Source organism: Equus przewalskii, chromosome 16 (assembly GCF_037783145.1).
Source record: "Equus przewalskii isolate Varuska chromosome 16, EquPr2, whole genome shotgun sequence".
In the NCBI taxonomy this organism is placed as follows: Eukaryota; Metazoa; Chordata; class Mammalia; order Perissodactyla; family Equidae; genus Equus; species Equus przewalskii.
The window spans coordinates 29,172,904-29,244,992 of record NC_091846.1 but is presented as its reverse complement, the minus strand read 5'-3'; the positions used below and the strand labels follow the sequence as shown (position 1 = coordinate 29,244,992).

At 43.5% G+C, this 72,089-nt stretch overlaps 1 protein-coding gene and 1 long non-coding RNA gene across 3 annotated transcripts; one reads left to right on the top strand and one right to left on the bottom strand.

The window, feature by feature from the left end:
- Positions 1-5,780: 5,780 nt before the first annotated feature.
- On the bottom strand, positions 5,781-7,363 carry LOC139076384 (uncharacterized). Its single transcript, XR_011527949.1, has 3 exons — positions 7,295-7,363; positions 6,955-7,076; positions 5,781-6,504 (listed from the first exon to the last, which is right to left on the bottom strand). It is a non-coding gene; the product is annotated as an uncharacterized lncRNA (long non-coding RNA).
- A 38,665-nt stretch (positions 7,364-46,028) lies between these two features.
- Positions 46,029-71,247, top strand: CNMD (chondromodulin). Of its 2 annotated transcripts, none has more exons than XM_008537407.2 (7): positions 46,029-46,533; positions 46,968-47,108; positions 51,968-52,108; positions 58,598-58,711; positions 62,572-62,725; positions 67,085-67,251; positions 70,628-71,247. In XM_008537407.2, exons 1-7 carry the CDS (start codon positions 46,462-46,464, stop codon positions 70,838-70,840), a joined length of 1,002 nt encoding a protein of 333 aa, XP_008535629.2. In that variant the 5' UTR covers positions 46,029-46,461; the 3' UTR covers positions 70,841-71,247. The 2 variants fall into 2 exon arrangements, with proteins under 2 accessions (XP_008535629.2, XP_008535628.2); XM_008537406.2 differs by having other exon boundaries at positions 70,625-71,247.
- Positions 71,248-72,089: the final 842 nt, after the last annotated feature.

Below are 72,089 nucleotides of genomic sequence, written 5' to 3'. Positions count from 1 at the left end.
TTTTGGGTCTTTGGTCTATCTCTGTGGCCGAGTGGGTAGAATCTCGTGCATGGCAGCCCCGTAAAATCCACAGAGAAGGAAGAAGGGGCATTTCCTCCAAAGAAAGGAACGTTGGGTGGACAAAAACAGAGGTCCACTAGAGACAGCCTCACTAACCCAATCTCCACATCTCCACATTCCCGAACGTCCAGTTGCTCCTGGTTTCACAGGAATGTGGCTTCCTGTCCTAAGAGTTTGCCTCTGCCTGCGCTCCCCTGAGAAGCCATGGTAGGCAGGATGCACTCGTTCACTGATGTCCATGTCCTAATCCCCAAAGTCTGTGAATGACGGGCTTTGCAGATGCAATTATGGTTACAGACTGCAAAAATACGGAGATCAACCTGGATTATCCAGGCAGGCCCAATGTAATCACATGAGTCAGAGAGATGCAGCAGAAGGAGAAGTTGGAGACACTCTAAGCGCAAGAAGGACTCGATCCCCTGTTGCTGGAAGAGAGCCACATGGAAAATATGAGAAGGAATTCAAGCAACCTCTATCAAGGATCTCCAGAAAGGTTGGCCTCTGGCTGACAGCTAGCAAGGACACAAGGCCCTCAGTCCTACAACTGCAAGGAACTTAACTGAGCCAACAGTCTGGATGAGCCTAGAAGTGGGTTCAGACCCAGAGGCTCCAGAAAAGAACTCAGCTTTGTTGACTCTATGTGTCAGCCTTCTGAGGCTCTGAGCAGAGGACCCGGTCGAGCCAGGCTGTACCTGGACTTCTGACCTACAGAACTGCCTAATAATAAATTTGTGTTGTTTTTAAGCCACTAAGTTTGTGGTAATTTATTCTGGCAGCACTGGGAAACCACTACAGAGGTCATGTAGATGTTTCACCTACCGCAGCATTAATATCAGCAACTTATGATTTTCTTGGTGACTATCTGGGGGCAGAAGCTCTCCGAGTTTATCAACCTGGCCATAATTCTTCTTCTGTATCTTCAGCAATAACAACAACAAAAACAAACAAGCAAATAAAAAAAGTGTTTATTTATTTTTGTTTGTTTGTTTGTTTTGAGGAAGATTAGCCCTGAGCTAACTTTTGCCAATCTTCCTCTTTTTGCTGAGGAAGACTGGCCCTGAGCTAACATCCATTCCCATCTTCCTCTACTTTATATGTGGGATGCCTACCACAGCATGGCATGCCAAGCGGTGCCATGTCCGCACCCGGGATCCGAACCAGTGAGCCCCGGGCCACCGAAGTGGAACGTAGGCACTTAACCACTGCGCCACTGGGCCAGCCCCCAAAAGAGTATTTATTGAATACCTACCATGTGATAGGTAGTTTGTAGCCTATTTACAGTATTTAATGCTACCAAATTTTTTTTTACAGATTAAAAAGCTCTCCAGGGGTTGGCCTGTGGCATAGTGGTTAAGTTTGTATGCTCTACTGCAGTGGCTCGGGGTTCATAGGTTCAGATCCCAGGCATGGACCTACACATTGTCATCAAGCCGTGCTGTGGCAGCAACGCACATACAAAATAGAGGAAGATGGCTACAGATTTTAGCTCAGGGACAATCTTCCTCACCAAGAAAAAAAGCTCTCCATATCACTGTGTCCTAGAACATGGGGAGAATAATAATGCCTACTCCACTGAACTTTTCTATGGATTGAATAAGACACAGTGAGGTTACATAACTCACTCAAATTCACACAAGTAGTAAGAGATAGAGCTGGGATTAAAACCTCATTCTGTCTGACCCAAACCCATGCTCCTTCTACCACACCGCACTGCCTCCACAGTACCACTGTGAAAGCACCCAAGACAACACATAGCTAAACTGACAGACGGTATCACTTTTATGGGCTCGAGATTCTCCAGTGTCTGGGTTATACGGGGCAGTGGGATGAGCACTGCACCAGGTGTCACCCGGCCAGGTCTTGATGTCTCAACCAGTGAATCTGTGTGGGGGTTGAAGAACACATTGAAAGTTGCAGCCAGATCTCAGTTCTCCTTGGTTCTGAGTGTTCAGCGGGCTCTCTTGGGTCTCCTCCATGCGTGTGTGATTTCCCAACCAGTCAGGAGTATGTGGCCAATTTCTCTCAGCCTCTCTGTAGCTCTCTTTAATTTCTCGGACTTCCCCCATTACATTTCTGGCGGATCCACCGCTCACTCCAACCAAGAATGAAGTCTTGGGCCAGCAAAGTCACAGATTTTCCTCGTTTGTTCCCAGCTGAGCCCTCTACTTTTAGCCAGCAAAGCCACAGGTTGACACATACACACATACACACACATACACACACACACACACACACCCCAAACTGAGTTTGTCCTTTCTGGCAGCAAAGTTGTTCACTTTCATGACCAGCCCTGCACTTTTAAACCTACAGTTCTGGCCAGTTGAGCTGGTAGAAGTGCGAGGGAGCCGCTCCAGGCACGGAGGCCACAGACTCCTGCTGTTGTTACCTGAAGCTCCAGCAGTTTTTCAAGAATAAAAGCTTCTCGATTTGTTGTCTGCCTTTGGCCAATTTACGGGGCTTTGAAATGGTTCTTCTTGACAATTTTTTTCCAGTTTTATGCTTGTTTTGTGGAGAGGAATCACCGGCCTCTCATGCTACCGTCACCAGAAGTCACTCCCACCATCTTCTCTCAAGACACCGCCGTGGAGGCCCCAGGAGAAGCCAGCAGTGCGGAGTCCTCACTCTGCGGACCCAGTCCAGCCCCAGAACTGCTCTGGAGAGGCAGATGTCCATGCCCTTCAGAACCGTCTCCCAGAAACTCTTCTCTCTCTCCACATTTCCCAGCTCTGCCCTGGGAGAGGCAAAACGGAGTCAAGATTTTGCAACTTGAATCTATTTCTTTTTTATGCATATTATCTGATGTCAGAAAACATACAACTCTGGCTGCTGAAGCTCCAGCTTTGACTGTCACTCTTGTGTTTTTCACTGCAGTTAATGAACCATAACTGCCCCCAAATAGTTTGGCTCTCAGACTTTTGGGGCCAACATTCCTAGTTGGGCATCAACTTACCATTGCATTTATATGAAAGAACAAGAAAGAGCTTTGTTTGTGTGGGTTTTTTTTTTTTTTTTTTTTTTTTGCTACTCAAGTCTCATTCCTTGTACCTGAGAGCTTAGCCTTGGACCATTTTAGAGAAAGGACCAGAATGTTTTAGCCTGCTGCTCCTCTTTATTTTTGTTACATTACCCCTACGTTAGAATCCTCCTTTGGGAACTCTTAGAAAATAAAGGAAAACGCCAGCCCCCCATGGCAATGGATGTGCAAGTTATCTAGCGAGGTAGAGGAATACTTGCAAGGTGTTCACAAATCTAAATGCGATGCATTCATTATTTGTAGTCTGAATAAATAATGTAGCTACAGCCACTTTTCGAATGCATGTACAGCCCTGCTGTAAAGTGCTGGGATGTTTATAGTAGCTAGTATTATTGTACATGTTCTCTAACTTTGGATGTTTGAGTCTACAGCCTCTATATCATGCCAGAAGGTAGGAAGGTCTATGAAATTTATTGATGTTAGAAAGTATTCCTCATTCTCAAAAAGATTGGGAATCACTGAACCAGGGAAACTGGGTCTCTAGCAAAAGCATCTCTTCCCTTTTTTGGCATAGGGAAGGGGCAATATCAGAGACGGTGTGTGCCTCCACCACCACCACTGGCTCACACTCATAATGTTGGCCAGCTATTGGGTGTGATGCTCTTGTGGAATAGGCAAGATACCGATCTGGGAGTCTGGAGACTCAACTTCTTCTCCAAGGTCTGCCATTAACTTGCTGGAAAATCTTGGGTCTTTCACTTAATTTTCTTGGGCCTCCATCTCTTCATCTATAAAATGATATCACTAAATGATGTCAAAGACTCTTGGCAGCTCAGCCATTCTTTGACTCAACACCTCGTAATGCTAGGCCCCTTGCACACATCTCCCTGCTCATAAATCCCAGAATTGCCAGAGACCCTTTACAGATAATTGTATTTCCCAGCTTCGTGCCAACAGCCTCTTCACTCGGCTACTCATCATAAAAAAATGCAGCTCAGGGCAGAAGTGACCGAGAACATCAGGGTTCAGGCTGAGGAACACCCATAGCCTCACCTGTCCCCGAAACAGCCACCATTTACTGAGCACTAACTATGTGCTGGGCACCCTGATAAGCACTTTTTGTGTATTAAATCATTTGATCCTCACGATAACCTTGAGGGATCCTGTTATTTATCCCCCTTTACAAGTAAGGAAACCCAAACCGTTCTCTGATCTGCTTCTGCATCATCTCTGCATGCTTTAGATCATCTTCCCCTTACAGAGAAATAAGCTATGTATTCGTTCTTAGAATATAACTCATAAACACTAAGCCCCATCAACATGTGGGTCCCTGTCACGGAGCACAGCAAGATTCAGGGTAGAAAATAAAAGTTTCATTTAGCTATTACCATTTAATATTTCCTTCTCTGAGACAAACGTCAAGTGTCTATGTAATTATCCTTAACCCTCACTGGGAGCAGAGAAGAAGGCAGTGATTCAAACTTTCCCACTCCTTTTCGTTCATCGTAAAGGAAGAACACCTAGAATGGTGGGGAAGGCTTCAACTGGACAAAGTTCTTGGCAGCTGGAGGCCTTCAGTGCTGAGAGAAATCGTGACTTCTGCAGCTGAGTCAGTCAGCCCCGTCCATAACCCGTTTGCTAACTGCCTCACCAGTCCCCAACCCAAAGAAAACTGGGCTCACCCTATACACACTAAATTAGAACAAATATAAGCAATGATGACACACAGGGTTGGTGACATTGCCATGAAAGGCCATCCCCCATATAGAATTCTTGTGTGTATAATATATGGATGACTAGAGACCAGTGCAGAACTTCTGGAAAACAACATGACAAAACTAAACAATTCTCAGCAATCTTACTTCTGAATGTCTATCCCCAGAAAATATATCAATAAAAACAAGAAAACTCATACACAAAAATGTCCACTGAACACTGAAACCCACATAAATATCCACACACAAAAAAAACAATTTTTTCAATAGTCGTTAAACACCTATTGTGTGTCAGGCACTATGTGAGACTCCAAGATGAACACGACTCTCCTATAGGAGTGTGCTGAATATTGAGACTGTTTCATTTTGTTCAGGTTTCACTTGTTCATTTTCATCGATTAGTACAGACCCTTTTCTGGCTCTCCTATATATCACGGGGCTGCAAGATTGGGAACCACATGGCATGCAAGATCCTGGAGGGGATTTGTATTCTGCCAATGAGATGTGTTTGCATGAGGTTTGGAAGGTAGAAGGGAGGCAAGAGGACCCATTCTTATCCCTCCAGCACCAGTAGTGGACACTTGGGCTTTGTCAGATGTCAGTTTTTACAGAAACCAGTGAAACTCTTGCCAACCACCCACCTGGGTGTTGTGGGGCAGCTGGGACCATCAGCAGCATTTTCTTGGAGTTTTCTGATCTCTGCTCTACACAGTACTTCCTGATTCTCGGAAAGCCAGCAGTGGACCTGAAAGTTAGGGAGATCGCCCCTCTCACCCCCACCCCCGCTGCTGATTTGCATTTCTCCAACTTTAGTTTTGTAAGCACCTAATTCCCTGTGTTAAATCCCTGTCTGATTAAAATATCTAGAGTAATATATATTTTCCTTGATCCCTAACTTATTGCAGAGAGACTGCAGTCTAGAGCGGCAGTGTCCAGCATAAAAAGAATGTCACACACACACACGCACGCCACGTGTGTAATTTAAATTTTTTTAGGAGCCATATGAAAAAAGTAAAAATAAACAGGTGAAATTAATTTAACAATATATTTTATTTAACTCAATATATCCAAAATGCTGCCATTTCAACATGTAATCAATATTGAAATATTAATTAGGTCATTTATTTTTTGTACTAAGTCTTCAAGATACAGAGTATATTTTACACATACGGCACTACTCAATTAGACCAGCCACATTTCAAGCACTTAATAGCTACATGAGACTGGCAGCTCTCATACTCTATAACATAGATCTAGTTAATAAACTATGGCACAATACAATGGCAGATGATGGTGCTGCTATTTAAGTAACTGTGGTTGGTTCATCTCTCCGCCTGGGTCAGCTGTCAGGTGAGAACTGGTTGATACCCAAGTTGAATCGAAGGCACCCTTTTGGATGAGGAAGAAGGAAGGTTCTGTAAGCACCCCCAAAACTACATAAGAAATTCCATCAGGCAAGAAGGGACTGGGTCCAGGGTGCTGGGAGGCGTCTGTGTTGTGTGAGGTGAACTCAGGTGCAGGGTAGGAGGGGAGCCGCTCCTGAATGGCGTAGCTCCCTGCAGACATCCCGGCGTGAGCTCCTCCATCAGGCCCACTGGGAATGGGCGGTCTGACAGAAGAAAGTCAGGAAGACTTATATGGAGAGGTGTTAAGCTGGTCAGATAAGCCTGAAACAAGAACCTTATTTATAGGCAGGTCCAAGAGCACCAGCAATAGAAACCCAGCTCTGGAGACTGTATCTTGACAACTGTGAATCTGAACCAGAAAAAAAAAAAAAAAGATGTAAGGATGGATTCTGGAGAGAGCAGCAGTTACCAAGATCAGGTCAAGCCAGGATGGATGTGTGTAGACCGTAGACTACAAGAACAGACTGAGAGCAACTGATGACCCAGTAACCAAGAATAGGTGTGGAAGGAGCTGGGTGTGCCTGCCCTGAGGCTGGGAGGGACTGTGGCCCGTGGCTGCCGATATCTGTTTCTGCTGGCTGCCTTTGGCATTGTTTCTGCCTAAAACAGCCATGCACAGCTTCTGACACATGATAATAGTAACCAAGAGTTTATTTGTGAGTTCCTACTACATGGCAGGCGCTGTGCTAAGCACTTTGCACAAATAATCCCAATTTAATCCTCCCTGAAGCCCTATGAGGAAAGCATTATTATTAGCCCCATTTTACAGATAAGAAAACTGAGGGATTCAGAACCTTACCTGAGGATGTATACTTCTTAAATGTTGAAGCTGCAATTCAAACTCAAAAACCTTCATCTGGAGCCTTGTGCCTAATCACTATGCTATGATGCTTAAGTCAAAGTTTGCTGACTTTGCTTCAACTGGAAAAGGAAAGATATAAGCGGGGGGCGGGGCGGGGGGGCAGGGGCAGGGGGGGAAAGTGTCAAAACTCAATTTTGCCAAATTCACAAATATTGTATTGAGTTCAGACGTGGGCTGGGGACAGTGGGAAGCAGGAGGAATGATACTGTCAACAGGGGCAGTGGTGTTCCCCCTCTACATATTCCAGAAATGACCGCCTGTGCACACAGGGACCTACCCACAGAGACCTGGGCAGGAGCGGGACTGCAGAATGCCGCATTACTTCTGAGAAAAAGGAATCATTCTTAGGTAGGAGAAGGTGCTGTTGCCATGGCAACCACAAAGTCTTGGCCCAATGGCAGGGCAGTAGCTTGAGTCCTAATTCAGAGAGGATTGGTTTTCAGAAAAAAATGAAATAAGGAAGAATCAGTTTCTCTCAGCCAGAGCAGCCTTCCACAAAGGGGCAGTGTCTCTGCCGGCTCGAAATCTAAACAGAGGAACCGCAAATGCCCGGAGGCTGAAGAAAAGCCCGCGCAGAAGGTGAAGGCCCTTTCATAGCTGACAGTATCCCGGCGGGGTCTTAGCATGGATTTACCAAGGAGCCTGCCAGAACAAATACAGCACGCCTTTCCGACAGGATCCACATGCCAGTCGTGGGTCTCCCGCAGCAGCCTGCAGTCGGACCCTCACAATGCTGGCTTTCTCCCTCCCAGTCAACCCTCGTTTACTGAGCCCAGCTAAGCCCTGGCAGCTCTGGGTGCTTTCCTCCTCAGCCTCCTCAGTTCTGCCTGCAGCTCAGCCTATTCCGAAAAGCCTCCGGTTTAAACAGAGGCTGGTTGTGATCCCTCTCCAACGATGGCTGGCTCGTTCTATAAGAATTCAGGCCCAGCATGAGGGGTGCTCATGCCACCACCCTGTGCCCTGAGTCTACCTGTTCACTGCCCCCACCCCCCTGCTGGGAACACATACATGCACTACATACACACCTGGAAGGGCAGCTCAGTGTCCTGGGGCCAGGAAACCAACTGCAGGCACTTCCCCTCCCCGTTGGATTGACCCAACACCACCACCATGCTATTCCAGGACACAGCCACCACTCAGAAACTGTATAAACTGGGTCCTGCTTTTCTATCCTTTACCCCCGCTCTGAGGTGCCAATATAAGTACTTAATGCCTAGAGTAGGAAAAAAAAACAAAAACTCTACCCAAATCCTAGCACTTCCTGCACCTCAGAAGGGGTCAAAAACAGTGGAGCCAACTAATTAGAACTCATTGACAACAGGTTCCATAATCCTTTATTTTTATATTTTAGCTCATGCAGAAATTATTCAAGCATTAAACAGAATTTTAAATAGGTGAAAGAAAATATTCATCCCATTTTGGGATCCCCATGGGGTAAACTATTTTCATTTGTCTGTACTTGACTGCCGTTGTGTTTTTATCTCTCCAGAGAACTTTCACTATTATATCTCCTCTGAAGAACATGGGAAGATTAGAGAGGCTTTTTAACCCCCATTCCATAAAAGAAGCTCAGATGACCTAGTCAAGGCCAGGGGCTCAGCTGTTCTCTCAAGGTCACGACCAGAGCACAGTCTTAGTGAGTCTCGGGTCTAGGGCGCTATCCAACTTTCCAGAATATCGTGTGTATCAGCAGGGCTCATGTCCCCGGTTGAACCGAGGGCTGAGTGGATTAGGGAGACCGGTTTCCTTTCATAACAGGTAACAATGATTGTCTATCTAGGAAGGGGAGCTGGGTGGCTGAAGCCAGGGGCAAGAGGGAGACTTTCTTTCACTGTATACGCTTTGAATTGTGTACCATATGCATGAATCAACTATTCAGAAAATAACATTTAATTTTAAATATTAGTTTAAACATAATTTAAAATTTAAATGTAGTTTTTAATTTCCTCTTATAAATCAATTTTATCCTACCTCCAAGTTAATGGAGTTGAAACATACATTGTAATTACAATGATCCTTAAGTCTGGTTAGAGCCCTGGCTGGATGGGCCCAGAGCCAAGCCCAAAGGGAATAGACTTAGATGGGAGATGCTGGATTCAGAGTTAGTCTCTACACCATAAAGGTGCATAGTTCAGTGGAAATAAAACAGCCAGCTCGCAATTATCTGTGTTAATGAAGGAAAGTCACGAGGTACAGTCTAAAATGTAAGTGAAGATTAAAAGTAATATTTAATTTATATTTAGCATTGGAATGTGTTCGTATACTTTGGAATATGGATCTGTTTTATTCCGTGAACTTATAACACTGCAAACTAAATAAACCCAAAACACTGATATCTTGGGAAACTGTCCATATTTTCCCACCGTATCTGTTAGAATGCTTTTGGCTGCAGGAAACAAAAATCCTGACTGAAGCTGACTCAGATGATAAGAAAATTTATTGTCATATAAAACTGAGAGACCACAGGGCAGGGTCTCGAGATCTGCTGAGCTAGCAGCTCAGCAATGTCACTGAGGTCCCAGGTCCTTCTAACCCTTTGCTCTGCTGTTCTCAGGACTGGCTTCCTCCTCAGGCTCATAGCAATATGGCAGCAGGACTTCCAGGCATCCTCTCCAGACACGACAAGGTCAAGCGGAAAAAGAGAAGCCATCTTTCCACAGAATAAGGGAACCTCTCAGAATTATCCCACCTCTACAGCACCCTCAGACATCACTGCATGCCCTGGTTCATCACCTGCCATTCCAAAACCAATCACTAGCAGGGGAATAGAATCATTGCAACAGACTTAGACTAATCAAAGGGAGAGGAATGGATGTTGGCCTGTCAAACAAAACATCCACTGCATACACCATCATCCCCCCAAGGCCCTTCCTGCAGCCACTTCGTGAGAGGCATCACAGGGGAATAGACGGAGATTTTCCACTAACACAGAGCATCAGTTTATGTAGAGATGCCTCCCTCCTACCTCCTTCCTTGTGGGTTCACTCCTGCTAAGGAATGATGAGAAACTAACTATGTATTTTAGTTTCAAGTTCTTTCTACCTGTGTGCTGCATGGAATGGAAATAAATATAAACAAAGATAATGCTCACATTACTAAAAGACAACTTAGAGTGAGTAAGTGGGAGTTCACTAAGCCATTAAAAGCAAGATTCACCATGAGGGAACACAATAATAAGAACCAGCCCATGCTCAAGGTGAATGTGTCTATTAGGATGGGTATCGTGTTCATTATTGTCCTTTCCAGAAATCTACCTGGGCCAAAGGTATTTTTCAAGGCTAATGATCAGATGAGGTGTTTAGGATACAGGTGTCAGGGAAGAGTCTCATTGACTCAAAGTTTCCTTGTGCAAAGATCTCAACCTCAGCCACTACACCCACCCCAGCTGCTCAGAAAGTGGACACTCGGGGAGTATTCTCATTAAAGTCATATGATCCCACAGGAGAAGGAATGGATTGCTGTCACTAACTTCCTGAGATAATAACCACGTCAGCTGCACAAAGCCTCAGTTGGAGGTTAAGACAAGAATTGCCTACAAGCAATTTACACAGAGCAGCTAAGAAATAAAACAGTGTCAGACGGGCCACTGAAAACCAGCGCGGGAATCTGTTCCTTTTTGTTTCTGGAAAGAAACAGAAGGTACAGCCACTGGCTACGTTTATTTTTGGAGCAGGGAGAAGGGAAAAGAAGAGAAATAGATAGAAAAAGATATAGCATATGGATTGATCTGATTCAACCCTGAAGAAAAATATCCATGTCAGCATGTCAGGGTTAAGAAGGACCATACACTCGTGACTTTGCCATCAGAACTGCACAGTTTGGTCATGATTTTTAATAGCAGAAAGGGTAAGAATGCCAGGATGGGGTCGTTCTAGAATCCAAAATTTTAAAACACAGGCGCCTGATTCATCTTACACAGCCACACCGTGTGCTAGAGCGGCGCTTCTCAAGCTTCGATGTCGTATGAATCACCTGGGGACCTTGTTCAAACGCAGATTCTGACTCAGAAGTTCTCAGGGGAGGCCCAAGATTCTGCATTTCTAACAAGCTCTCAGGTGATGCTGATGCTGCCAGTCTGGGGACCACATTTTGAGTAGCTAGGTTCTAAGCTATCTACAATAGAGCGTAAGGCTTATTGGGTTAACAGTTAGTGTAGTTTTAAGGTATATAAATGTTAAGACAGGAAGAAACCTTAAAAAGTCAGGTAACAAAAATTAATATCCAGAATATATAAAAAACTCCTACAATAAAAAAACAATAAAAAAGAAAAACTTGACTTTAAAATGGGCAAAACTTGAATGGACATTTCTCCAAAGAAGATATATACATAGACAATAAGTACATGAAAAGATGTTGAACATCACTAATCATTAGCGAAATGCAAATCAAAACCATAATGAGAGACCACTTCCTCTATTAGTGTGGATATTATAAAAAGAAAGTAAAAAATGTTGGCAAGGATGTAAAGAAATTGGAACTCTTGTGCATAGCTGTACGGAACGTAAAATGGTGCAGCCTCTATGGAAAACAGTATGGCGGTTCCTCAAAAAATTAGAAACAGAGAGAGAGGGTTCTAGAAAGATGGCAGGTAGGATGCACCAGAAATTTGTTTCTGCACCTAGACAGCAATTACACTGGCAGAATCTATCTGATGTAACTATTTTGGAACTCTGGAGTATGTTGAAGGCTTGCAACTTTCAGGGCCAGACTTGGAAGGTAAATTGCAGTTCATTTCAATCAATTTCAGCACTTAGCACAGGAGCAGCTACTCATCCCGGCAACCCTAGCCTCATAGCAGGCAGCTGGGTAAATGTTCCTGGAGCAGCTTGCACATAGCTTGTGGAGCCGTGGTAGGTAAAAAGGCCCCTGTCCTCCAAATATCAGGGACCTGTGCTCTGATCCCTGATTGCTGCTTCTGATCATAAAGGTGCAGATAAAGAGGCAGGCAGCCACTGTTGCACCTCCCCCCATTGTTGCCGGCCTCTCTGCCTCCACCTGAAGTGACTTCCAGGGAACTTAAGGGGTCAGATCTCTTCCCCACCCCCCACTGTCTTTTTTCTCTTTTTCCCCATTTGGGAGCCAGATATTAAAGACGAGGACATTCAAAAACAACTGCATATACAAGGAAAATTAGAAACTAACCATGCATATCCAGGGAAAAACTCAGAAACGACCTCAGAAGGTTTTAAGTTTACACCTTAGGCTGATCCTCAGCACAGCGACAGCCTACAATAATCAAAAAACAAAAACCAGCAAACCCTGGGGAAGGGGGAGAATCTGATTTCCAGAGTTACCACATTAGACATACATAAAAAAACACATACAAAAAAACCAGGAATGTATGACCCATTCAAAGGGGGAAGGTATCAACAGAAATTGTTCCTGAAACAGACCTGATGGAAGATATACCACATTAAGATTTTTTTTTTTTTTTGAGGAAGATTAGCCCTGAGCTAACATCCACTGCCAATCCTCCTCTTTTTGCTGAGGGAAACTGGCCCTGAGCTAACATCCATACCCACCTTCCTCTACTTTCTATGTGGGACGCCTACCACAGCATGGCTGCCAAGCGGTGCCACGTCCACACCCAGGATCCAAACCGGTGAACCCTGGGCCGCCAAAGCAGAACGTGTGACCTTAACTGCTGCAACTCTGGGCCGGCCCCTACATCAAGATTTTTAAACAATTGTTTTAAAGCTGCTCAAAGAACTAAAGGAAGATGTTAAGAAAGTAAGAAAAGGATGTATGAATAAAATGGAAATATCAGTAAAGGAATAGAAAACCTAAAAGGACACCAAAAAGAAATTCTCGAGCTGAAAAGTCACAATAACTGAGGGCTGGCTCCATGGCATAGTAGTTAAGTTAGGCACGCTCCACTTTGGTGGCCTGGGTTTGTGGGTTCGGATCCCAGGTGCGGACATACATCACTTGTCAGCTGTGCTGTGGTAGTGACCCACATACAAAATAGAGGAAGATTGGCATAGATGTTAGCTCAGGGCTAATCATCCTCAAGCAAAAAACGGAGGAAGATTGGCAACAGATGTTAGCTCAGGATGAATCTTCCTCAGGAAAAAAAAAATTTACAATAATTGAAATGAAAAGTTCACTAGAGGAATTCAAAGGCAGATCTGAGCAGACAGAAGAAAGGATCAGTAAACTTAGGATAGGATGGTGGAAATGATCAAGGGTGAGAAACAGAAAGAGAAAAGATTGAAGAAAAGTGAAGAGAGCCTAAGGGATCTGTGGGATGTCATGAAGCAAATTGACAGATGCATTGAGGGAGTTCCGGAAGGAGAAGAGAAAGAGAAAGAGGCAGAGAGAATATTTTTGAAAAATAATGACTGAAAACTTCCTAAATTTGATGAAAGATATGAACGTAAATCAAGAAGCTTAACAAATTCCAAGTAAGATGAGCTCAAAGAAACCCTCATGAGACACATAATCAAACTTTCAAAAACAAAGACAAAGAGAGAATCTTGAAAGCAGTAAGAAAAAAGCAAATCATCACATACAAAGGATCTTCAATAGAACTATCAGAAGATTTCTCATCAGAAACTTTAGCAGCCATAAGACTATGGGCTGATATATGCTAAGTGCTAAAAGAAAAAAACTGTGTCAACAAAGAATCCTATATCCAGCAAAACCGGCCTTCGAAAGTGAGAGAGAAATGAAGACATTCCTAGATAAACAAAAGCTGAAAGAGTTTGCTACCACTAGACCTGCCCTGAGAGAAATGCACAAGAGAGCCTTGCAAGGTGAAATGAAAGGACACTAGACAGTAACTCAAAAGCATGTGGAGAAGTAAAGATCTCAATAAAAGTAAATAGATGGGAAATTATAAAAGCTTGTATTGTTGTAACAATGGTTTATAATTGTACTTTTTGTTTTCTACATGATTTAATAGACTGATACATTTAAAGAAAAAAAGATCATTATTAATCTAAAAGCTAGAATTATTGCAACTTTGGTTTGTAACTCCAAATCTTATTTTCCACATAATTTAAGAGACTAATGCATTTAAAAGAATTATTAGTTTATATTTTGGGGCACACATGTATAAAGATGTAATTTTGTGACATCAGCAACTGAAAGACATGGGGATACACCTACAAAGGAGCAACGGTTTTGTTTGCTATTGAAGTTATACTGGTATAAATTCAAATTAGAGTGCTATAACTTTAGGATGTTAAATGAAATCTTCATGGTAAACACAAAGGAAATAGCTATAGAATATACACAAAAGGGAATAAGAAAGGAATTTAAACATTTCACAACAAAAATCAACTAAATACAAAAGAAGACAATAATGCAGGAAATGAGGGACAAAAAAGCTATAGCGTATACAGAAAACAAATAGCACAATGACAGAAATAAGTCTTTCCTTATCAATAATTACTTCAAATTTAAACAGATTAAACTCTCCAATCAAAAGACAGAAATTGGCAGAATGAATAAAAACACATGATCCAATTATATGCTGTCTACAAGAGACTCAATTGAGATTCAAAGACACAAACAAGTTGAAAGTGAAAGGATGGAAAAAGATATTCCATGCAAATACTAACCAGGAGACAGCAGGGGTGGCTATACCAATATGAGACAAAATAGACTTTGAATCAAAAAAGTTTACAAGAGACTAAAAAGGACACTGTATATGATAAAAGATTTGATACAGCAAGAAGTTAAAACAATTGTAAACATTTATTCACCTGATGAGAGACCAGAAAAATACATAAAGAAAAACTGACAGAATTGAAGGGAGAAATTTCTACAATAATGGTTGGAGATGTCAATATACCACTTTCAATAACACATAGAACAATCAGACAGAAGACAAGTGAGGAAAAAGAGGACTTAAACAACACAATAATCCAAATAGATTTAACAGACATATACAGAACACTCTACCCAACAATAGCATATAAATTCTTCTCTAGCGCACATGGGACATTTTCCAGGATAGAAAATATTTTGGGCTACAAATTAAGTCTCAATAGATTTAAAAAGATAGATATCATACAAGTATGGAAACATTACTACTGATTCTACAGAAGTAAAAAGGATTATAAGAGAGTACTAAGAACAATTGTATGCCAACAAATGGATAATCTAGATGAAATGGACAAATTACTAGAAACACAAAACCTATCAAGACTAAGTCAAGAAGAGATAGAGAATCTGAATAGACCTATAACTAGTAAAGAAGTTGAATCAGTAATCAAAAATCTCCTGACAAAGAAAAGATCTGGATTCCATGGCTTCACTGGGAAATTCCATCAAACATTTAAAGAAGAAATAATGCCAACCCTTCTTAAACTTTTCTAAAAGATTGAACAGGAGAGTACACTTCATAACTCATTCTATGAGGACAGAACTACCCTGATACCAAAGCCACAGACACTACAAAGATAGACAACTATAAACCAATATCCCTTATGAACATTGATGCAATAATCCTCAGCAAAAATTAGCAAATCAAATTCAGCAGCATATTAAAAGGATTATACACCATGACCAAACGGCATTTATTCCTGGAATGCAAGGATGGTTCAACATACAAAAATCAATCAATGTAATACACCATGTTAACAGAATGAAGGGGAAAAAACACACAATCATCTCAACTGATGCAGGAGAAACCCTTGACAAAATTCAACATCCTTTCATGATAAAAACACTCAAAAACTAGGAACAGAAGGAAACTACCTCAACATAACAAAAGACATATCTGAAAAACCCACAGCAAACATCATATTCAATTGTGAAAGACTGAAAGCTTTTCCTCTAAGATCAAGGCTGCTTGGTTCACCACTTCTATTCAACATAATACTAGAAGTTGTAATCAGAGCTGTTATGCAATAAAAAGAAATAAAACGCATCCAAATTGGAAAGGAAGAAGTAAAATTTTCTCTGTTTGCAGATGATATACTCTTACATGTAGAAAACTTTAAAGATTCCACAAAAAAACTGTTAGAACTAGTAAATGAATTCAGCAAAGTAGCAGGATACAAAGTCAACACACAAAAATCAGTTGCATTTCTGTGCACTAACAATGAACAATCTGATAAGAAAATTACAAAAACAGTGCCATTTACAATAGCATCAAAAATAATAAAATACTCAGGAATTAACAAAGGAGATGAAAGGTTGGTACAATGAAAACCACAAAATATCGCTGAAAGAAATTATAGAAGACGTAAATAAATGGGAATACATCCCATATTTATGGGTTGGAAAACTTAATATTGTTTAAATGTCAATACTACCAAAGAGATCTACAGATTCAATGCAATCACTCTCAAAATCCCAATGACATTTTTTGCAGAACTAGAAAAAACAATCTAAAGTTTACATGGAGTCTCAAGGGACCCTGAATAGCCAAAACAATCATGAAAAGAAAACTGGAGGACTCACACTTCCTGATTTCAAAACTTACTACAAAGCTACAGTGATCAAAGAAGTGTGGTGGTAGCATAAAGTCAGACTATATATAGATCAATGGAATAAAATAGAGAGCCCAGAAATAAACTCTTACGTATATGATCAAATGATTTTTGACAAGGGCGCCAAGATCATTCGATGGGGAAAGGAGAATCTTTTCAACAAACGGTGCAAAGAAAACTGCATATCCACATGTAAAAAAATAAAGTTGGACCCTTACCTAACACCATATACAAAAATTAACTCAAAATGGATCAAACACCTAAATTTAAGACCTAAAACAATAAAACTCTTGAAAGAAAACATAAGACAAAAGTTTCATGACGTTGGATTTGGCATTAACTTCTTGGATGTGATACCAAGGGCACAGATAACGAAAAAATAGACAAATTGAACTTCAAGAAAATTTTTAAATTTTGTGCATCAAAAGACAATCAATAGAGTAAAAAGGCAACACACAGAATGGGAGAAAATATTTGCAAATCATATATCTGATAAACAATTCACATCTAGAATATATAGTGAACTTCTAAAATTCAGCGACAAAAAAACAAACATCGTGATACAAAAACAGGCAAAGGACTTTAATTTCTTCACAAAAGATATATGATTGACCAATAAGCACATGAAAAGATGCTCAACAGCACTAATCATTAGAGAAAGGCAAATCAAAACTACAGTGAGATAGCACCTCACACCCATTAGGAAGACTACTATCAAATAAAAGGAAACAAATGTTGGCAAGGATGTGGAGAAATTAGAACCCTTGTACACTATTGGTGGGAATGTAAAATGGTATAGCTGTTGTAGAAAACAGGATGGCAGTTCCTCAAAAAATTAAAGAAGAGAATTACATATGATCCAGCAATTTCACTTCCGGTATATACCCCCAAAAAAGCAGGGACATGAACAGATATTTGTACACCCGTGTTCACAGCAGCATTATTCACAACAACTCAATGTGGAAGTGACACAAGTATCCATCAATGGATAAATTGATAAGCAAAATGTAGTGCATACATGCAGTGGAATATTATTCAGCCTTAAAAAGGAAGGAAAGTTTGCAATATGGGACAACATGGATGAACCTTGAGGACATTATATTAAGTGAAATAAGCCAGTCACAGAAAGACAAAAACTGTATGATTCCACTTGTATGAGGTAACTAGAGTAGTCAAATTCATAGACACAGAAAGTAGGATGATGGTGGCCAGGGGCTAGAGGAGTGGGGCCATGGGGAGTCAGTGTTTAATGGGCACAGAGTTTCAGTTTGGGAAGTTGGAGGAGTTCTGGAGTTGGATGGTGATGATGGTTGCATGAAAGAGTGAATGTACTTCATGCCACTGAACCGTCCAACTAAAAGTAGTTAAAATGGTAAATTTTACAATTAGAGGAAGTCAGCTAACTTAGCTCTCTGGTTTCCTATATGAAGAAGGGGAGACAAAGTATTGCTGTAAGTGACTAAGCAGAGTAGCCCAGCTGGCTGGTGGCGGAGACCAGATGGAGCTCCTGAGAACTAGCTCCCCCAGTTCCATGTCCTTTGACCTCCAAACTAGTTTCCCAAAGTTCTGTGGGATATTTTTAGGTGTTGAGAAATAAGAGACAAGGCATTCTATGGTCATGTAAGTCTGGGAAATGCTGGGTGTAGCAGATGCTGCTGGTGCCCCATGTGAGCACAAGAGACTGACTCCCAGTAGGTCTTGTCCATATCTCTTTGTCTAGGGCCCTTTCTGAAACCATGGAAGGCCGATCTGTCCTTCCATAATGTGCCAGGGGCCAGGGGCTTGACACCTGCCAGGAGCAGCCCTTAAACTATGACTGGCGAGAGTTGGTGTATAAACATCCCAGCAATCTCGCCCCTCAGGTGGGATAACTGAGGTGAGGTCTACACTGGCCCCTACAATTACCCCAGGGGAACTGAGCTCCAGTTTAGTAATGCGTCCTTCAAGGCTGCCTTCCCTTCCCTGTCTTGCTTCCCAACTGCCTTACCGTATTTCCCTTCACTTCCCAAACTGACGACTTGCACTCAAATCCTTGTCTCAGCATCCACTTCAGGAGCTCAAAGTAAGAGCTCAGTAAAGAAACAACGAACAGATTTCTTTACTACAGAACCTTCCAGAGCCCTTAACATGCTAATGTACTTTGTGACTATCTGAGAGAGATTCAGTCTGTAGCAGTTGCCAAATATTTAACTACAAAACTGTATTTCCACCCCGCCCCCCCCCCCCCCACCCAGGTATCTCTTGAGACCAGTATTCCAAGCGAAATGTTTGGGGAGACATTCTTTTATTTTACTGATGAGAATGTCGTCAGTCTCTGCATTTTACTGACAAGAGGACTAACCCCAAGAAAGTCAAGGATTCTTCTAAAATGTCACAGCCAGGAGTGGCAGAATTATGCTTAGAATCTTGGCTTGCTCTTCCCTCTTCACTACACAATTTTGCATCTGTACATCATTCCAGATCAGCATGGCCTACCTAAATTCATTTATTGGTTCGAACAATTTTGTGTGTGTGTGTAACCTTTAGGGTTTTCCACATGTAAGATCATATCATCTGCAGACACAGATAATTTTATTTCCTCCTTTCCAATTTGGGTCTCTAGGATCCCTCTGGTTCTAATGTTCTAATGTACTCTGATTTTAAATTACTTAAAAGTAACTGATGACGTCCATTTAGAGCTGAATTGCCATTCTATTTCAAATCCTTAACCCTCTTCTCATGTGCTAGGCAAGGCTGGCCTCCTGCTGGGGCCGGTGGGGAGACATACTCTGTCTGGGCTGGCTCTGTGCTCCTGTCCCTGTCATCTTTCGGGTCCAGAGATGTCTGTTTCTCAGGATTTCCTCCCAAAGGAGAATGGAGAAAGCCGGCAATCTCATCTTTAATTATACCCATGCCTTTGAAACCGAGAGTTCTCATCTAAGTTCCCAAGTTTGCACATTGACTTTTGTTTTTCCTGTAGCACACTGAACACCTGAAATATTTTCTTGTGTTCAAAAAGAGAACTTTTGTCTGGGTCTGTGGAAGACTTGAGGTCAGAGATCAGTCGCGCAGGTCTAATATCATAACTGTTTGTAACAAACAAAAGAAAGAAGGACAAATCCTTAACCAAGAAACTTGGGCAACCCCTCCAGACAAGTGGGCTGTCTAAGGAAGCACACAGCCCAGCAGCCAGCACGTCCGGCGCTGCTGTCAGCACGCTCGCTCGGAGCCGGGCAGTGTGCAGGCTTGCTTCGGGTGGAAAAAATTACATTGGCCTTGGTTCAAGCCTCCTCACCCTCTTTAGCTGACAAGTCTTAAAAGAAATCAAGAACCAGAAAGAATTAGAGGTTTGCCTACTTTTCCTCACTTTCAGAGGCTTTACTGCTTCTAGGATTCATCCTGAAGTTCCTTTTTCAACCTTTCCTCCTGCATAAAACATATCAATAATTGTCCGATTATACACGCACCTGGACTATATTTACAAAACGTGAGTATAAATGATCTGGCAAATCATGTTAGCACTGCGAATAAATTTAAGGGCATTCGTGTGAGACAGCAAACCAGCCTATTTCTAAATACCGAAGTCTAACATGCAACCAATTCAAGTCGGTTCAGCCAAGAGCCTGGCTCTGTGCTGAGCGCTGAGGAGAGAGCAGACCGGACGCAGACCCCACACTGGGGAACTGCTATTTTTATAGGCAAAGAACGGTCAGATATCGGCAATTTAATGTGTTCAACCGCACACAAAAACAAACGACAGAAACCCCCGGTTCAAGGAGTTCACGATTCAGGAGGAAAGATTAAATGTTAAACAACCAAGGTTGAAACAAGGATTTAAAAAGGTCCTAGCAAGGTGCTGAGGGGCTGGCGGGGCACCCAGGGAGATGCCCTAAGGAAGTGGAGTTTATGCCTTTTATGAAAAAAATCAATTATTACACAAGTATTGAAAAAAGAAAAAGTCTGCCATAGTCCTACCCACCAAAGATAATTTGTTATCAATAGTTCAGTGTATTTCTAGATTTTTCCTATGCCTATGCTTTTATTTCCTCTTTTTTAAGGCAATTTCTTCATACGACCCATGTTTTACAGGCTTTTTTCCATGTAACCATATATCTTGAACCTCTTTCTGTGCTATATCAATCTCGTTTTTTCCAAACTACTGCATGGTCTTCCATTATGAGTGGGTCTCATAATTTACTTCACTCTCTCCTATGAATGGACATTTAGGTTGTTTCCAGTTCTTGACACTTCAGACGAAGTCGCAGTGGACATCCCTGAACTGAGATCTTTGAATCCTTATGTCTTTTTCTAGTTGCTAGATCAAAAGATACAAACACTTTACATCTAACAAACACTGTCAGATTAGAGGAAATAAATTTTAAATTGGCCTTGAGGATCAGAAGGAAAAGGAGGAACAGGATTTTGAGACTTAGGTCAGTGCCTGAGAAAGGATGTGGAGCTGTAAGAGTAAGCAGCAAGCTGATTCCTGTGACCTAAAATTTAGCACAATGGCAGATGGGGCCAAAAATGTACTTTGGGGGCTGATTGTGTTTGGAAGGACCGAGCAGCCACAACTCCTCATTGCTGTGGTTTTTCCTCAAACTCACGCCCATCACTGCTGTCATTAACTGTCCCGTGATCATGCTGAGGGCAGTGGATGGGGCTGCAGCCCCATGGGCTGTAGTGTCTCTACTTGAGGGCAACTGATGAGGAGAAGGACTTCCCCATTCCCTCTACCTAATCCTGAGCCACTGTCCCCAGAAGACTGGCCCTTGGCTACCATCTGAAGCCTGATGGCCAAGGGTTGACTCCAGCTCCAACACTTACTCCCAGCGTGACCTTAGGCAAGCCATCCACCTGCTCTGTGCCTCAGCTGATAAGTGGGAATAATGATAGCGCCACACTCCACAGTGCTGCCATGAGGATGAAATGAGGTGTTGCCATGAGGGTGAAATGAAGCCGTACCTATAAAGCCTTCAGAAGAAGGCATGGCACAGACAAGAGCTCCAGGATTGTTGTTTCATGTGATGATTATTATTCTGTGGCAGCCTGTCTTCATCCCCTCTCCTTCTCAATGACAGTGACTCAACACCTCTCAGGGTAGGAAAGGGAAAAGCATGGGTTTCAGCCTCCAGTGGCCTCAAATGTGAAATGGAGATAATGTCGTTCACCTTCAGGGTTGGTGTGAGATTCAAGATGAGGTATGTGAGGGACCTTGCACCCAGCTGGAACTCAATAGCAATTAGCTGTTAGTATCATTACTGCCGATATTATCATAAATGCCCCTTTGCCAATACACTGACATGCATGTGTCCTCCACGTCTTCAAAGGGAGTTAAATCCCTGAGCCTCTGAGGTGGAAGACAGAAAGCAAGTCCGTATGCGATACTGTTGATGAAACAATAGAGCAGGAAGTGCTTATGACAGGCAACGGCAGTTTGGAAATCAAGAGGGCCGTGACGGGAACAGAAGTAGAGGTGGTAAAGGTGTGATAGTTAATTTTATGTGTCAATTTGATTGGGCTAAGGGATGCCCAGATAGCTGGTAAAACATTATTTCTGGATGTGTTTGTGAGGGTGTCTCTAGAAGAGATTAGCATTTGAATCGGAAAATGGAGTAAAGAAGATGGCCTTCAGCAGCACGGGTGGGCATCATCCAATCCGCTGCGGGCTTGAACAGAGCAGAAAGGCGGAGGAAGGGCAAATTCACTCCCTCTGCTTCAGCTGGGACATCTTTCTTCTCTGGCCCTTGGATACTGGACTTTGATGTTCCTGGTACTTCAGGCCTTCAACTCAGACAAGGATTCTTGGGCCTTGGGACTTGGCCTTACGCCATCAGCATCCCAGGTTCTCCGGCTTGGAGACAGACCACAGGACTTCTCAGCCTCCATAACCCCAGGAGCCAATTCCTATAATAAATCTCCTCTTATGTCTATATCTGTATCTATATCTATCAATGTCTATATCTTATCTATATTTATCATCTATATCATATTGGTTCTGTTTCTCTGGAGAATCCTGACTAATACAAGAGGTGTAGGCAATGGTGATAGAATTAACAGAAACAGGTGGGAGCTTACCCAGGCCCCTTCCTTTTCTTTGGGGGTTGTATAAAAGGTCATCCCTTAAATTCAAAGGTAGAGAAAGTGTTTAGAGAGCCGGGAATGCTCTCAGATGCAGAGAATTTGAGAGACAAAGAGTGTGTGGAGAGCAGCAATCTTTAAACTGGGAACTGGAGCCCAGGCGTATACAAAGGCTTTCCAAAGGGTTTGTGGGCACAGATGGTTCAGAGGGAATTAAGTTCCCCATCCTCCATTTCCATGCAAATTCTGTCCTAGACTTAATCTGCCTGAGAACATGTCTGTGGCCAAATGTCCTGGAGATTTTCCTTCCTCATTTCCCCTTTCGAAGTGCCCATCTCCCATTTTTAGCTATTATTTTGTTGTTGTTGTTGTTATTAACCATTCCTTAAGTGTGTGGACTTTCTCTATTGGAGCGTGATTTTGCCCAGAGGAGAATCTTACAAGACCCCATTAGGGAGAGCAAGGAATGTATAAGCTCTGCAAATGTCAAGGAACCAGGAGAGGTTTTCTGACACCATGTGTGGTGAGAGATTGCCAGATCAGGGCTTTTATTCCACTCCATCTAATCAGTGTATCAGAAGAGATTCCAACACACAATGGGCTGTAGTCTCTAAGCGATGAGAAGCTGTCAAAAATCATTTTTTAAGTGAATTGCTCAAGACTACATTGTGCCTTGAGAAAAATGGCCCCGTATTCAGAAAATCTCATTTTTTAGGGAGGCACTCTCAGTAGCTAAATATTTGAATGTAGTTAAATATTTATAGATTCACAGTGTTAAATATTCAGGTTACCTCTGGTAGGCAGATGTTTCCTAGCATCAGTTATAGCCTCACAGATTCACGTAGCTCTCATTACCTGCTTCTTCGGTTATTCCTTTAAGCCCTTTCAAGTCATCTAATTGCTCCAGCGACCAGGACATTTTTATCAACTCTTGTTAATTAAAAGGCTTAACTTCCAATGCTTCATGCCTAGAGCTGGAATTAGTCTACAACTATAATCTTCCTTTGAGCTTAGTCCTTCGTCCACCCCACGCCCTCTTCCGCCATCACTGCCAGCCATCTCCAGTCCCGCCTGAGCTGTCTGCTGCTTATTCCTTCTGAAGCTCCTACTCTCCACTCTATCTGAGAAAGGAAAGAACAGCCTGCCCTTGTGGATCTGCTTCCTCTGCAGGAGCCAGAGGACACAGTTAGGGACTCTAGGGGTTGTCCTATAAATCTTACACTTTGGATCAAAAGTAATAGGACTGAGATTTGTCATCCACTTCACCACCTTATTTGATCATATATGACCCAGATGAGTCCTCTCCACACTCCTTCTTCCTTCCCGCTCCTCCTCCCCGCTCCCTTACCCTTAAAGTTAACTCCCAGAGAGAAACACGATGAGATGGAAATAGGGCCTGCACAGCACACAGAGCGGTTGATGCCAGTCCTTGAGGTCCCTCAAACTACCCCAGCTCCTTCATCTTCCTCTCCAGTTCTGCAAACCCACGTCCTTCCAATAAGTCCCTCTTTTGACAAAGCTGGTTTGAGTTGGATTTCTGTTCATACATGGCACATTGTAATAATCAGTGAATATGTATGCAATGTATAAACTTCTATTCTTTGATAATCACAATGATAGAACATCTAAGGGGACTCAGTTTAACTTTTCTACAAAACAATAAGGCCCCTCTGATATGTACTACATGCCGGGCATGCACAGATGGATAAGATGCTCACTCACCAGAATCAACAGATATTTTTTGAGTGCCTGATGGAAGTCACTGCCCTCATGGGCTTGATATCCAAAGAGGGCACTCACAACCAATGATGACAACTGCCATAAGAGAGGGACAAAATACTTGCCATGGTCCTTCAGGATGGGAACAATGATATCCCCTTGTAGGAACAGGCAAGTCTTTGTGAAGGAGGAGCCATTTTTGCTGGATCCTGAAGGATAGCTAGGGTTCCAGCTGGTGAAGATCACGAAAGAGTATTCCAGCCAGAGGACTAGGAGAAGTGAAAGCAGAAAAGCAATAAAGCTCAGGGCAAGCTTGCAGTACCTGATCTGGCTGAAACGTCTGGTGTGTGAATGTGAGCTGTGGAAGGAAAAGCAGGAAGAGAACGTGGGCCACAGGTGTGGGGGCCTGCCTTACACGAGGCCAGAAGAGTGTTCTCTCAATTTAATAGACAACGGGAAGAAGTCACACAATGTTTCTGAGCCAGAGAATGACATGATCTGAGCCAGACTTTAAGAAGATTAATCCAGCAGCATTATGTAGGATGATTTCAAAGGCAGAGAAATAGGGGCAGAGAAACTGGTAAGAAAGCAGGCAAAATCATCTTAGGCAGAAGATAATGAGGGATTGAACCAGGACGGTGGAGATGGGGAGGAGGGAACTGATGGATGGGAGAGATACTGCAGAGGTAGAAAACCAACAGGATTTGACAACTCTAAGTATGAAATCCTGCATAAAAGTGTGCATCATTCTTATTCGGTGTTACTTCGGGTAGTCAAGATTTGCAGACCATCTGTCATTGATGCTAAGAAGTAAATCAGATTTTATCCCCATTTAAAGTAGGTTGTCAGAAACCCAGAGACCCCATGCTCACAGGATTGTGCACCAGAGGAATGTCACAGAACTAGGCATGACCAGGGCCAGTCGCCTACTTAGCACAATGCCTGAGATGACTTTAGGCTCCTCTACCTCCAAACCTCCCTGAGTGGAACACCTCAGTAGATAGCTGAACTCTCACTGCGTTCATGAGTTGTCCAGGGGTCCTGTAGGGCTGTGTTGCACTCCGAGACACACCTGCTTCAGAGCTCCCTCTGGGAGGCCCAGGGCCCAGGGCAGGGACAAAGTATGAGCTTTAGAGGACAGGAAGTGGGGCTGCCTGTTTCTGTCTGCCTCCCCAGCACTCAGCACAGAGCCCGGCATGTAGATGCACAGTAAATGAATGAAGGATTGATTGGACAACTGAATGAATCAGAGAATTTCTAGAATGTCCAAGCACTCTATGGGGGCCCCCGCAGCTGTCACCCCTCTCTGTCAATCAGCATCATAGCAGGCCCCATTCCTCTTCTGAAGCACCCCAGAAAAGCTGAGCTCCCCATGGCTTCAGCCACAGCCTGAGAGGTGGCAGAGCCTGACCCCACCACCAGGGGAGAGGAGAAGCAGGGAGCAGGCGAGGGGGATGGGAGAGGAGGGCCTTGCAGAGATGTGGAGGCAACACTGCTCCCGCCCCACCAGCTTGGAAGGCCATAACGCTTGTTCTCTCAAGGGTAGACAGAAGAACTGAATATATTAAATAATCATTGTTTAATTTAAGTTGGTAAAGCATTTGGGGATATCAACAGTGGGAACAACTCTCACAAATAATAACATTCGAGGCGCCCACCACAGCAACTGCTTATGTCTCAACACTTGTTTCCTTCCTTATCATCTCTCTATTGCTTCAAGCCACGATTTGATGAATCTCTGCACCAGAAAAAAACCAAAACTTATTAAAATTATGCTGTCAAACTGTTGTAATTTGACTTCATCTTGTTTTTAGCTGTTTAAAAAAAAGTTCCCTTCCCAAGCCCAGAGCCCTAAGCTTGGGAACAACACATGCCTCAGGTCCTTCTGCTTTTTTCTTATGCAAACAGAAGTGTCTCATATAATATTTGAGTCTACAAAGGTCCAGAGAGAGAAATCTCTGTTGTTCCCCCCTCCTCTGACTGCACGTGGGTTGTTATTACCATACATGCGAGGCATTTTTAGATTGAGAAATTACAGCGATCAAAATTCTGCCACACACCCTATAAGGAGGTCTGAGAAAATGAAAGGAACACACACACACACACACACACACACACACATATGCACTCTCAGGCTACGGCCTTGACCTCTATTGGGGTGTGGCCATTTCAATGATCTTGGTCCTGCAGATGAGCTGAATGGAAAAAATTCAGGCACTTCCAGGGTGATCCTCTGCAGTCCCAGACGGTGGAAGGTATGGAGTCTGGCAGTCTTCTTCAGGTGAGAGAGGACCATTATCAAGGGGTGATGGTGACCTCCCTGGAGATCACGGGGCCTCTGGTGAGCTACGGCCTTTGTGACTGATGAAATTAAACTACCCAGAGGTGGGACCAACCTCAAGAACAAGCTGAGGAAAGTGCTTCTGGGAAACCCTGCCTGGCAATGCTGGGCCAGAAACAAGAGGTTTGGGGGCCTGGCAAGCAACAACAGTCAAACTAGTTGGTGGCAGAACTTTAGTGAAACTGAGATAAGAAATCAGCACTCTATGATCATATTCATCTCCTCAACCCTTGTATTTCTGTGTTGTTTGCTTGGAGTTTGTTTTTCCATGCATTTCCTAATAAGATTCTTTTGGGAAAAGTCCAAACTCACTTCAGCTGAATGAAGGGATGAGAAAGGATGCAGACGGCTGGACCAGTGTAACGAACAGAGATCAGGCCACTCCCCAGCCACTTGGAGGAGTGGTGACCACGGCAGTAGCTCAGGTGGAAGCAGAGTTAGGTGGGTAGAAGAGAAAAGAGTAGTGTGGGAGCTGGAGGTTAGAGACTATGCCCCTGGGGTGCTCCCTCTCATACTGTTAGTTCCTCTAGTCTCTAACCTCCATTGACTGCCCTGAAATGTGAGCTAGGGACTAAAGAGAATGAAGAGTGTTACAAACACAGACTTTGTATTCAGACAGAATCGGGCTTGAGGACTCGCTGTGCCACGTTTGGCTGAGTGACCTTGGACACAATATTGAATATTTCTAAGCCTCAATTTTTTCATTTGTTAAGAGGGAACAACAGTAGTACCTACCTCATGGTGGATTGTTGCTGCGATTAAATGAGATAATATATGTAAAAGTTGAGTGGAATTTTATTGCTCAGACAGCCCAACACCCCCACCGCCTCTGGGAAAAGCATCCTTCCTCTTTCAGGGAACTACCATTCACCACACCTTCACCCTGGCATCCTCATGGGAGTTGCTACCTTTTTACATGACCTTGACCACAGTGACTGATCGAGAGGTAATCAATCACCCCTTGCAAGTTATGCCAAGCACAGTTGCTACCCCTTAACTATAGTCATTGGTCCAGGGAAGGGCATGTGTCCTAAGCAAGTCACTGGGACTCGTCCAAAGGAACAGGGAGTGCAGATGGTGAAGTCCTTGGCTCCAGTCACCCTGCCTTTCTGTGGTTTGGCTGTATGCTAATTTAAGTGGTATTTATGTCTCATGCAACCAAAAGAATCTTGTATAAGCCAGAGTGGAGTGTTTAAAGTGGCAGACTCCAAAACGTGGAACTGGCTGACTTAAGGTCAGTATGATAGTTTTAACATACATCTGCAAATTCACTGACACTCCTTCCATCAGGAAGTGGACTCTGTTCCCTCCCCTTGAAACTGGGCAGGCCTGGGTGACTGCCTCGATGAATGTGGTGTAAATGACACTGTATGATTTCTGAGGTCAGGCTAGAAAGAGCCACACAGCTTCTGCCAGTTTCTCTTGGGAAATTCACTCTGGGAGCCTTCAGCTGCCATGCAAGAAGTCCAGATACCCGAGGCTGCCATATGGAGAGACCACGAGGAGAGAGACTTGCCCAAGGGGTCCCAGCTGTTGGAGTCTTCCCAGCCCAGGCAATCTTTTGTGGCATGAAGAAGCCTCTGACAGGACCCCAGCCCCAGATGCTGTGGAGACCATGAGTGAGAACTGCCTGGCTGAGCCCGTGAACCCCTAGAATCATGAGCAAAATAAATGATTTGCATTGTTTTAACCAATGTTCGGGGGTGGTTTGTTGTGTAGCAGTAGATAACCAGAACAGCAAGTGAAAGGCAGGCAGGGCCCTTCACTCTGACGGCAATCCTTAGTAAGAATCAGCTAAGTGTTGTTAAACTATTACCTGTCGTGTCTGGGGACTCAGCCTGCTGAGGCTAAAGCTTTAGGGACTTGGGTAAGTTGAGAAAGATTAAATGTTCATATTGTTATAAGTTGCAGGATCATAAGAAGCTACCTCTGGAACTGATGTAAAGGAATGGACATCACGAAAGACGCGGAATGGTGTAGAGTAGTTAGACATGACTTTGAAAGATTTCAAAATGCTGAGGAAAGACACGTTTGTGGTTTTGCACAGGAAATTTGCATTATATTGGATGAAGCATTTTTGGAAATGTCTTAGGAGTGTGTGTGTGTGCGCACACGTGTGTACACATGCCCAGGTACTACATAGACAAGGGTGTGGACTGTAATTGGTCTATTTTTCTCTTTGCCCAGCACTCCTCCCTTCTTCTGAGATCAACCCTCTCTCCCTCCTCCCTTAGAGGCCCCATCCCTCCTCCTACTCCTTCACTATAAAGTCTGAAGCCATCATCGTCTTACAATACCCCACCTCACTGTGATGATTGATCAGGAGGTGAAAACCTGGCCTGGGCTAGTCACCCAGAGGCCTTGCCCAGCACTGTTTGTATTTGAGCCAGGTTGGGAATAATGGGTTGGAGGGAGAGATCCTTCTCTCCAGATTTGAATCTGTAAAGATGTAAGGCCAATTCTGATAGTGGAAACGCTCGTGAAGAATAAAGCCAACACAGAGAGAAAAGAATTGGCGCAAGACCGGGGAAGTCTGTACGGTGCTTGAGTTTCTGCCTTTTCCACCATTTATTCATATCGGCCAAAAACTCACAGCCAAAGCTGTTTGATTCAATCATCTGCAATCAGAAGACTCTTTAACACAGTTCCAGGGACATAGACGGGAGCCAATAAATGCTTTTCACACACAGCTGTTTCCCACTGCTGTGCTTCCAACAAGAAGGAGAGAAGTCAACTACACGTGAGAAAAGTGTTCAAAGCCACACTCCATCGGGGCTCAGCGGGCCATGAAGTCAGCCCACCCGGTCACCCTACTGGGAGCCCTTAGATGCAGGCATGTCCAGATCCACCCACACCCCTGAATGAGAATCTTTAGGGGTGGGGCCTGGGTGCCGGTATATTGTTAAAATTCCATGGGTGCACTTCTGATTAAATAAACACAGGTGTTTATCTCCACTAAAACCTGATAAAATGACAGCAAAAGAATTAAAGAGCTAAAAATATACAAAAGCAAAAACGAAAAAAAAAACAGGAGAAGAGCCAAGAGGAAATGAGAAATGTCAATAACATTTTATTACATGGAAACTATATGGGAAAGTCAACAAAGAAGGCTGAATCTAAGTGTCTGTGGGGCGAGGGGGGCAACAAGAGGCAAGACTATGTGCACTCCGGGACCCCAGAAAGGCTCAGGAATTGATAATTCTAGGTGTTCCTAAAAGGCAGAGGTACAAAGTACAGCTGAAAAGAGGAGGACTGATTGAAAGTCTGTACAAGAAGCAGTTGGTGTCCCAGGTGCCTCCCCACCCACGGAGCCAGCAACAGCCCTCACCCCACCAGACAGAAGAGGAGGTTCGCTCAGGAGAGGACAAGCAGCCAGGTGCTGGAGTCTGAGGCTTAGGCACAGGTGAAGGCAAGATGAGGTGCATCTAAGAAAAGGAGAATTAAAGAAAATACTGCAGGCTGAATGGAGAGAACCTCCTGCCTCCTTCCCTTCTTGCTCCTGACTGCTGGAAATAAATTTAACTCTCAAGACAAGAGTATATATTCCTCTTGAGAAAATTGAAAGGCCCAAGGGAAAGACCCATACATAAAAACATTTGGATGTCCCCAGCAAAAAGCCAAGTCCCCATCCATTGACCATACCAGCGCACAGTCCTGCCCACACATATGGGGCTCCTGTTTAGCTTCTCAGAGCCTCAGAGTTAAGTCTCAACGACAGCCAAGGATCACAGACAACTGAGGAAAACCACTACTGGAAAAGAGAGACCAAGACCAATACACAGGACAAAGAAACCTGGAAGAAATAAAGACAATGCAGGGAACTGAAGAAAACTTCATTAAAAACTGTAATTCAGGGCTGGCCCAGTGGCATAGTGGTTAAGTTCACACACTCCACTTTGGTGGCCCAGGGTTAGTGGGTTCAGATCCTGGGCAGAGACCTACACACTGCTCATCAAGCCATGCTGTGGCAGCATCTCACATACAAAATAGAGGAAAATTGGCACAGATATTAGCTCAGGGACAATCTTCCTCAAGCCAAAAACAAAAGAAAACTTTTTAAAAACCTGTAATTCATATCCTCACAAAGAGCATGTATTACATCAATGAAACTCTAGTTTCACTGATAAAATGCTATTTTTAAGAACCATTTGAGAACAAGAAATATGATAGTAGAATAAAAGAAATGGAAGACAGAGTTGTAAAAAACTCACAGAAATTATAATTTTTAAAAACGGAAAATAAAAGACAAAAGGTGAATGGCCATTCAAAAGATATTCCAAAAAGTGAAAACATAAGGAAAGAAATTGATCCCCCAAAAAGTACGAGAAAAATTCTTAGAACTAAAGGACATACATTTCTATTTTATGACCGAGGCAGACAACCCAATCTCAAAACCCCAAAAACACTGGGTGACTGTTCGTTTTATCTTTACAATGCTTACATTCACAGGAAATACATGGGAATGACAAAATAGCTAGTACTTACTGACAGCTTGCTCTATACCAGGTACCTGCTGTGTTTTATATACCTTATATCTCATTCAATCTTCATGGCAATCCTATGAAGTAGGTACTATTATTTTTCCCATTTGCCAATGAAAAAACTAAGACAAGGAATTTAAGTAATTTGGGGGCTATGATTCAACCCAAGTATGTCTGTCCTAACCATTATGCTATTCTGCCTCTTGTCTGTTAATGCATGTACTGCGTACACACACACCCACACGCACACACAGAGATCTTTATCTGTGCCATCCCTTGCTTTCACTTCTTGGATAGCTGCTAACAAGTTTTATTATTTGCTTTTTTGGTGTTTCTTCTACTTTTCAGAAAGACTTAGTTCTTTGTGCCACTTCACATTCTCAATTTTTAACCAAATTGGCCATTTTCTGCTTGTCGTTTGGGAGCTTTGCACACAGAAATGTGAAAAATGGATCAGTCTTTGGGTCTGTCATACCAGCTCACGTGGTCCTTTAACCTCCCAATCATTCTTTGGAAGTCAAAATCCCTTAGAAAAGAAAAATCGTCTTTTCGTCCCTGTTTGATTGATAAGGACTGGCTAAGGAAGCACTTTGCAGGGCCGTGGAAGAGTACAAATGCTTGTTCTTCGCATCCTCTGTGCAATGCAACGACCAGCTTGGGAACCAGTGTTGACAGATCTTGGGATAGGAGCAAGGCCGCCTTTCACCAAGAAACGCTTTATTTGAAATTGTAAAGATAGTGTCAACAGTGCCTGTCTTTGAGATTCACACTAAAGAAAGAGGACATATTCAGCTGGGCTGAACCAACCATCTCCGAACAAAGGCAAGGACAGAAACTTTCAAGACATGTTGACTCTTCTGTGAACGCTATCATACATTGGCACTGAAAAGCATCGAAAATCTCATAAAAAGCCTCAAAGACTATAATGTTGCTGCACAGCAAGAAGAGGACTTTCTTCAAAGATGCACATTTATGCAATTTCTTAAGTCCCCTCTGTTCCTCTAGGTGTTCTGACTGAATGTGTCTGTTCCACGGTGTCTCTGAGCCTTCCCTCCTGCTCCACAAAGATTCGGCGTAACCAACACCCAACTTCCAGCGGAGGCCATCTCCTCCAATTCTCAAAGGGGGAAAAGAGCAATGAGGGGACTAGGGTCGGCTCCAGGCCGACATGTGCCAGCTGTATGTTGCCAAAGCAGACCACAGTAAGATTAGAAAGCAGTGGAGATATCAAACACCAAAAGGAGAAAAGGCAGGTACAATGGGCCAACTTTGAAGAGGACGTTGTCCTGTGAAGTAGTTGAAAACAACTCTATGGTAATATGAAAGCATTCTTTTCTTAAGCCATCAAATTATAATTATGCCATTGACTACTTAAGGGATTGTTAGAATCTTGGAAGTCACCTGTAGATCAAACTGAACAAATGGCAACATTCAACAAAGTACAGAAATCATTAAATCATCCCAAAATGGATAATACTCAAGGCATTTCACCTGAATATTTTTAAATTATTTTTTCTAAGTTGCTAAAATAGTAAAGTACTTTGCATTTTACCCAGTTTTTGCACATCATTTCATCTTGGACTTTAAGATGCCTTTATGGAGCGGATAGGCCTGCCATTACTCTGCCCATTTTACAACGAAGGAAACTAAGACTCTGGAAAGTGAAGAGATTTGTCCAAGATCCCACAATTAGTAAGAGTAATGGCTGAATTAGTATAGCACTTTAGTAAGAAAGATACAAATCACTTTCGAATACATCATATCCCATCAACTCTCCTAATAGTCCTGTGAGAATAATGTTACCAGTAGGCCCATTTTTTCAGAAGTAAACTGAGGCTCTGAGAGATAAGCAGGTTTTCACAGTTCCTAACATTGGTCCATACAAGACCCACATCCCAGATTCCAAAGCTGACCCTCTTTCTACTTGAATTCGAACGCTGACCTACTGTCTACACATCCATTGCACTTTCTGCTAAACCATCTGCCTTTGAAGAGGATGAAGAAATAAATCCTCTTCCTCCTTCACAGGCAATTGTTGAACCAGAAATTTCGAGAGTTCTCTGTTGATTCTTTCAACTCAGTAAGTATTGGAGCAATCTACCAACAGTCAATTTACACTGATTTACAAATAGAAGATACATGGGAAACTATAGAAGTCTTCTCACATCCATCTATAGCACAATATTTGATATTTTAGATTCAGCCAGGAAAGGCCATGGCTTTAGAAGACCCGAGTGTGTCTTGGTGTGCCACCAATAACCCCTGAACCAGGCCAACAAACTGAAGTGAAAAAGTGTCCAGTTGTCCACAAAATGTCCAGTTGCCCTGTGTACCCTGGACATGCCCTTCAGAGGAATCTAAGTCAGGGTCCAGTGTGGGAGACAAGAGTATCACGACTAACAAAGCCCAAAGGTTATTAGTCTTAACTTGGTGTTCTGTCACTTCTCTCATCTTTTCATTCAAAGATAACCTTATTTTGGCATTGATTTCGATGTCTAATATAGTTTCATTTTTCAAGCAAAATTTAAAGACTGTCATTTCCACACACTTGCGCCCAATGAGAAACAGCTCTGGTGACAACTTTTTTTATTAAAGTTCCTCATGACCAAACAATAGTGCTTCATTCATCTGAATTGAAAGACAAGGTTGTCAGAAAATCTGTAAGCTGTTTCCACCCAAAGCCCCCAGTGCTGTGAATAGTGCTTCTGTCCAACTCCTTTCACAGATCTGACTTCAGCACAAAGTTTGGCTCAGAAGGTTTCATAAAACCAATCTTCAGATGCCACAAATGCCCAGTGGGTTTTGTGTTGACTCTGAAAATACCATAGACTGCATTTAATCTTTTCATGGGACATGTTCATTAGTTTGGTTTCCATATTCCTGAAATAGAAGTTTCTTGTGTGCTCAGGGTGCACTTTGGAGAAATCAAAATGGCTTATTGCTTTTTTAAGTTTTGTGCAAAATAATAAGTACTACTTTTCCTTTCAATATTTTTCTAGACAGAGTGAAAGCAGCAGTGAGTAGAAGAAAAACTTAATGTTGGGTTGCAAACGTCCAAAGTTTTTTCTGTTTTAGTTTATCAAATTCTTATGTAACTATGAAGATAATCTTTGAATTACTTCTGAATCTCAAGTCAATGGAAATCTTGGTCCCAAGAGAATGGGTGGGGATTTAAAACAGAAAGTCGTTCACATGATATACGTAGCTGACATAAATCTGAGAAGCCAGCTTATTAGGGAAGCTTTCCTTTAAGTTGTAGTATGAAAGGTTGATCCAGTTGCTGCAGACAGGATCTTGACTTACAGAAAGGAGGTAGAGCAGGTGCTAATGGTGATTCTCAGATTATGCATTTGATTTTTTGCAATTAAATAAAAAATTAGGAGCCTCTTGATTGCTCATGTTTGTTTTTGTTACAGCTGCTCCCGGGAGAAACAGTATTTTCGCCATCTGTAAATTAGCCGTAACTCCCAGCTTTTCTTTATGTTGCAACATATGTTATCAGCAGTTTTCTGTTTCTCATGCACTTGATATACTCCTTTGAATCCTACTTAAAACTCACTTTCCCTGTGCTTCCATGCGTTACAGCCCACCAGCTTGCTTCGGTCTGCCACTATTGTGTGTCTCCATTTCCCTCCATATCTGTCTCCCGTTTAATTCAGCATCTCCTACAGGTCTGCTCATTTCCAGGCTCTCAACAACCTTCAGGGATAGGTTTTAATAAGCTGATAAGTTGAAAGGCAGATAATTTTGCGGATGACTAAACTGAGGGTCAGAGAGATAAAAAGTAACTCATCCACAGTCACAGAGCTTATCAGCTGGAGAACTGAGATTTGACCCCAGGGCTACCTGACAGCAGAGCCTGGCCTATCCATTCTCCCACTGTTCCCTAAATGATGTGTGGCATCTTCCTGGAGCAGCAAAGGAGCTATGAACAACTGAGTCTCAGCCACGTGGGTATAAAGGTCACATGGCTCATGAGTTAGACCCAGCAGGTCTGGGAGATCATCTACTTCAACCTTCTAGTCCAATTAGCAACTCCCTCCACAATAATCCAGGTAAACCATTTTCCAGCCTGTGCGTCAGTTGTTTTTAAATGAAAAAAAAAAAAATTGTGGTAAATGGCTGTGTATCTGATTGCACGTACATAGAAATATTCATCCAGTGGTGGAGTTTCTGCAGCAACGTTCTATTTGGGAACAATTGTGCCAACAACCAACTCAGGTTGATCAGAGAATTCCCTCCTGCAGAGCCAGGCACCCAGGAGAGACCCAGCAGTGAGGTATAATCAGGAATTGTGGTCCTTGTTGCTGTTTATGTGCCTTCCTGGGACTGACGATCTCAAAAGTGGTCCCCAAAAGGGCTGAAGCATCTTTTAAACTGCACAAACAACATGACAAACACAACACAAATTCAAAAAGAAGAGGAATCCCTCACAATCCCACCAGCCAAACTAATCATCTGTTTTCATTCTTCTTGCTTCCTGCTGGTCCTTGCCCACATGTAAACACGATTTTTAGAGTTGTAATCAAGTATACGTGCAATTTGCTATTCCGCTTTGCATGCTTAACGTTACATCATAAGCATTTTCTGTTGCTACACAGTCTGCATAATTATAATTTTTAGTGACTCTATGATAGTCCATTAAATTGACACGGCGTAATTTACTTAACTACTCACTCAAGTTGTTTTTAGTTTTTCCTTGTTATAAATTACTGCACAGTGATTACCTTCATTGTTTTTCTGGTTTTTCTCCCCAAATCCCCCCAGTACATAGTTGTATATTTTTTTCAGTTGTGGGTCCTTCTAGTTGTGGCATGTGGGACGCTGCCTCAGCGTGGCCTGATGAGTGGCACCATGTCCATGCTCAGGATCCAAACCAGCAAAACTCTGGGCCGCCAAAGCAGAGTGCGAGAACTTAACCACTCGGCCACAGGGCTAGCCCCCAGCTTCATTTGTATTGATTTTTTTCCCTTCTTTTGGATTACTTCCTTGGAGTTGAAAATTGCTGCACTCTGTAAAAAAATAAAGTTAATGCAAATGGATTATGTTTATAATTTTGTAACATACAAAAGATCCAAGTCTTTAGTAGAATTTAACATCATGTGTGGTTGTTCTTTGACATATTACTTAGTATTCAGTAATAACTTTAATAATAATTTTGTGTCATAAATGGACAAAATTCTGCCCTCAATGAGCTTATGTTCTAAAGAAAGTAAAAAGATTTTTTTAAAAATAAAGGTTATAATAGGTTACAACAATATGAAATTTCAGTTGTACATTATTTCTTGTCCATCACCATATAAGTGTGCTCCTTCACCCCTTGTGCCCACCCCCAACCCTTTCCCCCAGGTAACCACTAAACTGTTCTCTATGTCCGTGTGTTTATCTTCCACACATGAGTGAAATCATATGGTATTTGCCTTTCTCTGTCTGGCTAAAAAGATAATTTTTTAAAAAATAGAGTAAAATAATTTTCAAGTCTTCCCGACAAGCAGCATTCTTTTTCAGAAATTTTTGTTACCTTTTCTAAGTCTGCCACAGTCACCTCCTATAGCTCTTTAAAAATGGTTTTTGGGGCCTGGCCCGGTGGCATAGTGGTTAAGTTAGTGCACTCTGCTTCAGTGGCCCAGACTTCATGGGTTCGGATCCCAGGCACAGACCTGCACAGCGCTCATCGAGCCATGCTATCACGGCATCCCACATACAAAATAGAAGAAGATTGGCGCAGATGTTAGCTCAGGGCCAATCTTCCTCACCAAAACAAAACAAAACGAAAAAACGGGTTGTTAAGCAGAAGGTTGGGGTCATTGGATTTGCTATTCAGGTAGATGGCTTTGTCCTCAAATGGGAGATGGCCTGGACAGCGTGGACGTGCAGCAGGGGTCCAGTCAGGAGACCCCAGCAATAGTCCAGGCAGCACAGGGTGAGGCTCTGAGGTATGTAGGGCAGGTGGAGAGGGGATGGTCAGAGGCGGTAAATGCAGGTGACATTTCTTGGAATGGTCAGGGCTTGAAGATCAATTAGGTGTGCAGATTACACAAATGTCCTTGTTTGCCAGCTCTTCAGAGATTTTCAGAAGAACGATCCTACCCCAGGCTCAGTATAAGAAAGATAGACACCTGCCAGCTCGGAGTCATCTGAGGCACTCCAAAATCTCTGAGCTCATCTGCTGAAAATGCCGCCACAGGAGAGTCATTCGTTTTCGTTCACATTTTGCCTCTCCACCAGTCTCCAGTTACTGGGTGACCTGCTTCTAGATGAATGGCACTTTAGAACGTTATCCACGATGTGGTACTGAGGAAGGGGCACTGGGCTAGGGAGTCAGAAAATTGAGTCCTAGACTTTGCTGTGTGGTCGTGGTGAGTCACGTGATCATGCCAAGCCTCAGTTTATTTATCTGTAAAATGGGGATAATAATGATTGTCCTGCCTGTTTCACAAGTCGTTTTCAAGTATCATGTGAAATCACGTATGTGAACTCTCTTCGTAAACTCTGATGTACTACACAGAAGTTGGAGGGTTCAGGGAGCAGAAAGGGAGGCGGGATGCTGATCATACCACCAGCTGTTGCTAAATGGTAGAAAACAGAGCCTTAAATGAATGGGACACGGGATAGGTGAATTTTGATGAGTGTGCCTGAAGGGTTATCTTAGCCTGCGAGGGCTGCCATAACAAAATACCACAGACTGAGTGGCTTAACCAACAGACATTTATTTCTCATGGTTCCGGAGGCTGGAAGTCCAAGACCAAGTTGCCAGCAGATTTGGTTCCTGTTGAGGGCCTTCTTCCTGCCTTGTGGACAGCTACCTCCTTTCTGTGTCCTCACAAGGTGGAGAGAACAAACCCTGGTCTTTCTTCCTCTTCTTATAAGGGCACTACCCCTGTCATGGGGGCTCCACCCTCATGACCTGATCCAAACCTAATTATCTCTCAAAGACTTTAATTCCAAATACCATCACTTTGGGGGTCAGGGCTTCAACATGAATTTTGGGGGATACAACATTCAGTCCATAACAGTGCACCGGCGAACAGAGCACTGACAGGGACAGGCCTGAATGGGAGGCTGATGGGGCTCTGACCACCCAGAGCAAGAGGATGTCTGAGGATGGTGAATGAGGGTGAATCCCGGCTCTGTCTCTTTCTAAAGCTGTACAACGTGGGCAGGTGACTAACTTGGCCACACCTCAACTGCTTCGTCTGAAATGAAGACTCATTCATTCCGTCACTAGATAGTTTGAGTAGCTACTGTGTGCCAGGAACTGTTCTAGGTGCTGGGGATAAAAAGGTGAAAAAGACAGGCCAAGTCCCTGCCCTTGTGAGGCGTTCATCCCTACGGGATGGGAACGGTGTCCTGTGGGGCTGCTCTGAGGACTGCATGGTGTAATCTACAAGGCATGGTGGTTGCACAGAATAAGCGCTCTATAATTGTTAGCTGCTATTATCATCTCTTTCACCATTTTTCCTGGGGTTGGTCCTGTTAAGATGCTATATGAATAGAACAAATGAATAGAAATCAGCGGCATTAACCCAGAGGTCCATTCAGACACCACATCTGTTTGTATTTTCTGTTGTGGGTAGAAGTTCCAGGGTCACCCTCACACTGCTCACTTCACTGGGTAGCCAATATCTGTGCCATTTAACCATTCTCTAGGCTCGCTTCTCCAATGAGTCCAGAAGGGCATTGCTTATTTAGGAAATGACATGTTCCGAGTTATTAATACATTCCAAATATTAAAATTTTGGTCGGAGCATTGGGAAAATCATGGCAGGATCATAATTTAGGGAGGCCAGGTGGCTAATGAATGTTTGGTGCCCAGGAATATCTTGATTCCTCTGCCCCTCTCTCCCAATTAACAAAAGCACTGATGATCTCGGGGCTGTTTCTGGCCAGCTGGGATAAATCAGCCCCCTGGCAGCTGCCCAAATGACGTATTTTAAGGGCACAGGCCATGTGGCTCTCTATTGCAAAGCAATTGGGGTCACCGTGTTTGCATATGGATTAACTGGCTGTGCATGGATTCTCCCCACTTGCTGTGCCCACTGTGGGTTGACACGCAATAGCTATTCAGCAATGATAAAGAGGAGGCAGACCTAATGACCCTTCAGAATGGCCCCATCTTCATTTCTCTCCATTCCTATTTTCAGCAAAGAGAATTCAATTGGCTTTCCTTATCTATTTTTACAGTCCCTGTTCTTAGAAGGAATTTCCCACAGTTGACAGAAAAAGGTATCTGGATGAGAATGGATGGAGAAAATCATAAAGGTCCATACAGATGGGACTTGAAAATTATGAGTTTGGCCTGCTTTTCTTAGTGATTCCAAGGCAAGATACTTTAAAGTTGCAGTCATTTTGAATAAACTGTTAATTGGATGAGCTGTTCTCTGGGGGAAACTCAGGACAAATCCCACTGAACAGGCTCAGGTGGTAATTGCCCTGTTGTGAACAGTGTCTAGAAGTTCCTGAATATTCCGTCTCTACTCCCCTGAGAAATCATGTGCGACACAGAGGAGAGGACTAACTTAGTCCCTATTCAGCCATTCAATAAACATTTACCAATGACCTAGTGTGTTCAACACACCATACTAAACATTGGAAGGGTCCAAAGACGTCCAAGACAGTCCCCAGCTAGCCATGAGCTCGCTGTCTTATAAAGAGAGACTAGGAATTCACAAAATAACCGCCACAGAAGGTCACACAGTTTAGGTGCCAACTGTTCTGTGATCCTTGTGTCCTGTGATCATAGGTCCTGGATTTTCTGGGCTTGTTCTAATCCTTCATTTTCTATACCATCCCCTCCATAAATCATGGAAGTCCTCCAATAGTCAGAATCCATACTACACTTCTCAGACTACGTCTTCTATCTGGAAGCAAGGAGGCAAAAATCCTCTGTTCAACCATGAGTTCTGATTTTTAGCTATAAAGGATGGTCACTGAACACATGAGTAGCTCATATCATAAGGCGATTGACCATTCATAATTCTGCAAATGCAATTAAAAAGGAGCAGGAGCCTTTTCAGCAAGGTTTTCTGAACTACGACCTAGCAAATGTTTTCAATGGCCTTTGCATGGCTTTTCTTCTCATTTATTAATTAACTATGCACCTATCCAATGAACAACAGTGAATAAAACACAGTCCTGACCTCCCAGAAGCTTCCGTGACAGTCTGGTGGGGAAAACAGACAGATAAATAGGCAAAGAGGCAAGTGGGGAAGTGGCCAGAGCCTCGAATATGTTTTGAGGGGTTCAGACTTTACTCTGATGGCACTGAGAGCCTCTGCGGGGTCTTAAGCAAGATGCGAGGGATGTGAGTTGCACTTCAGAAAAGTTGATCTCGTGACAGTATGAAGAGACAGAAGGGGGCAGGGCTAGAGGGAGGCAGGCAGACAGCAAGGACCTTCTCATGTCGTCCCAGGGATTCCTGCCACATAAAGCTCCACTGAGGGGGATTTCAATTCTTGAGAGTGGAAGGGTGAGATGGAGCCAACAAGTGGAGAAACAGCCACCCAGCGGGGTGCAGGGGCAGGCTATCGCTTCAGTTATTTATACACGGTTCTATATCTCTACACTCTGTATGATTTCCGTACATTCTGGCATTTAGATGAAGAGACGGATGCTGCTTAGGGATGAGTGGTTAAAGATAACTTGAAAATTAACCTATCTATGTGGACTGACATAAATTAAAAAGGCTCAAAAGCGGCTCAGCTAAAGGGAAGAAATTCTGCTTTGATAATCCCAAAAGGCAGATAATAAACTAACCCCTGATATTTAACATTGGAATTCGATTTTTTTTTCTGGAGTATATGTACCATCAATGAGATGTTTTTTATTTTGCCAATATGAAAATATTCCCTGCACTGACTCCAAACTGGCTGGATAGCAGGAAGCGGGAAAGGAAAAGCAAATAGAACCCATGAGCCAGTTCATGAGCTCAGGGATGGAGGGACGGTGGAATAATGCACAAACAGTTAATTGCCTATGACAGCTGTCCATCAATGCCCTCTTAGTCCCCCTAGGTTGTAGACATCAGTGTCGCCATCAGAAAATTCTAGGGAGGCTCCAGCTGCCTGAGTGGAGTAATTACATGTTAGTGACACCATGGAATCTCCTCTTTTATCTTTAAACACTCGTCCCGAAGCTGCCCCCTTTCTAAATATCAGAGTGTACAGAAAGAAGCAATGATAGAAAACTGCGAATAAAACTAGCTACAATAATAGTGCTAATAATTGGAGCTCTACGCTGCTGCTCCATCCTCTCCTGTGAGAGGGAGGCTCTGCATGTGTTCCCCGGAGACAGGAAGCTGTTTGTAGTTCTCCACGGTCCATTCCAGGACTTTGTCTCACTCCTCTCCTGGAACAAAGTCTTTTCTTCCAAAGTTCACGCGTCCATTCATCCCAGCTTTTTCACTCCCTCATCTCTGGCTAGGGAGTTCCATGCAGAACATTCTCCCACTTTCCTTAACAATTTTGCAACTCCCTCACCAATGTTTTCTTTCCGTCACATCCCTATCGTGCCTCATACAACTTCAAAACCCTCACTGATTCGGACACCCTGACCTCAATATCCTCCACTCCTAGCAGTATCATCATCTCCAATCCCCTTTGTCAGTAAGACGACACTTTAGACCATGGTTCTAGGCAGGGCCAGTTCACCTCTAAGATCTCAAATTCCGAGTTCTCCCTCTCTGATTACCTCCATAGCTTTTCCCTCCCCTGCCCCATCAGGCCACCTTCCCTAATCCCCAAGTTCATCAGCCCCTCCTTACTTCAACGACCGACCGCTCTTCCCAGCTCATTCCCTAAAACCACCAAGCCCCTGACTTCTGCCCTACCCAAGACCATCTTCAATATCCAGTGTGATGGTTAGTTTTTTTTCAGCTTTATTGAGGTATAACAGACACAAAAATTTTAAGGTGACTAAAGTATAGATCATGGTCATCTGATACATGTATACATTGTAAAAGGATACCCCCATCCAGTTAATTAACATGTTGTGATGGTTAAATTTTTTTTTTTCCGAGGAAGATTAGCCTTGAGCTACTACCACTACTGCCAATCCACCTCTTTTTGCTGAGGAAGACTGGCCCTGAGCTAACATCTATGCCCATCTTCCTCTATGTTATACGTGGGATGCCTACCACAGCATGGCTTTTGCCAAGCAGTGCCATGTCCGCACCCAGGATCCAAACAGGAGAACCCTGGGCCACCGAGAAGTGGAACATGCGAACTTAACCCCTGTGCCACTGGGCCGGCCCCTGTGATGGTTAATTTTATATGTCAACTTGACTGGGCTAAGGGATGCCTGGATGGCTGGTAATTCATTATTTCTGGGTGTCTGTGGGGGTGTTTCCGGAAGAGATTAGCATTTGGCTCGGTAGGCTAAGTAAAGATCAGCCTTCATCAATGTTGGTAGGCATCATCCCATCTGTTGAGGCCCAAAGAGAACAAAAAGGTGGAGGAAGGGTGAATTCACTCTCTCTGCTTGAGCTGGGACACCTGTGTTCTCCTGCCCTTGGACATCCGTGCTTCCAGTTCTCCAGACTTCAGGACTCCAACTAGGACTTACACCACCTGTTTTCCTGGGCCTCCAGTATGTAGACAGAAGCTCATCGGACTTCTCAGCCTCCGTAATTGTGTGACCCAATCTCTCATAATAAATCTCTTTCTATATATGTCCTATTTGTTCTGCTTCTCTGAAGACCCCTGACTAATACACCCAAACGACCACGGCATCATCCAGTGCCCTCTATCCTACTCTGAGTTTGGCCAGCACTGATGGAGAGTCTTGGCACCTTCATGTTCTCCAGGCTCAAATGGTCACCACTCTTGTAAAGTCCGTATTGTATTTCTCAGACAACTTCTGTCAACTTCTCCCACACTTCACAAGCCCTGCTTGGTCTCCTGGCCTTTCTGTTTCAGTAGATGGCCCTCTCTGCTTCTTCACTGACATTATCAAGTACATCTCTACTTGAATTTTCACAGGTCTCAAACTTAACATGTCCAAAACTCAGGCAAAGCTCCTACCAGTTGCTTGTGATTGAAACCTGGGGGCCATTCTGACATCTGCCTCTCCCACATACCTCATACTCAGTCAGTCACCAGAGCTTGTTGATTCTACCTCCAAAATAGATCTTGGATCCATTCATTTCTTCCTATCTCCGTCATTTATGATTATCCTAGTTCTGACCACCATCATCTCTCGCCTAGACCAGTGAAAGAGCCTCTAAAAAATCTACCCCTTTCTCTCTAACCTCCTCCACTTTAAACACTCTACCCCACAGTGGCCAAAATAATGTTTTTAAAATGCAAACTTGATCATGCCATTCCACTGTTTCAAATCCCTTAATGACTTCCTAATACTAAGAGGAAAAATTTCAAAATCCTTGACTTGACCTAGAAGACCTCATTAGCTGAGACAACTGCCTCTCTCTGTAACCTCATCTCTTGACCTTCTTTCTTTCTCTACAATCCAGCCTCCTCTTCTTCTGAATGCCAAACTCTGTACTACCTCACGGCCTTCTAACACGCGGTCTCTCCATATTTCCCGCACCCCTACACCCATCTCCACCTGGAAAATTCCTATTCTTCTTTCCATTCTCAGCTTAAATGTCACCTCCTCAGGCTGCCCCCCTTCCCTGCCCAGTGTAGACTAGATGTTATATTATCTTACTGTGCCCTGTAGTTTTCCCTCATGTTGTTTATCACAAATGCAGTGACATCATTATTTTGTGATTACCTGCTTACTGACTGCTTTTTCCACTCCTCTATAAGCAGCTCAAGAGCAGGGACCATGTTTCATTTGCCCATTTCTGTGCCCTCAGATCTGGCACAGTGCCTGGCATGAGGGCAGAGTTGGGTTCTAACCTCCAGGGAACGAGCCTATGGATTGGGTCCAGCAGAGAGTGGACAGAGGGGAGCAAGCCTGTGAAATGGGCACCCCTTTGGTCCCCTTCTCCATGGGCCTCCCACCTTGCTGCTTCTTCTACTGTCTTTTCATCACTCTTATCCATCATCATCTCAACGTTACCTTGAAATTGTCAAAAATATGCCCCCTTAGGAGAACATGCTCAGAGGATGCAACTACTCTCCCTGCCCATCCCTTACCCCACCCCTCGAGCCCCAATCAGCGACTTTCTGTGTCCTGCCTGGCACACGGTGCACCATCTGTTGTATGAAGGAGGCAGAGCCCTGCATTTCCCCCAACTCCTTACCCTCTCCTCAATGTCCCTCTCCTCAGAGTCCATGTGTCCCCAAAGCATCCACATCATTGCTTACTCCCTCCAGCTCCTCTCTCCTTCTCAAGGTTAATCTTGCTTGCTTTGGATCCATCCCCTCCTTTCCCATCTTTCTTCCTCCCTGCCCCTTTCCCTTTCCAGCCTGAGGAGTGGGGGAAGGCAGATTTCCTTTGATCCTCCAACTCCCTTGATCTATCCTCCTTACTTTCTGCCTCCCCTCAATGCCAAGGTTCTTAAAAGAACTGTCTCTATTTGCAGCGTTCACTTCCTCCCCACCCACTCACTGTTATTTATTATTTTATTCAGTCACTTTTTGAATAGTTAATATGTGTTCACAGTACAGAATTCAAAATGTTCCAAAAGGTACACCATGAAGCATCTTCCTCCCATTGGTGTCCCCAAGCCCCACAGCTCTCCTCAGAGGCAAACCCTGCTACCAGCTTCTTGTGTATCTTTCCAGAGAGCATATGCATACAGGCATTCTTGTTTGTATTTTTTATACAAATGGAGGCATTTATGCACATTTTCTGTCCTTTGCTTTTTTCATTTAAAATATCTTGGAGAATGTTCTGCATTAGTATATCCAAAGCTGCTTCATTCTTTTAAATGGCTGCCAATAACCCTCTGTGAGGATGTACCATAAATTCTCTGCTGTGGACACTGAAGATGCTTCTAGTCCTTTGTTCTAGCAAACATGCTGCAATGAGGATCCTTGCACATATAGGATTTTTCCACCCTTGTGAGTGCATCTGTGGGATAAATCCACAGAAATGAAATTGTGCTTTGCCTTTTGGAATTAAATTGCTCTCCATAAAAGTTATACCAATTCACCCACCCACAACAAAACATGGAAGGGCCTCGCTTCCCCTCCTACTCTCCAACAGATGGTTTTAACAAGTGTTTTTATTTTTGCCATTCTGATAGGTGAAAAAGAATACTTTTAATTTGCATTTCTTTTTATGAATGCAGTGAAGCATTTTTCTCATGTTTAAGAGCCATTTGAATTTCTCCCTCTGTGGATTGTCTGTTCCTATCCTTCGCCCATTTTTCTATTACATTATTGGTCTTTTAATGATTCCTAGGAACTCTCTATACAAGAAAACTAGTTCCTTATCCATGATATGGTGCTGCAAAATATGCAAATATTTTTAGTCCCTCTATAATCCTTTGCAATATGACTCCCACCCCCACTTACTCCTCAGCAGAGGACTCAGTACGAATTAATGAAGCCTGGCTCCAAACGAGGTACCATGGCTCCTAGTACTGCAGATGGCATTTCCAAAAGTGAAAAAAAACTCTCCCTTGTTTTGCTTTTTTTAAAAAATATATCAATTTTAGTGATTCCTTTGGACATAGCATTTTGAGGGGGAGGGGGTGTTGCCAGTGTTGGTTTTGTTTGTTTGTTTAACTTACTTAGTCAACCAAGCAGAAGGCACTCTTACTCTGGGCTCCTCAACTCCTTCCCTCAGCCCACTCTGCTTGGCTTTCATCTTTGCTGGGCTGTACACTCCACCTAGGCCTCCTAGGGACACCTGGCCGAGGGCTATCCTACCCCATGCTCTAGTCCAGGGGCCATCCAGCAACGTCAGGTCGGTGAAAACCCTGGCAAACTTCAACCAGTGTCCCCTGTGCGCCAACACAACCTTGCTCTCCTCTCCATCCAGTTCCACCAGCCCCCCGCCCCGCCCCCCAACACGCATACAAAGGCAGGAAACGGGTCCTCAGCTGGGTGTCACAGCAGAGCCGTCTGACATTCTAAGATTCCTGCATGGTGGGAAGAGTCCTGGGAGTTGAGCATTTCTTGGGGTCGCAGAACTCAGCATCCCTGGTCTACCCATTCCCCTCCCCCTCATCCCCACCTTCACACTCAGGTTTGCCAACATGCTTTTGGGGGGCCCGAAGACAAGAGTGAGCGAGAAGGGGGCGCATCTGGAACGCAGGACGAGCTCACACTGCTGCTCCGGGCGGGAGAGGGAAGGGAGGAGAGAGGTGAGGAAGGGGTGGGGACCCTGGAAGGGGTGGGGACCGCTGGGCTGGCCCGGGCGGGACGGGGCACGGTGTGTGTGCGCGCGCGTGTGTGGCGTTGAAATGCCCAGCATATCGGGGCAGCAGGACAGAGCCCAGGGCGCGCACGGAGCCTCCGGGTGACTCGCTCCTCCCGCCGCAGCCATGACGGAGAGCTCGGACAAAGTTCCCATCGCCCTGGTGGGGCCCGACAACGTCGAGTTTTGCAGTCCCCCGGTGAGTACCGCCCAGGGTCCCCAGTCCTGCTGCCAGGTTAGTCCACACTCAGGGCCCAGGCTTCGTGTGGGTGTTCCAAACCACTCTCTGGGGTCAGGATTTGTGCCAGAAATGTGGGAGCAAATTTGGGCGCCCAAATATGGGGGTGGGGGCGCCCCACGTGTGTGCGTGTGCAGGGAGCACGGGATGCATAGACGGGTGTGAAGGGGAGGGTGAAAAGGGAGTCAGCAGGGACCGTCCTGGGGCCGGCGGAGAGTGCACCTCCGCGCCTGAGTACCGGGGACCCGCGGGAGGAGCGCGGCGAAAGGGGGCGCCCGAAGGAGCCCAGGGCGAGCTGTTTCCCGCCCCGACCCTTGAGTCCCTGGGGGCGCTGCGCGGGGACCGCCGGCACGGGCGGCGCAGAGGTGACCGGTCCTCTCGGCCCCCGCCCGCAGGCGTACGCCACGGTGACCGTGAAGCCCTCCAGCCCCGCGCGGCTGCTCAAGGCCGGAGCCGTGGTCCTCATTTCGGGGGCGGTGCTGCTGCTGTTCGGGGCCATCGGGGCCTTCTACTTCTGGAAGGGGAGCGACAATCACGTAAGTCCGGAAGGCGGCGCGCGCGGTGCGGACCCGAGTCGGGCTGCGCAGGGCGGAGAGGTGCGCGGAGCCGGGGAGGCGCGCGGAGTGGCGGGGTCCCCTCTGTCACCCGCATGTTCCTCCCTAGGTGGAGCCAGAGCGCCCCCTCGCCCCAGCTTCTGCTTTCCTCTAGGGTCTCCCGGGTGGGGCACGTCTGCCTTCTTCCATCCACCTCCGCTAGGCTGCTCTCTGCTCATGGGCAACTTTGTAGAAAAGCCAGTCTAGGTTTTAAGGGAGAGTATTAAAACGTAAGGTAGCGGGAAAATGCAGTGAACGGTTCAAGGAAAGCCGTTTTCGGCCGATCTCAGCCTGGCGCCCCCTCTAGGCAGTTGTGGGATCATAGGTAAGGCACGTCACCTTCTGGCCTCGGTTTACTCATCCTTAGAGAAGAAAAGCAGCTACTTATCCTTAGAGAAGAAAAGCAACTGTAAGGCCTCTCCCAACTGAGAAAGGCTGTTAATTCTAAGAACCTGGGACAAAGATGGTGGAGGAATATTCAGACCCAGCAGTGGGGACAAATTTGACCTTTCAGGAGTTTTTGTTTGTTCGTTGCATGGTACCTGTTCCTTAATGCTCCCTTCTCTCTTGCTCTAAGGGAAATAAAAAGGTCTAACCTCCTTAAAGGTGATAAATCTCTTTAAAAATCAATTCTGGCCTAGTCACACGTGATTTAATGGTAACTGTTTCACCAACGGCTGGCCTACTTTCTCTGTATGCAACTATCTATTTTAAAGTTCCGCGGGCTCTCTAGGAGTATAAAAGCGCTTCTAACTGAGCAGAATTTGTTTTGTTCCCCTACGTAAAGGGGGGCATTTTATCTTGATGACCATTGCCAGGCCTGGTATAAGATTATTCTGACTAATGGGAAAGAATTCCATCTCCAGGGTGCACACAAAGGGCTGTTTCTTAATCACTACCCTCAGAGGATCTCTGACGGTTTTTCCCCCTCTCTCCCACCATGAAATTCAAAGCGTGAAGGAATTCCAGTACTTAGAGAAAACGGTGCTGAAAGCAATTCAGCCATTTTACGCATCACGTCTTCTGCAGTCACTGCATAATTTGTATTTCTAACTCAAATACCTAATGTAGATAAGCATGCCGTTTAGCACTGAGTCTGTTTTAGAGACTATATCAAAGTTACAAGCATCAATTTGTAAGATCAGAATCGCACCGTATTTTGTGTATATTTGAAAAGTGCCTTAATGTATTTATGTTTTAAATATAGAAGCCGGGCCAGATGCTCATATTTGAAAGCAGCAAATCTGAACATGAGAATAATTTCAATATCCACATCTCCATTAATAGCAGAGTTTAGATGGTTATGGTATTCGAATGTAAATGTTATCTTTTAGATGACAAAACCTCAGTGGTATAGGTCATTTGGGGATAAAAATAGCTTTGCTTTTTTTTTTTGGTAAAGATTTTGGTCATGATATATGTTAAAATGAATCCCATATGGTATTTAATTATTCAAGGCCAACACAGTTAACTAACAAGCTTCTGGAAAGAGAGATGGAAAGATCATACCGAATAAGCAGGGCTCCGTTTTTTCACGTCTTTGACTTTACTGCAAGGTGGTTGGCTATCTGGTTCAAGAGAGTGGTATTAAATTCTGAGAATACAGAGGAATAGTGAATCACATTTTATTGCCCACGATCGAAGTTATTGCTATTTCCTATACAGGCAGGAGAATGAAGAAAATCGTGGTAGTTGGTTTTTTTTTAACTCCCCAAATATTCAATGCTGATCCATATTAAGTCTGAAAAACAAATCACAAAATACTAAATAGAGTAAATTTGGCACCATCGATGCATAACATATGCACAGGTCTGCTTTCCCTGAATTCAAATCTGAATAGCCCAAACAAAGCATAATCAAAAAGGTAAGTCACTGTCAAAGAGAAAGATATGCCCAGCCAGTGGACTCCCTGGGGATTATCCATGCCTCTGCTCCTCCTATTGGTTTATAGAGGAGAACCAGCTGTAATTCACCTCGTATCCCTTTCGTATGGGTAAATTCCCTTAGGACAAGCTTACTCCAAGTCAGCTGGAGGACTGTGAAGCATCGGAGTGCTAATACTGGGGGACAAGTGATTGGGCTCAAATATTAAGGCCATATTTCATCCCCATTATCGTAAATGGAACAAGGCATTGAAATACGGGAAATTCCCACCACTGTGAGATAACTGACAACCCTACCCTGTGGGATAGGGGAATAAGAGAGATCATTGCTTGGGGCCTTTATTCTCAGACTGATTTTTCTAGACACTGTCCCAAACATTATGTAATTAATCTTATAGAACCCTTATTAGAAACTCATTTGCAAATATCCTTGGCTGTAAAAGGCACCATATTGAGCAGAATTTTGGCAAATAATACATTTCATTATACTTGGATAGAAATAGCCTAAGGTGCTAACAGCTCCAGCAATTTAGAGCAGATAATGTGATTACTGCTCCACTAGCCCAGCCTCCTTCTGAGCTCGGGGCCCAGTACTTTGGAAATAACTTCAGAGTGTTTACCACCCCCACCCCAGTCGCTTCAGGAGAACACAGACCTCTCACTGCTGCCCCATGCAGACCGTGTACTGCTTATAAAGGATGGGCTGAAGCTACATTACAAAGGATGCTGTATACCCATACCTAGTTAGGAAGCTTTTGTTGTGAGGAAGGTGGTGGTGGAGGAAAGTGGGATTAGGACCCAAAGCCACTCTTCCAGTGTTAACAATCTTGTCTCCTTAAGACCTGCTAAGAGTTTGGAAACAGTTAATTTCTTAAATTTTGCACTGCTTTACTAGTAAAAGCTTATGTGCCATGCTTTCAAAAAAATAAAAGAGCCTCTTGTTGCTTGAGTGAAGGATGCTTGTGCCAGCAGGAACTCACACAAGTGTTATCTGCCATGCTCGTTTTGACAGGCATAATTAACCCATGTGAATAGTGGCTGCTCGGAGAGCATGGGGACAGAACAGAGTCTGCTTTCTAAACCTTACCTGCAGAAAGCACTGGCTCAGCCAAAGAAAACAGGTTTCCCAAACTTGGCTGATCATAAGACCCACCTGAGGTGCAAAATGAAAACAGATTGGTGGGCTCTGCTCCAGCTCCACTAAATCAGAACCCCCAGAAGTGGTTCTTATGGTCAGACAAGCCCGGAGACAGTATACCGCAGGAATCTAAATTCCTCCATCCGAGGGAAGGAGGGCTGCTGAGAGATGGTTGAGCTGAAGCTGGATGCCGAGATTTTCTGTTCCGCTTAATGAAGGCTTTTGCCTTAAAGGGTATTAGCCAGCAAAGCCATTTCTACATGTCTGTTGATAAAATAAAACAGTGCTCTGTGGGTCTTGTAATAATGAGTTTTCTGCAGCTAATGATCCAATAACAACAGATACTTTTTCCAGTGTGTGTCCACGTAGCAGTCATTCTTCATAATGAGGGAGAAAATCACACTTGAATCTGAGCTGTTTGCAGTTCTGACCTACTGACCTGACACTACGTAGCGAGTGTCTTTCATCAGTTCTCATTTCCTCCCCTTTAAAGTTTTTATATATATATCATCTAAGATATTATATATACACATATGACTCTAAGTCAGAAAAAGAAGGAAAGAAAAGAAAAAAGAAAAGAAATCCATCTACTATCCCCAACACAGAGAAAGTTCTAGCAGGGCAGCCACACACTGACCAGGAGCAGTGGGTGAATTATTTTTTAAATTAGTGTAGTAACAAGATGTCTAAACGAAGAGAGCCCTTTGGATCATCTAATTTAAATTTTTAAACTTTAAAAAAAATTTTTTTAACAGCAGAATTTTTCATAAGATTTTACTCAGAAATCCAACACATAAAACAAATAAGAAGCCAAGCCTCTCTGGTTAAGCTGTGGGTGGACAGGGGAGAAAAGAGCTCCACAGTCCCACCTGCTCTGCCACCCTCACCTCTGGGCTGCCTCTGTGAAACTTCAGAGCTCTAAGGACATAAATCAAAACCACCTATGAGGTCCAGCTTCTTCGTTTCACTCTGAAGGCCACTCCCAAGACCCAGATGTAAGAGGCGTGGCCACCTGTTCTTCTGCTTCCTGGACCAGTCCTCTTCTACGATGCCAAGACTCTCCCCCTTCTCCCCCAACACGTCCTAACACAATGCCATACAACACCATATGCCTGTCCCATAGAGTCATTAAAATGAGTAACTCCCATTTTGAGCTGAAACAGATGTGCACATTGACCTTGCTCTCTACAGATCCCGCTCTATATCAGGCATATCCTAGCCCTGTCTGCAGTCCTTACTATGTACTACGTTCCCTGCCAAATCTTGACCAAAGGATTAAAAGGAACCTTCCAACTGAGGTGCCACTGCAGATGTGTTCAGTTAACAGCCAGTTAACCCTCTGCCTTCTCAGTTTCCATTTATCCATCCATAGGTTTCAACTCTGGCCGCATAGTAGGATTGACCTTTAGAAAAAGAAAGATCTGTGCCCAAGCTCCACTCCCACAGGTTCTGATTTGATTGGTCCAGGGGGAAACCCAGGCATGAGAGCTGGAGATTCTACTCAGATGCTTCTATACACAGCTAGGATTGCGAATCACTGAGCTATTTGAATTGGTATCAGACACTATGAAAGGTTTTACTTTTAAGATATTTTTAAAGACATCATTGTATTAAGTGATTGGTATATGGATGAAGTCCTCATATGTAAATGTTTTACTATTAAGGATGATTCAGTATATCTCTGACAAATATGAAGGCTATCTCATATACTGGAGGTCTAAAGATAAGCCCTGAATTGCTCTAAAAGGAAAGCATCACTAACTCTCATGTTCACTTTCCAGATTTACAATGTCCATTATACCATGAGTATCAATGGGAAATTACAAGATGGGTCAATGGAAATAGATGCTGGGAACAACTTGGAGACCTTTAAAATGGGAAGTGGAGCTGAAGAAGCAATTGAAGTTAATGATTTCCAGAATGTAAGTATATTTCATGCATTTGGAGAGTGTAACCAGGCAAGCCTGGGAGACTTTTCCAATTCAGGGAGCAGTAGCATCTCTCACACACACCCAAATGGTAACCATGCTTTATAGCAGACATAGAGCCACTAACCCACATACATCATGCCACATATTCTCTCTGAAAAAGGACCACACTTTGTCTTTTATATTATCAAAAGGAAAAAAACAACCCCTCGGCATGGAAAAGAAGAGGTTCTTCTTGAAACTATATCAAGTCTTGGCAGAAAGACTTGAAAGAGCTATTTCTTTCCAAGCAGCTTTCTGTAACACGGTGAATAAAAAGCAGAAACTATCTTAGAATGTTGCAAGGTCTGAATTTTGAACTTACAGAGAGAGGAGGGAAATTTCAATAAACTAATAATCTCATCAACAACAGGTGGAATCTATTTGCATGCTTTCTCAGTTCTTCAGATTTCCCATTTAATCCAGAAAATTATCATGGAGAAATTCCTCTTTTATATCATGTTTTCTGACCCTGGCCTATTACAGATAAAATATTCGATTCTCCTGTGAAAAGGGCAAACATGTTTGTTTTCAAAAATTCAATCCACAGGCAATTTGAGACATTAAGCTATATATCGATGCTTCAGTGTACATCTACAACACAAAGGATCACCCAGGCCTGTTTTCCTGTTGGCCAACATAAGTATCTCACTCTCTTCCGTGTTCTGAGATGAGGAAGAGGTATCATTCCTTGGGGTCTCCTGTTACTTCTGTAGGTAAAGTAGGTGAGATTTCATAATGAAAAACAGCTCTTGAAAATAATGTGTCTTCTGATAGTTTATTGGCCTACAAACATCTCATCGACCTGTTTTCCTCTGATTGATAGGAAACTAGAGATGCTTTTCATTTGAATGAAAGAACTCCCCTTGTTGATACCAAAACACACCTCACAAGTCTTTTTGAATAGCAAACAGACGTTAGCGCCCCACTGATGTTAGATCTTATTTGATCATCATGAGGACTGGCTATGTTCAGAGTGGGCTGTGCCCTGGGGACGGGCTCTGCAGCCCTGCGTGTGCCCAGCTGCTCTTCATTTAGTCATCGCTTTGCAAATGGTTCTAGTCAGTGCACAAGGATCATTTCTCTGGACCTATTAAAGGCTTTTACTGCAAGACCCAGGACAAGGTAAAAGCATTTTTTTACCCTTGTCCTGCTCAATATAAAATTGTAAAATGTGGCTCCCACACACACATCATTCACTGCAGAACAAAACTGAATGCCTCTAACGTGCCACAATATCAAGATACGCAAAGGTGGCTGCACAGATGAAGAAAAGATCCGTCTCTCTCAAGATGTGCTTGTATCTTGAAAATACTTCTAAAATATTTTAATCCCAAACCTATATTTCTGTTTTATAATCCTCTGGTTCTAATAATGGTATTGATTGTGTTTTGTTCTCATAGGCCAACAGGGCCACAAATATTTTTTAAACTGATCAATTCTCTTTGATAGCTTCCACATTTCTCTAAGTCAGAACTGGTAAGTAGAACACTTTTTTGATGGATAGAGCCTTTTATGGGTTTAAACCAGCCTGAGCTTTTGAAAACATGTGAATCAGCCGCCATGGTACCTGCACTATTACTTTCTCCTGTATTTTAAACTGTCATTCAAATTCAATCAGTGTTTATTGAGGCCTACTGTGTGCAAGGGACAGTGTCAAGCATGGGGGAGGCAAAGATGAGTGACACTTGTTTCCTCAAAAGCTATGAACAGAGGGCTGCGGAGCGCAGAGGGGAGGCAGTCGCTGCCGGATAGAGGGTGGGAGCAGGTGTTGCAGAAGTGGCAACAGCTGAATCAGGTCTTGGCGAATGATTAGGATTTCAACCGGCAGAGGAGAAGGGCGGAGCTTTCCAAGCCCAGGGAAGAATACTGAATACAAATGGCAGGCCTGCTCCAGGGGTCTAAGTAGCCCAGTGCAGCCAAAGGTGGGGGAGCGAGGAGAATGGGGATGCAGTGGGGCCAGATTAGGGAAGGTTCTGAATTGTGAGGAAACAGTCTCCCCTGTTAACCCAGGACCCCACCAAGATTTTAGAACTAGTGGAAAAAAACCTGCTGAAGGGGAATAGCACTGAACAGAGGGCTCCAGGCTCTGTACTGTTAAAGAACAATGACTCAGGACCCTTGTTAACGGAGGCGAGGCAGACTTGATTCAAGGTGGGGCTACTACGGTGGGGTTTTGTAGTAGGGGAGCGATTTCGATCGACTCTGAACACAATAAGGACAAGTGGAGATTAATAGCCAAGGCATACCCTGATACCCTGAGAAATGCAAATACTGGGTTAGTTCATAGTTACATTCTAGAAAGTTATACCCTCAAAAGCATCAGTGTTGGTGGCTTAAGCCAACCCTCTCACACCTAATGACCCATTTATATAACAAAAATCCTGGCTAGAAATTAAAGATAGAATAAACCTGTGGGTCTATACAAGCGTTTGCTATACAATTCTTTTAACTTCGTGAATATTTGAAATTTTTAAAAAGCTGGAGGGAAAAAAAGGATAGCATAACCTTACCTGGTAGGTAGGTAGGTTATTGATTTCAAAAATCAGTGTAACCCCCAACTATAACATAAAGGAAAAATAGAATGAAAGTAATTTATGATAAAATTCAAGCTTCAATATGTAAATGTTCAGCCTGATGCACTCAGAGACACCATCAAGTCGTGTGCTGGCTTCAATCACTGTCAGTGCCACAGCCTAAAGTGCAGACTGATCTAAGTGTGTGTTGACAAATTAAATATCAGGTAATTTTCTCAAACAGTGAAACACAAGGATCATTTTCTCTAATTTCCCTAGTAATTGCTTTCCTAGGAAATTTGCGGTACGTTAAAAGTACGCCAAAGATCACTTTGTGTTTCTATGTAAAACTGTTAGGTTCTGGGCACAGACACTCACAATCAGGTTTTTAACGAGGACCGGGCAGTTAGTTAGTTCTTCAGGGCTTCCGCAGGCTCGTCAGGACCTGGCATCTCTGGGCCCTGCCCCATAAAGGGCCAGAGAGCCCCTAATCTTTGTGACAATGGAAAACTCCCTTAAGGATTTCTAAAGCGCCCCGTTGGGGGAAAGCCTCCTCACCCTCCTTGGGAACTTCTAGTTTAAGCTACAGAAATAGATGAGATCCCCCAGAAAGAAAAAATATGTGGCTAGGGGCCGGCCCAGTGGCGCAGCGGTTAAGTTCACACGTTCTACTTCTTGGCGGCCCGGGGTTCGCTGGTTCAGATCCTGGGTGCGGACATGGCAGCGCTTGGCATGCCACGCTGTGGTAGGCGCCCCACATATAAAGTAGAGGAAGATGGGCATGGATGTTAGCTGAGGACCAGGCTTCCTCAGCAAAAAAGAGGACTGGCAGTAGTTAGCTCAGGGCTAATCTTCCTCAAAAAAAAAAAAAAAAAGTGTGGCTAAAACAAGAATATCTGATTCTCCATAAAAGAATGTCAGGTCATTGGACCCTTCACTCATTACCTTTGTCAGCAAATTTCTTCATTATCACCAGCTTCTAAGGCCTTGTTTGTTTGCAAAAAAAAAAAAAAAAACAGGAGGTTTCTTGGCTTCCTTGTGCTTTTTCCTCCCCTCTGTTTAATCTCTTAATCTATCTGGCTGCTTGATATGGATTTGTAGCTAGACAGGGTGGTTAATACGTGTGAATTCCTCCCCACAGGACCCAGCCCCGTGGGGTTTCCGTTCTCTTTGCAGCGTGTAGACTGTCAGAACTAAGTCAATACTAGATGCACACTCAGAGCTGTGAATCCTTCAGTAGAGCCGCTCTCTCCTTTGGGGCCATGGTAATGGTTATCTGGTTTTTCCTCTCTTGTATCTCACATTTCAGGGATCTGAGGGTGTGAAGTTAAGAGGGGGCAGCAATCTCCCTCTCCTGCCTTTTGTTTTTCAAACCGTGAGCTCTAACCTTACCTGCAGAGTAGGAGGAGCAGGCCTTCAGGGGAGAGCAGAGAGCAGTGGTTCTCAGAGTGTCCCCCTTAGGCCACCAGCAGCAGCATCACCTAAGAGCTTGTTAGAAATGCAAAGTTTAGCGCCCACTCCAGATCGACTGAATCAGAAACGCTGGGGCGGGGGCCAACTCTCTGCTTTATTTAGCAAGGCCTCCAGGTGATTTTGATGCCAGGGAAAGTTTGTGAGACACTGGTACAGAAGAAACTTGGGTCCCAAGGCTGTGTGTTAGTCCAGTCCGGCTGCTGTAACAAATTACCATAGACTGGGCGACTTCTAAACAGCAGAAATTTATCTCTCACAGTTCTGGAGGCTGCAAAGTCCACCATAAAGGTGCCAGCAGATTGGGTGTTTAGTGAGGGCCCACTTCCTGGTTCAGACAGCTGTCTTCTCACTGCGTCCCCACATGGCAGAAGGGGTGAGGGAGCTCTCTGAGGTCCCTTTTTACAAGGGCACTAATCTTATTCATGAGGCCTCCACCCTTTTGACCTAAGTACTTCCCCAAGGCTCGCCTCCAAATACCATCTCTTTGTGGGGGGGGTTAGGTTTCAACATATGAATATTGGGAGGATACAAACACTCAGTCTATAGCAGGCTGTTTCAGTCATTTAAAAACTGTGTTTCCCTGAACAAGTTCCTTTCTCCCTAAACTGGTGGTCTTCACCCCTGGCTGTACATCATAAACTCATGAGGATCTTTTAAGCATACTAGTGTCTGGGCGCCGCCCCAGGCCAATTAAATGGAAATCTCTGAGGAGAGACCCAGGCATCTGTTTTTAAAATCTCTCCAGGTGATCTTAATGCAGTGAGTCAGAAGCTCTGCAGGAAGCCTGGGGTTCCTCCTCTGTAAGCAGGGTTGATGCCCCCCACCCCAGCCTCCCCGAGTGAGAGGTGACTCTGGGAGAAATACGTGAAGTGTGCTACATCTGTGTACGTGGTCAGTTAGGCCGCAAGGCACATAATGAGGAGCTTTAGGAAGAACGAGCCTTTCCTTCTCCGTTCTCTGCTTTGTCACCCAGCAGCTTTTGAAGGGCTCCTGGCTCTGAGGTTACATGTCGTATAACTCTCCCTGAATGTCCTCAAGAATGACTTACATTTAATTTCGTTCTTCATTTAAGAGAGCTGAATCTGGGCCGGCCTGGTGGTGTAGTGGTTAAGTTGGTGCACTCTACGTCGGTGGCCTGGGGTTCGCAGGTTTGGATCCTGAGCACAGACCTACACACTGCTCCTCGAGCCGTGCTGAGGTGGCATCCCATATACAACATAGAGGAAGATTGGCATGGATGTTAGCTCAGGGCCCATCTTCCTTAAGCAAAAAGAGGAAGATTGGCAATAGATGTTAGCTCAGAGCCAATCTTCCTCACACACACACACACAAAAGAAGGCTGAATCCTGAGCCAGGACCCCTAGATTTACAAATGCTTTTCTTCCCTCACTCCCTGGCATTGACACTGGAACTGGTTCTGTGTCTTCCCGACGTTTGTCTCAACTCAACAGAAGATTGACAAGTTGAGATGTTCAGATTTCTGTTGGTGTCTACATTATTACGGCATAAAATGTGTAGACCTTTAATACTGTTTTTGGCCACTCGCTAGTGATGAAATTAAGCAGCAGGGTGAAAGTAAACACTCTGGGGACAGAACCTGCTGTCGCGCCTGATGCGCTTTGTGGGTGAATCAGTGCCGAGCTGTCAGCCAAGATGGGAGCCTTGCGGATGAGGTCTCCCTTGAGGCTGGTCCCTAGGCAGATGAGGAGGAGACACTGTTTATACCTCACAGAGGAGAAAGACAAAATATCCAAGTGTTTGCAAAAGGCCTAGGAGCAAAGTTCAGCTCCTTGTGTTACAGAAAGCTTTACTATTTACTCTGGGCTCGGTAACTTAGGAAAAATCCGAATTCATGGAATTAATTAATTGGACCAGCATCTTTTGAGAACCTTTGTGGGATCACCAAAAAGAAAAAAAGAAAAGATTCAAATACCAATGTCAGGAAGCTTATAACTGAGTAAGGGGATGACACTCACAAGGAACTACCGTATAAACACTGAAAACTAAGCACCAAATGAGGGAGGAAGACGTGAGGGCTTCTGGGAAGTCAGAGGGAGAAGAACCTGCTTAGACTGGGATGGTCAGAGAAAGCTGCATAGGAAAGATGGTGTTTCCTTTGAGTTTGCGGGATCAATGGAGCAATTAACCTAGCCCTTCTCTGCTCCAATGCCACCCCCTGGTAGAGGCTGACCACAGGTCTAAAGTACTATTCCCTGTCATTCCTATCTCGCATTCTGCTTTATTTTTCTCCATAACACTTATCACCACCTGACCTTATCTCTGTTTTTTGTTTTTGGTAAATAACGCTAAAAGATAGGCTCCATGAGGGTAGATTCCATCTGTTTATTCATTCCTAGACCCAGGACCCGAGCAGTGCCTGGCTTGCAGTAGACACTCAATACACTGAATAAATGAACGGATGGATAGATGGATGGATAAACTTTTATTCTCCCAGGGCATCACAGGAATCCGTTTTGCTGGAGGAGAGAAGTGCTACATCAAAGCCCAGGTGAAGGCTCGCGTTCCTGAGGTGGGCACCGTGACCAAACAGAGCATCTCCTCCGAACTGGTGGGTACCAGCATGCTCCAGACCTCAAGAGAGGTTGGCAGACATTGTTTGAAGGTGCAACCATTTCTGTCTCTAGTTCCTGGATAGGTTCATGACCAGAACATAAGCTCTATGTCTTCTCTGCCAAAGGAATTAAACTATTTTGGTCCTCCTGGTTGGTTCCAAGTGAGCATTCTTACATGATGTAGTAGATTTAAAGGTTTTGGAAAACCATATTTTAAGTGCATAAAGGGGCTTGGTCTTCCTATGGCCTTATTTGCCTGATGTTAGGGAACTACCTGATCAGTGATTAAGACAACATGAAGGACTTCACGTGATAGAATCTTCATTAAAGGGGCCTCAGGAGCCTTCTAGCCTCAGTTCCACTCAATGTGAAAATCCCTCCTGAAAATCCTTGACAGCTGATCGCCCAGCCTCTGCTGGAAATCAGCGACAGGTGCTCTCTTCTCTGTGTGTCAGGCAACTTCTTGGGAGGTAGTTCTAATTGTTTTGCCCTACAGGGGGAGCTGTCATGGCTCCCCCTACAATTTCTTCCCATTGGTTCAAGTTCAGCCCAATGAAGCTACTCAATATATATCGAATTCCTTTTCTATGTGTCAAACCTGTGAGGTTTTAAAAACATAATTCTTCCATTTATTATTAATATCTTGCCTTTGGTCTTAATTTTATAAAAGTTTACTTTAAGAAGTGCACACACAGTTCTAAAACTATGTTTAACAGTAATGTTCCATTTATTTGATACATTAGGGCTTATGAAGTGGTCACATTCATTATCATCTTCCATTGGAGTTGCGGCAGGGTATGGTGGAAAGAAAATGGACTTTGGAGTCAGAAGAATGTGGGTTCAAATCCCAGCTCTGACACTTGCTGTGGATTTGGCTTCAATTCTTTGAGCCTCAGTTTTGTCATTTACAAACTAGGGGTGTGTAGACTGTCTCCATGGGTCTAGAACCTACTAGATAATGGATGGCTGCTGCTATAATTATTAATTTTATTATGATCATCTTTGATCCTTCCAGTATCCCTTAGAGGGAGGTGAAGCAAGCATCAGGTCCCTCAAGGCAAAAGAGGGAAAATAAGGGTAAGAAAGGTGCCTGGAAACTGCCCAATTGTTTGCTCTCATGGGAGCACCAGCAGGAAGCATCTCAAAACAAAACAAAACAAAAACTAAACAGCAGCCTGTGCGTTTCTAAAGCTGGCAGTCTTGTCCTCAGTTTTCTTTTCTACTCCCAGTTTCCCCAACCATTCGTCCTGTGGGATGGTTTCCAGTCATTCTCCCTCTGATCCTGTTCCAGTTGTTCCTCCTGAGCTGAGCCGTTCAGAGCGGAGAGCCACGCTCTCAGTGTGACTCCACTAGTACAGAGGATAAAAACGGACCTATACCTCCTTTGTTCTTGAACTTAAACTTCTCTTATTGCGTTACCTTTTTTGTGCAGTCATATCACTCTGTTTCTATTATGAAGCCTCAGTGAACTATAATCCTCGACGTTTCCCCGTAAGTGGCCGTAGACCTGGTTCTGCTCTCCTGCCTTCCAAAGGAACCAACTCCCCAACCATAGCTGACTGAGAGCTAATCAGAAGTTTGCAGTACATTTTCTGGGTTTTTAAAAAACACGTCTTTTTTTTCTGATTTTTAAAAACAATACTTTGTCAACGTAGAAAATTTGGGAACTACATAAAAGAGTAGAGAAGGAAATTGCCCAAATTGCACACCCCACAGATAGCTCAGGTTAATGTTTTGGTGAATTTCCGTGATATGCAAGTGTGTGTGATATTCTTTTCATAATTGAAGTGATACTGTTGTACATTCTTATTATTTTCGCTTTAGTTCTCAAATGTACATTATAATGGATGTGTTATATTTCATCATATCATAATTTTAAGTCTGTCCTCAAAAACTTCAGGTATCTTCAATTTTTCACTATTTCAAATAATTCAAAATAATTTTTTGAATACAGAAATAATTCATGGTGGCGAATACTTTTGTATTTTTTAAATTTTATTTATTTTTTTAAGGAAGATTAACCCTGAGCTAACATCTGACGCCAATCCTCCTCTTTTTGCTGAGGAAGACTGGCCCTGAGCTAACATCTGTGCCCATCTTCCTCTGCTTTATATGTGGGACGCCTGCCACAGCATGACTTGCCAAGTGGTGCATAGGTCCATACCTGGGATCCAAACTGGTGAACCCTGGGCTACGGAACTTAACCACTGCACCACCAGGCTGGCCCCAATACTTTTCTATTTAAATCTTGGTCTGCATCTGATTCTTTCCTTAGGCCATAGAGCCGAATTATTTGTCTTGTGTTTTAGTTGTTTATATTGTGCATGGTGGATTCTGTGGTGGAGAAAACCAAATTCACACAATATGTTTGTGTACATTAGGAATATTTTTGGCTGTCAATCGCAGAAAACTACACTTAGAGTGTCTTAAACAAATAAGGATTTGTTTTTCTCCATAGTAAGCACTGTGGAGGTAGGTGGCTGCAAGCAGTGGCTCAGGGGCCAGCATCTCTGATTTTTTGCCCTTTCCTTCCAGCTCCAAACATCTACCATGCATTCAAGTAGGGAAGTCAGGAAGAGGTTGAGCAGTGCCAACCGTGACTTCCCTTCAAGCAGAAAAAGCAGAAGGCTTCTCAGCCCGCCAACATACGTCAGCATGGAGCTCACTGTCTAGAACTGGTCACACGGGCACCGCTAGCTGGAGAGTCTGAGAAAGCGAGTGTCTCTCCTGGGACCAGGCACATTGCTGCCTCAAACAGAAGCAGGATTATGTTGCAAGGAACAGGAGAGAGGTAGAGACTGGGCAGGCCACTGAAAGTATATGCCACCAGTTTCTTTAACATTCCTAGCTTGTGGGACGCATGTATATATATGTGTCATCCCCATCATCCCACTCTTTGCCCACACCCTTTAGATTATGATGGGGTAGATTTATGCACCACTTGCTCTCATACATTTTTCATCAGTTTTGTATAATTTTAGAAAGCTTCTATACCCAAAGAGCATTCATCTCCTGGATGGAGCCATTTAATTTAAGGTAAATAACTGGATTACCTGGGCATTAGCTTCCTCCAATGACTTTCAGTTGTTTTAATGCAGCCATAAGCCTGAGGGAGAAGGCGTAAATGAAATGCTGCTTTTAGCTAAAAATACGGAGAAAACATTTTAATTTCTCCAACCTATTGCAAACTAGTAAGTACATGAAAGGAACAACCTGGCAAAATAAATTTTTCTCCTGGGTTATCAAACCATTCTCAGTATCTCGCTGTAGAAGAAAATCCAGGGTTTAGCTTTGAAATCTCAGTGGTGTGCTTGATGCGAGGGACATCTGAGACATGTTTTGTTATAGCTGGGAAATGGAGAAATGGTTTATGTTGAGTAAGACTTTGAAGACATTAAAGAACCAATCACTTTTTCCATTGTTGTTGGGAGGCTGCAGAACAAAACCCCAAAGGATTTTCGCTTCAAGTGAAGGTTTCCTCTGTCCTTTATAGCATTCCAGGCCCGTTCAATTGCTTTTCCTCAAAAACATCATTGATCAAAAACATCAGGTTAACCTAAATCTCAAACTTGGTATCAAGTAATTTTCACTTCCACTGAGGACACTCGTATTCACACATTCCAGCTATCCAAAGGCAGGGCAACATGAGGGCGTGAACATTGTTAAGAGAGCTACAAAGAGAAGAGATGAGAACCTTAAAGTGTGTGTGTGTGTGCGTGTGCACGCACATAGACCTACATACAGAATTCTCATTAAGTTTTCATAAGGCGAAGTAATCTTTTACCAACACGTGAATCTCCATATGCAGCATGTTCCACTGTCCTCTTTGCTCAGTGTATCTCATTTTTGCTTACAGGAAGGCAAGATCATGCCAGTTAAATATGAAGAAAATTCTCTTATCTGGGTGGCTGTAGACCAGCCTGTGAAGGACAACAGCTTCTTGAGTTCTAAAGTCTTAGAACTCTGTGGTGACCTTCCTATTTTCTGGCTTAAACCAACGTATCCAAAAGGTAACATTTTAAATTCTCTTAATGGCTGCTTGGAATTCTCCTGGTTTGCATGAGGCTCCTGTGAGCCCCTCCACAGGCCTGAGCGTGTAACAAGGAAGATAAATCAGGATGCGTGTCACACTGTTGCAGTGTCTCAGGAATGGGCATGAGAGATCAAAGAGAAGGAAAATGACAGCCGCGAATGTTAAAGGGAAGGGATGGAGCAGCAGGGTTAACAGGAAGCAGATCGGGAGCCAGAAACCACTGCACTACCTGTGGTCTTTCTTTATGATATTCCCGCTTCTTTCTGCTCTGCCTCTTAATCTGTTGTTTGCACTTTCCAATTTTACATTTTTTTATTCCTAAGGCAGAGAATTCAGGGACTAAGAAGCTGTCATACCGCCAAATCTTTATTATGTTGAAACCTAGAATTATGGGACAGCCAAAAGCTGCTGTGGGCTGGGGCCAGCCCGGTGGCATAGTGGTTAAGTTCACGCTCCACTTCGGTGACCTGGGGTTCCCAAGTTTGGATCCCGGGCTTGGACCTGGCAGTGCTTGTCAAGCCACATTGTGGTGGCATCCCACGTAAAACAGAGGAAGATTGGCACAGATGTTAGCTCAGTGAAAGTCTTCCTCAAGCAAAAAGAGGAAGATGGGCAACAGATGTTCGCTCAGGGCCACTCTTCCTCACACACATACCAAAAAAGCTGCTGTGGGTATGGGTTGGGATTCCTTAAGTTCAAGGCTCAAGCATTAGCTTCCAAGTCCGGTGAGAATAAATGAAGGGTCCCTGGGGTTCAGACCCAGGCTGGAGCACACCTTCCACTATTTCTGGGTGCTGAAGGGCAGGTGAACCGCGCAGGCCAGGCTCCTGCCCCTGAGTTTCCCCGTCCCCAGGGCTGCTCTCACTCTTGATTTCCACCACAGTCACCCCACTGGCCGCCCAGAGGCCCACCTGGTACTCTGGCTCAGGTGTGGAAAAAAAGGCCTTTCTCCTAGCACAGCTGAGATAGACTACACTTTCTGAAAGATTTTATTGGACACCGAGAGAGAGCACCATGGAAATAAAGAAAATGCAGGCATTAAAACCACAAGGCTCAGGAGGGGGCAATGGGTGGATATGGTTTAAAGGGAGCAGAGCTTCAGTTTGTCAAGATGAAAAACGTTCCGGAGATAGCTGGCTGCAATTTTTTCAAAAACCTCACCAGGCTTAGAAAGTCTAGGCTTCTCATTCAGCCATGGCTAACTTCTTCCTACAGTTGGCACAAGTCTTATTCCATCTCAAAGCTTGGATAAGATAGTTACTTTCTAGCCCAGGCAGGCCAGACGGGATTCGGTGTATAAGCCACTGGTAGTGGCTATCTGGAAGAGTGAGTTGAGAAGGATCCTGAGGCCACATGCAGGCTCAAGAAGAAAGAGTCCAGGGGCTGGCCCGGTGGCACAGTGGTTAGCTGCGCACGTTCCGCTTCTCGGGCGCCCGGGGTTCTCCGGGTTGGATCCTGGGTTCGGACATGGCACCACTTGGCAAAAAGCCATGCTGTGGTAGGCGTCCCACGTATAAAGTAGAGGAAGATGGGCATGGATGTTAGCTCAGGGCCAGTCTTCCTCAGCAAAAAGAGGAGGATTGGCAGTAGTTAGCTCAGGGCTAATCTTCCTCAAAAAAAAAAAGAAAAAGAAAGAGTCCCATGAGCAGTATCTGCCACAATGTAGGGGCCGGGGAGTGGGCAGCTAAATGGGCTGTGGCTTTTGCCATCCCTGCTCTTGCCCCAGTGGGTGCTCGAAACTCACAATCCTGTGGCCACTTGCCAAGTTCTCACCTTTGATGCCTCACTTCCTCCACGTGGAATCAGCCTCCTTGCTTTCCACTACCCGGGAACTTCTTCTCCAGTATCTTGTCACCTGTCCAGTCAAGGACAAAAGTCTGCTTCATGGAGAGCTCTCCCTAAGCACTTTATATCTGAGGACAAGTCTCTTACCCAGAGAGTTCATTCATTCATTCAGCAAACATTTATTGAAGGCTTATTATGTGCCATTTACTTGTTCTGGGCACTTGGGATAAATTGGTGAATAGACAAGAATCCATGCCCTCGAGGAATTTTATATTGTAGCAAGGGGAGACAGTAAATAAACACTAAATTTAAATAAGAAAATTGTATGGTACGATACAAGGTGCTATGGGAAAATGATAGAGCAGGGCAAGGGGTTGGGGGTGGGGACAGGAAGACAGTGCTGTTGGCAGTGCTAGGATGACTGACAGAATGAGCACCTTCACCCTTTGGGAAAGAGCTTGTTCCCTACATCAAAGATGTGGCTTAGTTCTTCACAGTCCAACAGCATGACCACATCTTAAGCATTCAGTTATCACAACATCCACAGCAGAATTACATATATTACGTACAACACCAGAAAAGTGGAAACCACCTAAATGCCCCCAGATTTGAAAAGGATTAAATAACTGTTGATATAGCCATAGGATGGGATACCATACACATTAAAAATGAAGGATTTGGGGCCGGCCCTGAGGCATAGTGGTTAAGTTTGGCATGCTCTGTTTCATGGCCCGGGTTCACAGGTTTGAATCCTGGGCGCAGACCTATACCACTCGTCAGCCATGCTGTGGTGGCAACCCACATACAAAACAGAGGAAGATTGGCATGGACGTTAGCTCAGGGTGAATCTTCCTCAGCAAAAAAAAAGAAAAGAAAAGATTTTTTTTCCCAATCTCTCATAAATGCAGTCACATTTTATAATAAAATCAAGAAAATAACCCCCCCCCCCCCCCGAGGATGCCTGGCTGCCTCACCACCTAATTCTAATAAAAGCCCCCCAACTCCAGTGTCCAGCAGTCTGCCTTGGCTCGTCAAGTGGGCAGGTCACCAGCATCATGCAGCTGTCTTATCAGAGACACTGTGAATGGTGGCTGGGCAAAGTCAGAGGGAAGGGCGAAAGCTGGTGTCTGCTGAGCTGCGCCTGTGCTAGAGCTCTCCATCCTGTGCTCATTTAATCTGGACAAGTAGTCCAGGTCACTACTAATAGTCCCTTTCTATAGATGAAGAAACTGGGGTTCACAGAGATTAAATAACTTGCCTGAGCTCATTTGGTTAGTTGAAAGAAGCGGTGTTGAGATTTGAATCCAGGTCTCCCTGATGCCTCAGAAACCAAGCAGCTGTCTGGAAGCTATCTGTGGCTGCAAAGCACATCTCCGTCCTCATAAATGACCCAGCATGAGATCATCACCACTACCGAATATCTGAGTGCTTAATATACGCTAAACTCTCTGCTAAAACCCTTAGACAGAGTTTTTCATTAATTCTATCACTGCCCTGATAATTAGATACTATTATCATCCCCATTTTACGGAGGAAGAAACTGAGACTGAGAGAGACACCGAAGCTCACACTGTGTGGTACTTTCCATTTTTGTTACTCAGCAGCCATAGGTCATGCTGCAGGACCTGTGAGGCAGTGTGGTGAACCAGAGCACTGGGCTGGAAGCCAGAGAAATTCACGTTCAGCTCCTTTCTTTGCCACCCATTCTGTGATCTTGGCCAAGTCATTTGGCCTTTCTAAGCCTTAATGCCCTCATGTATAAAAGCACCTACTTTTTCTATCCCATAGGAGTTTTAAAAGAATCAACCAAGATAATAAGGCCCCTAAAACCATAAAGCTTCATAGTATAGTCAATCTATTAGGAATGCACAAGGCTGGAAGTAACAGAATACCTGATCATCAGTGGTTTCAACAAATACAAGGTGACTTTTTTCATATAGCCAGGAGTCTCAAGATGGGTTTCTGGCATTATCAGCTACTCAGTGATATCATCAAGTCTCCTTCTGTCTTACCATTTTGCTACCCATACCATGCTGGCTGATTATCCTTGTGTCTATCACTTCCAGTCACAAGTGGGCTAACAGATATCATATCCGCATTCAAGAAAGGAAGACATATCTGTCCTCTTTACCAAGAAAGCAAAAGTTTTCCCAGAAACTGCACTAGCATATTCTGCTTATGTCTCACTGGGCAGAAATGTCTCATCTGGTCACTCCTAATTGCAAGGGAGGCTAGGGAAATGAGTGGTATTTTCCTTCCACAAGCTGTATGGCAGGGGCAGGAAAAGGAAAAGAGGATTGAGAATGGATTTTTGTCAGCTATCTTACAATATCCATGTCAATAGGATTATAAACCAAAACTTGAGTTATCTGTATGTTTAACTCCTAACCCGAGACTCTGAAACATGCCACATTTTACAAAAATCATGAATACAAATTTAAACAGTATCTAGTCATGTATGTGTTTTGATAGCCGTTTTTTATGTTTTTCACCCTGTACAGAACTTAATTATTCAAATAAAGAAATAACTTACAGCAATTTTTTTTTGCAGAACTCCAGAGAGAAAGAAGAGAATTGGCAAGAAAAATTGTTACAAATACCACAAAAAGACCACAGAGTGGACCACAGGGCAACCCAGCCCCAGGAAGACCAAACAACGAAACGAGACCCGGTGTTCAAGAGGATTCAGGCCCCTTCAATCCAGACAACCCTTACCACGTGCGTACTGGCGTTTCCATGACGTGCTCAGACGAATGCATTGAACCTAACACTGAACTGGTGGTGTTTCTACTTGAGCTTTCAAACAAGCATTTAGTATTCAACTGAGACTTACTAAAAAAGTATCTCGTTTGTTGCAAGGTTTATAAATTAAGCATTAAACTTAAGCACTACCTCTGTAGTGTAAAATCCTGATTGGTTGTAACCTTTATTCAAAGTAGTTTTCTGTGCTCTCCTCTTTTTGAGTCACAGGCAAATCCAAAAAGACAAATTCGCATCAGGAATTTATTTAAAAATGTTTCCAAGTGTGCCCTGGAGGCAACACACAGAATGAAAGGATCCTCTTTCCCCCTCCATATCCACTTTATTCATACGTTCCACAGACACTCGTTGAGAATCTGCTGTTCCCCAGGCCCTGTGCACACAGTCAAGAGTAACTTTGCCCTCGGGGGCTCTCAGTCCAGTCGGCAGACAGACTCACCTAGAGGTGACATTGAGAACTGGTGCAAGGATGACACTGATGTGCTAACAACTTCTCAAATCCTCAATGAAATATTACTTACCATTACTGTGTTTTTCATGGAGTGAAAGAAGAAAAACAGCATTTATTTGTACCTAATGTTTTAACTGAAAAAATAATACGTGCATGTACATTTTAAACGAAGTATAAAAGAGTACCAAGTGAGTTTCCCTTCTACCTCAGCCAGCCTCCCCAGGACAACCTATTAACAATGGCAGGCTGCCCAGTTTCTTTGCATAAGAAAGTACACTCCCACACATGCACACACGTATTTTTAACACAAAAGAGCATACAAAACTTTGATATCTTGCTTTCTTTCCAGTTACAATACAGTATTTTGGAGATTTTTCTGTATCTCCTACCTAGATCCACCTCATTCATTTTAATGGCTACATTGTATTCCATTGTGTGGATATTTGTACAGAAACTTAACCAGTTATGCTTTGAGGGACATTATTTTCCTGTCTTTTGCTGTTACGAATTCTGTTAATATACACCTTGTACATGCCTCATAGGGTTATGGGAAGGAGTAAATGAGGAAATGCAGGTGAAGCTGTTAGACAGGGCTTGGCATATAGTTAGCATTAACTTTCTCCATGTTAGTTGGCTATCAGCCTTATTAGACCTCTTGTACACATGTGGGAGTATGGCTGTAGCACAAACACTGATGCATGGGTCTGATGGGTCCAAGTAGATGGGAATTTCATACTTCAATGGAGGACACCAAACTCTCTTCTGAGGAATTACACCAGCTACACATCTTCAAATGGTGATGAAACGAGTAACTTGTTATCACTTTTAAAAAATCTTAACCAGTCTCTTGGGTGTAAAATTGTATCTCCAGGTTGTTTTATCTTGCCTGTCTTTAATTATGCGTAGGGTCGAGCATCTTTTCATACACAAATAAGTCATGTGTATTTTTTTTCCTATGAGGCCTATTCAGCCCTATATTGTTTCATGTGTTACAAATATATTTTCTGGTTTATCATTTTAGACTAATATATTTTAAAAAGATTTAGAGCAAAACGCATTTTCTAAATAACCCAAAGCTTATCAGAAAATCCAGGACTATGGTACTTCATTCCCTAAAACTCAAATAATAATTACAAAAGAAATAAAATCTGAACAGGGAAACAAAATTTAATCTAGTTTTTTCCGCAGGTAGCTGGGCTAACTGAATCTGTTTCTAGGGACGAGGGCATCAGCCCCTTTACAGAAGTGCAGGACGGGACTTTGCCTTGCTTCCAGACTTGAGTCATCTCTATTCCTTGAAAAACTCTAGATGTACCAGTTTTTCCCTTTGTTACAGTGTTGAGCTTTAAGCAGAAACCCCTCCTCCTGATCTCAGTCCCTCCCATGTCCCTTGTAAGGAAATACCCTAGGGCAACAACCTGAGATTTCCTCCCAATTTTTTAATCTTAACAAACCTTTGCTGAACTCTCAGATGAGGAAAGGCCTCAACAGGCTTTTGGACTCCCCGCTACCGGGAAGAGTCAGCTACAATTAATGAGGTGGTTTTTATTTTTGCTGTCCCAGATGAACTTACTTCAAGAGATACGGGGGCGGGGGAGCGGGGGAGGCTGAATAAAAGAATAATGGTGTAAGAAAGTAAGACACCAAATATTTTGATGACAATATTTGAACACAGGCTGTACCAGACGGTGTTAAGGAATTGCTAATTTTGTTAGGTGTGGTAATGGCAGTGTAGTTGTTTAGGAAAACACTCCATTTTGGAGGTGCATTCTAATGTATTTATGGGTGAAGTGTCATAATGCCTCCCTTCAATTCTCTTGAACTTCACTTCAAAATTTTAAATACTTCAGCCAAACAAAATCAAATTGGACAAAAGTTAGCAACTGTCAAATCTAGATGTTGAGTACACAATTTTCTCTGCTTTCCATTATGTTTGAAATTGGTCATAATAAAAAGCCCTCCACCCCCCTCCCTGAAAAATTGAGATTCTTTTTGTACACCAGAAAAGGTGCTGGGGTCGCTTAGGTTCAGTTTGTGTTTGGTGTTGCATCTCTCTGTTCAGCTTCTTCCAGGAAAGAGGCTGAAATCGAATAAAGAATTTACATCAGCAATAAGGACTTCGTGACAATGTAATCCAATGCCCTATTAAAGAGGATACAGAATCTACAGCCCTAGAATTCCATGAAAAAGAAAACCAGATTCATAAATTTGACAGGGGGCAAGTTCCTTCCAGTTCTGTGATCTTTCCAGCAGTGACAATGGAGGGTTTTGTAGGTGTTTGTGTAACTATAATTATGGCACATACAAACTAGAAGGTAAAGTTCAAGGTCTTGAATTTTTCCACATTATATGTCGTCTTTTCCTGAGTGTGACAACCCCCTTATGTTGAAACAAAGGCAGTGGAAGCTAAATGGATGACGTTTTCACCCACTGCAACTGGAATAGCAATCCGTTAGCTTAGATCAGTGAGTTTCAAAATGTGCTCTCAAGAGCACTGGAAGCCCTACAAGAAGGCACCAGTGTTCCGCTGACTTAAAATCAGCAGTGGCAGAAATGCTACTTTTGAATCATGCTGTTTTCCTATTTAAAACAAGTTGAGTCACTACTGAGTGGTAACCATGGCTCATTAAAGGTATGGGGAAACTTCACCGTAACATTAAAAAAAAAAAAACCTTCCTGCCAGGGACAGATTAGGTAGATGAAGTCCCTTGATGTGAGAAGGAATTCTGAATTATGAGGTTTTAAGACGGAAATCTCCTTACAGAAAATATGCTGATTTCTTGTAGCAGTGAAACATTCAGGATCTTATTTAAAAATAACGTGCATGCTATAAACTTCGCATTATGAAGAAAACACGAATAATGCTCTTTTATTTCACAGCAGCAGGAAGGGGAAGGCATGACATTCGACCCTAGACTGGATCACGAAGGAATCTGCTGTATAGAGTGTAGGCGGAGCTACACCCACTGCCAGAAGATCTGTGAACCCCTGGGAGGCTATTATCCATGGCCTTATAATTATCAAGGTTGTCGTTCGGTCTGCAGAATTGTCATGCCGTGTAGCTGGTGGGTGGCCCGCATCTTGGGCATGGTGTGAAATCACTTCATATACCACGTGCTGTCAAGTAAGTTTTAACTTGAGACAAGCAAAGTATGAAGCATCTTGATGCTCAAGGGACCACGAAGTATTTTATACTCAATCTGAGCGATATTATTCAAGACTTTTAACAGAATACTTTTTAATAGCTTTAAACAGAACTTTATCCAGAATGTTCAAAGGTACTGAAAAGGTAGTTTAAGTCTAAAAATGTCATAATCATCCTTTATTACTTGCTATTTTTTATCTGCTTTGCTTTGCCCAGAAGGCCTGCTTATAAGACTTCCTTCCCAAGCTATTTTGAAATACACATGAAAACTTACAATTTGTTAAAGATCTCAATTGTACGTTTGAGTTCCTTTTAATCAAGTCATTGACTAAAATAAAGTTTTTCTCTTTGTACAGAATTCCTCAACTGTTCTTAGACTGTATTGTTCCTCCCAGTCTTGCAAATGTACCCCTGGAGTTCTGAGATAAAAACAAACAAAAAAAGAAAACAGGACACATAATGGAATCCACCTGAGAGTAAACAATATAAACCTCAATGTGGTGGCTCATAGAAAATTCCTTATCTACAGTATGTGCTGGCATGTGATTAACAGGTGGCTGCCCTATATTAAGAGTCACCTTCAGGAAAAGAGCATTAGGATAAAAAAGGAAAATATGGTCAAAGATAAACCAGACTTGTGGGGAAGGGCTTTCATTGACATTCTGAAAAGCAGGTCTTCACACCCTTTTCAATCTGTTTTCAGTAAGCGGTCATTGGGCATGAAGCAGCATAATGATTTCTACCTTTCTAGTACAAATCAGGCTGCTAATGTAGTCCAATTACCAATAAGTTACTCTCCTAGTAATAGGGCTGACAGTGCTACTTGGCAGATATGGCTGAGGAGGAATGGCTTATTTATTTATAATAACATAAAGAAAGCATCTCAGGAACAAGGACTGTATTTAGAAATTGAAATACTAGAACAGGAAGATGAACAGGTATTTTCTATTTTTTGACATTTTAGTTTTGAATCCCATAGTTTGAAAGAGAAAGAACTTTCCTAAGGAAATAAAAGTTTTCCAAAACAACACAAGGATTCGGAGATGACAGAAAGGTCTTTATACCATAATGTCACTACAGTCCCATATTCTAAATACGCCTTATTATTGTATTCCTACTGTTTGCCAATTTAAGTCTGTAAAGTCACACAGAATTTTTTAAACCTGGTTACCAGATGAACACTCATACACCTGCATTTAA

Excerpts from the sequence above, each read along its gene's own strand:
- CNMD (XM_008537406.2), top strand. The coding sequence starts at position 46,462 with ATGACGGAGAGCTCGGACAAAGTTCCCATCGCCCTGGTGGGGCCCGAC. Across the intron at positions 47,109-51,967 it reads GGAAGGGGAGCGACAATCAC|ATTTACAATGTCCATTATAC; the intron begins GTAAGTCCGGAA and ends TTCACTTTCCAG. Across the intron at positions 58,712-62,571 it reads AGAGCATCTCCTCCGAACTG|GAAGGCAAGATCATGCCAGT; the intron begins GTGGGTACCAGC and ends TTTTGCTTACAG.